Source organism: Populus trichocarpa, chromosome 8, assembly GCF_000002775.5.
Source record: "Populus trichocarpa isolate Nisqually-1 chromosome 8, P.trichocarpa_v4.1, whole genome shotgun sequence".
Classification (NCBI taxonomy): Eukaryota; Viridiplantae; Streptophyta; class Magnoliopsida; order Malpighiales; family Salicaceae; genus Populus; species Populus trichocarpa.
The window spans coordinates 8,713,750-8,774,697 of record NC_037292.2 but is presented as its reverse complement, the minus strand read 5'-3'; the positions used below and the strand labels follow the sequence as shown (position 1 = coordinate 8,774,697).

The 60,948-nt window shown below is 34.5% G+C and overlaps 6 protein-coding genes and 1 non-coding gene across 10 annotated transcripts; 2 read left to right on the top strand and 5 right to left on the bottom strand.

The window, feature by feature from the left end:
• The first annotated feature begins 4,394 nt into the window (after positions 1 to 4,394).
• On the top strand, positions 4,395 to 5,351 carry LOC7482899 (pectinesterase inhibitor 7). The gene has a single exon (XM_002312415.4). The coding sequence runs from the start codon at positions 4,497 to 4,499 to the stop codon at positions 5,133 to 5,135; it is 639 nt and encodes a 212-aa protein (XP_002312451.3). The 5' UTR covers positions 4,395 to 4,496; the 3' UTR covers positions 5,136 to 5,351.
• Positions 5,352 to 10,395: 5,044 nt separating this feature from the next.
• TRNAV-AAC (transfer RNA valine (anticodon AAC)) lies at positions 10,396 to 10,469 on the top strand. Its single transcript has one exon. It is a non-coding gene; the product is annotated as a tRNA-Val (tRNA).
• A 1,108-nt stretch (positions 10,470 to 11,577) lies between these two features.
• On the bottom strand, positions 11,578 to 21,353 carry LOC7482898 (phosphoglucomutase, cytoplasmic). Of its 3 annotated transcripts, XR_008059921.1 has the most exons (19): positions 21,041 to 21,305; positions 20,678 to 20,759; positions 18,863 to 18,918; positions 17,322 to 17,435; positions 17,156 to 17,218; positions 16,517 to 16,633; positions 16,312 to 16,412; positions 15,673 to 15,732; positions 15,476 to 15,575; positions 15,202 to 15,359; positions 15,028 to 15,123; positions 14,121 to 14,184; positions 13,950 to 14,031; positions 13,672 to 13,847; positions 13,512 to 13,588; positions 12,391 to 12,523; positions 11,964 to 12,080; positions 11,746 to 11,877; positions 11,578 to 11,714 (listed from the first exon to the last, which is right to left on the bottom strand). XR_008059921.1 is itself a non-coding variant. In XM_052455227.1 (18 exons), the coding sequence occupies exons 1-18, from the start codon at positions 21,119 to 21,121 to the stop codon at positions 11,806 to 11,808; spliced, it is 1,749 nt and encodes a 582-aa protein (XP_052311187.1). In that variant the 5' UTR covers positions 21,122 to 21,353; the 3' UTR covers positions 11,578 to 11,805. The 3 variants fall into 3 exon arrangements, 2 of the variants coding, with proteins under 2 accessions (XP_052311187.1, XP_052311188.1); XM_052455227.1 differs by having other exon boundaries at positions 11,578 to 11,877; positions 21,041 to 21,353; XM_052455228.1 differs by lacking the exons at positions 20,678 to 20,759; positions 21,041 to 21,305 and adding an exon at positions 19,845 to 19,890 and having other exon boundaries at positions 11,578 to 11,877.
• Positions 21,354 to 24,647: 3,294 nt separating this feature from the next.
• On the bottom strand, positions 24,648 to 26,056 carry LOC7482897 (HMG-Y-related protein B). Its single transcript, XM_002311480.4, has 2 exons — positions 25,517 to 26,056; positions 24,648 to 25,423 (listed from the first exon to the last, which is right to left on the bottom strand). The coding sequence occupies exons 1-2, from the start codon at positions 25,637 to 25,639 to the stop codon at positions 24,923 to 24,925; spliced, it is 624 nt and encodes a 207-aa protein (XP_002311516.1). The 5' UTR covers positions 25,640 to 26,056; the 3' UTR covers positions 24,648 to 24,922.
• Positions 26,057 to 29,686: 3,630 nt separating this feature from the next.
• On the bottom strand, positions 29,687 to 34,195 carry LOC7482896 (cysteine-rich receptor-like protein kinase 43). Its single transcript, XM_024607467.2, has 6 exons — positions 33,856 to 34,195; positions 33,606 to 33,745; positions 32,673 to 32,883; positions 31,344 to 31,578; positions 31,071 to 31,224; positions 29,687 to 30,250 (listed from the first exon to the last, which is right to left on the bottom strand). Exons 1-6 carry the CDS (start codon positions 33,917 to 33,919, stop codon positions 29,870 to 29,872), a joined length of 1,185 nt encoding a protein of 394 aa, XP_024463235.1. The 5' UTR covers positions 33,920 to 34,195; the 3' UTR covers positions 29,687 to 29,869.
• An 8,444-nt stretch (positions 34,196 to 42,639) lies between these two features.
• LOC7482895 (myosin-binding protein 2) lies at positions 42,640 to 46,810 on the bottom strand. Its single transcript, XM_024607277.2, has 4 exons — positions 45,206 to 46,810; positions 44,927 to 45,112; positions 43,426 to 44,829; positions 42,640 to 43,319 (listed from the first exon to the last, which is right to left on the bottom strand). The coding sequence occupies exons 1-3, from the start codon at positions 46,566 to 46,568 to the stop codon at positions 43,466 to 43,468; spliced, it is 2,913 nt and encodes a 970-aa protein (XP_024463045.2). The 5' UTR covers positions 46,569 to 46,810; the 3' UTR covers positions 42,640 to 43,319; positions 43,426 to 43,465.
• Positions 46,811 to 53,730: 6,920 nt separating this feature from the next.
• Positions 53,731 to 60,600, bottom strand: LOC7482894 (putative clathrin assembly protein At2g01600). Of its 2 annotated transcripts, none has more exons than XM_024607404.2 (15): positions 60,308 to 60,600; positions 60,120 to 60,189; positions 59,934 to 60,031; positions 58,960 to 59,098; positions 58,712 to 58,839; positions 57,224 to 57,319; positions 57,081 to 57,131; positions 56,585 to 56,650; positions 56,438 to 56,503; positions 56,174 to 56,254; positions 55,997 to 56,077; positions 55,480 to 55,647; positions 55,281 to 55,362; positions 55,046 to 55,167; positions 53,731 to 54,411 (listed from the first exon to the last, which is right to left on the bottom strand). In XM_024607404.2, the coding sequence occupies exons 1-15, from the start codon at positions 60,395 to 60,397 to the stop codon at positions 54,058 to 54,060; spliced, it is 1,692 nt and encodes a 563-aa protein (XP_024463172.1). In that variant the 5' UTR covers positions 60,398 to 60,600; the 3' UTR covers positions 53,731 to 54,057. The 2 variants fall into 2 exon arrangements, with proteins under 2 accessions (XP_024463172.1, XP_002311513.1); XM_002311477.4 differs by having other exon boundaries at positions 57,224 to 57,316.
• Positions 60,601 to 60,948: the final 348 nt, after the last annotated feature.

Sequence of the window (60,948 nt, the reverse complement as noted above, 5' to 3'; positions counted from 1 at the left end):
TTTTGAAGAACATTTTTTTTTTATGTGGGTGCCACCAAGTATCATAAAAGACGTCCAATTTCAGTGAGAAATGGGCAATTCTCCAAATCTGTATTCAACATAATTGAAACTAAAAATCGGAGGCGAGTTTCTCACCCGTGACTAATTTTAAAGATAATGACTATAGAGGGATGAATCAAAGGGAACAAAGATATGATCATGAAACTAGACAGCGGGCAGGTGATTTGGATCCATGGGCGAAAGGCAAGCTGATAGTAGAAGATGGTATTCATGTGAAGTGAAGGCTGCTCCGTTAAAAGACTTGGAAGTGTGTAAGATATATAGGAGAGGGAGAGATACTATCAGTGTTTTCTCTCTGTTTAAGTTTTTACTTCTTAGCATATGAAAATTGAAAAACCAGTTTATTCGGTTATCCAGTAACCTTTGAGAAATTAATTGAAACGTATTCACCCCATGGACGCGAGGGTCGCTAGCGGCTGTGAAAGAGTGCCGCTAGCATTCCACTTTTAACTCTTGAGTTATTTAATTACTCGATCTATTGAAGATTTTAACTTTTGTAATTAGTGATTAATATTGTGATAGTGATTATTATTTTAAAGTGTATTTAAATTAGAAATATATTAAAATAATATTTTTTATTTTTAAAATAATATTCTAAAACAATCCAAAAATTTTAAACCAATAATAAATAAATCTTCACGTTCCCAACGCCACCTATAAAACAAGTAAAACCCGAAGTTTTCTCACCGCCCAGCTACTACAAGTCAATGCTCTCGCGACTCCCGTTGTACAAAACCCGCCACCAAGAGTACTGTGTAGGTTGGTGATTGATATTATCGATCCCAAACCAAGGAATATATTCACATTATTCAAAAACTACAGGAAATTCTTAATCAAGGGAGACTATTCGGGATCACGATCTCCCTTTCTTGACATTCTACAATGATGTGTGGGGCATTTGTGCTTAGAGTACCAAGGAACAGTTTGCTGCTAAAATCATGGAAAAATAGCGTCGTCTCATTCTCAAGGTTATTTTGAAGATGTGATTGTTTCCCTTTTTGAAAACTTGAACCTCAGCTATTAGCTAGACCAGGTGCTAGGGCCCCAGATAGTTTCAATTCATATCCTAACAGTTCATTACGTATGCTTTAAGTGAAGATCATGTTTACTCTTCCTTTCCAATCCATGCATCATATCATTCTTGTTGGGTATCAAAAATTTTAATTTTTTCCTGGTTGAAGAGTATCAAAACTATTTGAATCGAGTCAATTGCGCCGTTTCGCCCGTGACAAGTACGTATTTTCAATGATATGGCTGGCATTCTGACTGATCCCACCTCGTCCTTTCAAAGCCAGCATTTATCCAGCTTACAAAGAAATGAAGTACTGTTCTCTCTATACTTCGTGTTTCTAATAAATAAGAAAAATACTTCATTCGTTCCCCCCTAAAAAGGCAGATTAAACCCATGCCTGTGCACGTAAAATCTCTTATTGTTTATGGAGATTCTTTTGCCCAGTGAACGAGCATCGATTTCCATGGGAGCATTTTCTACAATGCCCTTAATTTTCAACAAAAATAAATGCTTTCCACAAAGATTTTTGGAGCAATTTTACATATTTTCGAAACCTTCAATTAGCCGAGATTAGATTAATTTCAAAGAAACTTGGTCATGGCCAATAAGGACAGATTGGATATAAAACCTCCAGTTCATTTGAAGAAAGCCATTTCTTTCACTTTCAACCAAAGATACTGTAGAAAATAAAGTAATGAATTAGAATCCAATCTATCAATGTAATTTTAATTGTCAAATCAACTACACTAGACCGAAAGTCCCTCCTTCTACTCCCTTGTCCCACCACCCCCTAAACCCTAGCATCCTTTGCAATTATATGTGCCCGTCCCGAAATGAAACCCTACTGCTATTGAAATGAATATGATCCTAACTAGCCAGCAGGGAGAATGTCACCCGCCCTTACAAATCCTAGCTGAAGGACCGAGTAAAAATCAATTAATTCTTTCTATTGCTGAAATATTCAGCCGAGAAACATTTATGGATGTGCATATACAAGTTGACGAGGCACGATCTATCTGAACTCTTTATCTAATTGTTATCGATGTACTTGTGGGATGCATACATTTTGAAAAGTTGACGAACTTCTTTGTTGGGATGGTAGGCTTGAGCGTGTCAGGTAGGAGAGGCCGATTTGAGAGAATTGGAACTAGGCTAAGCCAGAACGAGTTAATCAACTTCAGAATCTGGACTCACCAAGAGTCTGGACTTTCAAAATAAGTCATTTGTCGAGGGTAGGGGATACTCTATAATTAAGTTAACAAATAACCATTTTTCAGAGAGAGACACAAGTAAAAAGAAATCTTCCTCTTCTTCTTCTTTTCCTTTCTTTTCTGTTACCAGAGATGATTTCCCTTGATGGTACTGTTCATAAGCCAGGTAAAATGCGTTCTTACACGACTCTGGATTTTTTTTGTTTCGAGATTTCAGAGCATAATAATATAGGTTATTTTTTAAAGTGTTTTTATTTAAAAATATATTAAAATAATATTTTTTTTATTTTTAATATTAAAATATTAAAAAAATTAAAAACAACCTGAAAAAATTAAAAACTAAAGCACAAGGTGACGGCCATGTATGTAAAGGGTCTTTTTTAAGAAATTGGAGGCCAAGCGGGACATGGGCATGGATGTAAAAGTTGTTTTTGATTTGGAAGAGCTTTCGTCATCGTTTTATGGGACCGAGTTTGGAGTTCTTATTGGGTCTTGTGATGTTGGGGCTATTAGCCCAGTATTCGGAACGGCCCATATTAAGTAGCGTGCCCATGGGTCGTTCTTCACTAGGCACTTTGTACGCGACCTTAGAGCCTGTAGGGCCCAAACTTGTCAGAAATCCCGTGTCAAACCCGTTTGCTTGTCACCTAAATCTAGAGGAGCGATGCCGGAGTAGTGAAATATTAAGAAATAAGCCGTATATCGCCTCTGTAGCACCGTACTAGCAAATATAAAATTTTCGAGAGCAGAACTTTAACAGTATAAATTCAAGAACTGGTTCTCTTTTTCTTCCTTGACGGGTCCGGATCTAAAAGAGTTCTGGAAGTCACAAATTTGCTTTAGCTCATAGCTCCCAAAATCTGTGCTTTTGACCATCCCATGCTCAGAGCTGAAACTCAAGATGCCAAGTAGAGCGAAATGGCGGACGGGATCCACCGCCATCCACAAAAGGCACAGAAAAGGTGCAAGCTTCATATTGGTGGGCGAATGGGCTAGTAAAAGGTCCCCAACTGCAATTCAAAAGCTAACCTCCCATAAAAAATTCCGGTCGGCGAAACCGGCGAATCGCCCATCAATGCCACGCTACACTAACTAAACAAGCCAGCACACCCAATCAACACCTAATGCTTTCGTGGACCCGAAATTTCCTATATTTTTTGTGTGATTGCCTACCGTAGTCGTTGAAATTAAAAAAATAAGAAGAAGAAGAAAACTTGAAGTACTCTAATGAAATACTCTATTTGAATTGATCGACTAGTTTTAATTTTAAGTGCTAATTGCACAATTTATCTTCATAAATTATGTACAGAATCTCGTCTCCGAAATATACCTCATACTTCGACCTCCCTCACCAGAACAGGACTGGTTTGTGAATGCATGGCAAATCTATAAGGTTAAGCTTCGAATTTCACATGTCTGTTTTATCCTCGGTCACGTGTTCATCTCACTACTGCGTGGTCATCTATCATCGTTATGGCAGGCGCCCTTCGAGAAGCCAGACTTGCAGCCATAATTTGTAAGGCGTGGAGAACCAACAGGATCTGAAGAAAGGGGAAAGGAGTAAAGGTTGTCAACTTTAAAATGAAAAAGGAGACTGCTCGCTCTCGCACTACTGGCTCCCTTGATAATCAATAAAGCAAAGGTGAGTAGGGCCCATGCGTATTCTTAGTGTCGGAGGTACAGTACAAGGTTTTGCCGTTCGTTCATAAGACCACACGCAAAGGTGATGGTAGCATTTCATTATTTTGTATTTGTTTATCATGCATGCAGCTATAATATAGGTACACGGTAATGTCGTTTCCACCAATGGACAGGAGACAACATGAGGTCGATGTGGACAGGTGGCCACACTGCATGTACGATGCTGAAACCAGTAACGGATTTTGATGGGAAAAAAATTAAAATAAAATAAAATAGATGTGTTTTGAAAATGAAAGGAGATGGTATAATTGAAATTAAAAATAAAAAAGAAGGAGGATATGTATTAAGGATAATATTATTGTATTAATATCATAAAATCACGAGGAGGATATGTATAAAATAAATATTAATAAAATAGAGTGGTTATTATAGCAGACTCGAGCCTATTTAAGCACTCGAAATCATCACAGTCAACACAGGCTCTCTCTCTCTCTCCAGTCCTCACTCACTAATCCCTAGAAAAAGAAAAAAAAAACCAATACACTCTCTAATTTCTTGATTTTAAAAAAGAAATGCCATCAGAAACGCCAGGCCCTCTGCTACTCTTCACCTTCTTCCTAACAACCTTCCTTCTCTATTCCCAACCAATCTCAACCGTCGCTTCACCGGACACCGGCTTTTCTCAATCCAGCGGCACAGATTACATTCGCTCAAGCTGCGGCGCAACATTGTACCCCGAAATCTGCTACACCTCCCTCTCTCGCTACGCCAGCGCTGTAAAACAAAGCCCCAGTCGCCTAGCTCGCGTGGCCATCGGCGTCAGCCTCTCAAGAGCACGCCGCCTGGCAGCCTACGTATCCAACCTAACCCGCCATGAAGACTTCGGAGGCGATCACCGTGCCACGGCCGCCATTCACGACTGCTTATCCAACATGGGAGACGCCGTTGATGAGATGAGTGGGTCGTTGAAGCAGATGCGGAAAGTTGGAGCAGCTGGGCTGTCGGCAGAGTCGTTTCAGTTTCAGATGAGTAACGTGCAGACGTGGATGAGTGCGGCTTTGACAGATGAGGAGACGTGTACGGATGGATTTGAGGATGTAGCGGACGGGGCTGTGAAAACGGAGGTGTGTAACCGTGTTGCGGATGCCAAGAAATTTACTAGCAATGCTCTTGCTCTGGTTAACACTTTTGCTGCCGCAGGAACGCCATGATAGATATTTATATATCATTTAAAAAATAAATAAACTTTAGATTTGGATATAGAATTAGCGTGTGACGGTATGAGTGTCATCCAGAGTGGGAAAGCAAAGAGGGATTTATGGTTTTCAAATGTTGACCGAGCCCTTGTTTATCATGTATATGTGCATTACTCTGTAATTAGATCGATTTGGTTTTAAATGTTTGATGCAGCTGTTATTAGTGATTAAGATTTCAAGTTAATTTTTTTTTTTATGTATATTATGATTGTGTTTTTTCTAATTCATAAAAATTGCTAGAAAAGAGATGACAATATGATGTAAATTAAAAGGTATATTAATGAAAATATAAATGCTAATTAAAAATTAAAATGAGAAGTTATTTTTCTCAGTAGAAATTAAAATACAGATATATACACAAATATTTCATCTCAATTGTTATTTTTACTTTACACGTTTTCTTTATTTATCTTGAAGATAGCTAGTAACTATGATTGTTAGGTGCATATAATTTTTATTTTTAGTACTATACAATGCAAATTAATATAATCGGTTTATGTGAAATTTTACAGGAAAAAAATAAAAATAAATTATAATAATTTTTTGAATGTATTGTAAAATTATAGAAATTATATAATTTCTATAATTATTTCACCTTGCAGATGACATTTTTTCACCTTTTCAACGTGGTTATTTTGCTCCATTACTATTTACTACAACTATTTATTATATTCAAATATATATTTTTTGTCAAAATAATATACTTTGTAAAAAAATAATGCAAAACAATCTCATCATGCAAGATTGAGAGTTGGAATATTCATCAATAATAATAATTAATTAATATTAATTTAATAAGCTATTTATGGAAGTCAGCTATGATCGTTAAAGTGTTTCAAAGATAAATATCCTTAGAAATCAAAGGAGTTTGTTCCAAAAAGAGAAGACACCGTAAGAAGTAATGTAAAAATGCCACAATTAAAAGAATGCTTTCTGTTTTCACCGACACATCGTGGGTAAGTATTGCTTTCTTAAATAATAAATCACCATTTGTTTACATATAAATAAATTAACAATATAGAAGAGCTGATTAGGGATTTAGTTATAATTAGGCAGTGTAAATACGATTTAAAAATAAAAAATAAAAAATATGATTGGACTTGAATTACAAACCAAAGGGCTTAACCTCCGGTTTCAAGTGTTTTTTTAATTAATATTTTTTATAATGATATGATTGATCATCATCGTCGTGGTTGCATTTTCCACCAACCAATATTTGTGAGCAGGGATATGGTGGGATATGCAATGGAGACGTACGCATATGCGTCAACATTTAATTCAATGATTATGTTTCTTCACTTACGTTTACGATATGATATTTACTTCAGACAGATCGACAAAATAATTAATCTGAAATATGAATGAGAATGGCTCTCTCGAGACAATCTCTTTCTTTACCTTTTCTTCCCGTCTGATATCTAATGATGGCTATATCACGTCGAGTTACCTTCCTTTGACCTTCGGTCAAACTGATTGATAGCGATATGCAGTAAAGTTTGAATTTTACAGGAGACATCAATGAAATTAACAGGAAGATACATAGAGTTTGGCCAAGGGGATGCTTGTTTTCAGTGATATAGCCTCTGCTTTTAAATTTCTCCGATTACCGAGCAATTCAATGTTTTCTATCCATTAAAGGCTCATTAGATCTTGAATTATACAACTCTCTCCTGTTTTTTTTGTGTGGAACAATGCAGCATTTGAGATTAAGCTTTTAATTTCTTGAAACCGGTCACCGGTTCTCCTCTTGTTTAGTGAGTTCGTATCTCTTAAGATCTTGGAGGATGCAAGCCAGTTCATGATTAGATGGTATATATAATATACGTAAAGAGACATAAATTGTTGCATGATTGAATTCTGTAATCCGTTTAGTGTACTGGGTATCTCTCAAGGAAGAACCTAGAAGAATTAGCATAGCATGTACGGGCTTAAAAAAAATGATCTGCACAGAACACACCCGACTAATTTTGGCAGTTTATATAAAATTGTCCCCTTGAGATCAAACTATCACGCATATATTGAATCTGGTGGCCGGATTCCGGCCTGAACACGTAGCCAGTTTATGTGAAAGGTGTTTTTTTTTTCGTTTTTTTTCCAATGGCGAACAGAGAGTGCGCATGGCTCTAGTTCAACAGGTAACGAACCATAAAAAACGAGGCAAGAGGCAGCCAACCAGGAAAAAGACAATGTGAAAGCAATTTCTGTTCTGTTCGAATTAATTCGGCGGGTGAGGGATTTGGATTTATTCTAGGGGACATGATCAGCCCGTGAAATGAAGAGACTACAGGTTGTTTCAGGGTTCACGGGATGCAAACTTATCTGCGTCTTTTGTGGCCGACTCCTCGCCTTACAAAATTAATATTATAACATCTGGCCCTTTTTTTTATTTTCAGATTCCAGAGGAAGAAAAAACACAGTCCGGGTTTTCATTTCAACCACGCAACTATTGCTCTCGGCCATCATATCCTGTCGTCGTGTCACCTCCTCGTGCTACCATGAAACGACGCTCGATGACAACATGACACGTTGCACCAGTCAATTCGAAAAGCTGAACTGGAATCGTTACAGGGCTGTGGGCAAGAACACGAGAAATACAACAGTAGATAGATTTAGAAAATTCACTGAACAAGTGCCAAAGGTTTCGATACTCGATATTTATTTTATTGATCAAATAGTTATTGTGCCCGCGTTGTGAGAAAAATTTTAAAACTATTTTTTAATACAATGAATTCAAAAATATATAAACTGATAAATTATAAAAGTAATTATGAATCTTAATTGAAGATTAAAATTAAAAGATGATATTCATGATAATAATTAAAAATTAAAAGATAGATATACGGAAAAATATTTTATAAATGTTAATTATTGAGATTTCAACTGGTTAATGATAGCATAAATGTAATAAACTGTGGAATAGAGAAAAAAACTCAGATAACAAGTTTTATACGGAAAAAAACATGCCATTTTTATTTGGGGTATTTTTTTAAAATAAAAACTTATCATAATTGAAAAAATAGTTTAGGTAAAAACAAATATTGTCTTTATTGTTTTTATACGTTTGTACGGGAGAATAAAAGAATAATTAGTTTGTAGGAACTACATAACAAAGTCAAGATAAAAATAACAAAAAATATATTTTATTCTTATTAATATTTACATGCAATTTTTTTTTTAAATTACATATTGGATTCGTATATAATTAATCATTAAGTAATTCAAATATTATCATAAAAAGCTATAATCTTATTTAATTCAATAATTTTTAAAATATTTATTTTAAAAAGATTTTATTTCAAAAAGTATATAAAAGATAATTTAAGGGTCGGGTTAATGAAGCCCTTGTGCATGACTTAAAAAAAAAAGAGGCTATCAAGCATTTTTAAAACCCTTTAAAAAAAAAGAGACAACATATCCTCTATTTTTATATTTTTTTAAATATAATATATGAAGTGTTATTTAAGTGTTGTTTAGCTGTGCAGACAATGTCTTGTCTCCTGTAACATATCCCAAGTACTGCCATTTGCCACTGATCAAGAAATTGGGGTCCAGTTTTGGGAACCAAAACCTAAATGTTAATTTATTTTCACTTGAAAATATTATTAAAACTTTAATAACTTTATTTTCAACTTAAAAAACTCTTTAGTCAATATAAAATAAAATATTTTTTTTTCAAGCTCTAATTTAAGTTTTATAGCATGGTTAAAAGACAAAATTATTTTCATTAAACTCTTATTTTTATGAAAAATATATAAATACTAAAATCAACTTTTCTGATGACTGAAATATAATTTATCAAAATCTCTCATTTTTTTTTTAACAAGTTTATTTATCTTTTTCAATATATATAGACTGAAATGTTATAAAATAAAGACTTAGAATAAAAAAATAAAGATGTAAAAATTGAAAAACTTTAGAAAATAAATTAATTTTTTTTCATACCTCAGATGTAGCGAGGATGTGAGGATTGCGATGTAAAGGAATAGTGCGATTCCTAATGAATTGTGTTTTGTTTGTTCAGTGACAAAGTTACGTGAAAAGAGTAATTCAATAAGTTGGTGAAAACATTACGTTATCCTGATCAATTTGATGATACCGATTCACCCATGATTAATTTTATAATATCAAATTAATATTATAAAAGATCATTTTATCCCTCAAACCTTCTATCCTTGACTGGTATTGTGAAAGGCAAAACCATCATATACTTTAACAATTGCGACGAACCAGGATCTCTCCCTTTTTGCACCAAACCTACAGTGGTCACGTACGGGTCTACTGTTTTTGGTCCATTTCCAAACATTTTTTCAAGGCTCGGCTAGAAACAATCAAGCCTAGAAAGAAGGTTGTTGGGCGCTAGCCCGAGCCTTGGTGCTGGGCTTCCCCACCGCCCCATCCAGGTGCTCGGCACCCCTGTCACATCCTTGTGGGTTCGGGCACATCACCCGAACCCAATCCCCAAATGATGTCTTCCCCTAGTTTTTGAACTCAAAAACATGTAATCGATGCTTTTTTCTTCTTTCCCTTTTAATGTTATTAATGCTTGTATAAGATATATTTTTATTTATTAATATTTGTGTAAGAAATATTTTATTTCTATAAATGTTTTCATGATGAAATTATATTTCAGACCCTCATCTTTATAAAATGACAAAACTTATGAGCTACAAAATACATCATGAGATTTTCAGAATAAATGTTTATAATTTTTTAATTTTTAATATTTTTAACATATATATTTTTAAAATTTATCTTTTTAAAATATCATTATACTTTTTCTCTCTCTACAAAGTTATTGACTTTACCATCATAGAGTCCTCACGTCTATAAAACAAAAAAAACTTTTGCAGATATTAGCCATAAATCTTTTAACCAAGTATAAATTATCAACCACGTTAACTATAAAAATAAATAAAGTTATTATAATTAATTAATTTACTAATTATCAAACCCGAAAACTCGAACTCCTTTGATTTCGTGAGGCATTATTAAATCCACAATACAATAATTCTTGATACATAAATTACCCATCCTTGAAAGCTTTTATTTCTATAATGCGCTCAGGAGTCACTGTATGTCTTTGTTAGCCCACTTGTTCCAATCAGTAAAACTCAATTTTGTGTGGTCCACCGTTCACATGACTTGTGTAAACATGTTATTTATAAAGGACCTGATTAATAATCCTAATATTTGTATTTAACATTTAAGAACAGAAGGTGTCGTGGTGTAGTTGGTTATCACGTCAGTCTAACACACTGAAGGTCTCCGGTTCGAGTCCGGGCGACGCCAACTTGTATAAATTGAATTTTTATAGTTAAAAATTAAAATGACATCTCTTGTATATTTTTTATTTGTTGAATAAAAGTAATTACCGTTTATAGAAAGGCCCAAAAAATAACTTCGGCTCAAGACACATACGGTAAGCATGGCGAGCTCGATTTCATATGATCTTCCATAAAGAAAAGAGCAGAATAGGCCTCCTTCTAGGCCTCCACAACTTCAAGTCCTACCTTGCCTCCCTAGCAGTATCTAACCCCAAGTCCTATCTCCCTCAAATTTTCATGTTTCCCAAATGTGTTTCATGACAATAAAGGTCCCTCATCGTCTCGGTTTTTTACAGTGTAGTTTTAATTCAGATAATTGAGTACTTTGATATTTGGATTTAAGAGAATTATCAAACTTTTTATGTCCACTTTTTTTTTTTTATCAACGTGGATATCCGGACCAACTTGAGCACACCTCGACTAATTTCATGGGTCCTAATGTTAACGACCATGTAAGCTTTCAGTGATCTTAAGATTTATGAGACTCAAACTAGTGACCTTTAGAAAACAAACCCAGGACCTGGCCAGTTGAGTTACACCCATCAAAGTTTTTTTATGTCTAGTTTTATCCATGCAGTATATTGAAAGTTATTTCTTATGACCATTTATTCAAATAAATATTACATGTTTATTAACTCTTCGTGAGTTACAAATAAGTGTTAGTTTTGTACGAATTTAGAGTTGATAAGCAGTTCTTTTTTGTTCCAGTAAATTATTATTAGAATAAAAAAAGATGAATAAACTGATATTCAAGTAATCACAAATATAAAAGAACTTAAATAGTTACTGCAAGTTGTACTAAAAACAGGTAAAGTAATTTGCATTCTTTTATTGTTATGCAGGAACTGTGCAAGATTTATTTTTTTTCCGGGATAGATTGGATTCCTGTGTTTATCGGCCTATGAAAAATTTTGTTTGTTCGTGCTTGGTGCAAAGGCAATTGACAGCCATGCTGAGAAGTGCAGGTAAAGACATCAACAAGCATCTTTCACACTTTTTACAAGCTCCAAAACTGCAGGGCAGCACATCAATTACAGCCTGTTCGTACACAAACACTCAACTCGCAACACATGTAAGATAACATGAGAAAAATTCTTATTTTGAACTTCAAAACTTTGGATCAGCGTGTTTTAGTAAATCGTACTCCTGCCTTTTTTGGTAAGGCGACAAAAAGAAAAGCATATGTAGCATTATTGGATTTCTTAAAAAGTATTCAACATATAAAAGCATGGTTTATCAAGACCACACTTTCCACATTCAAGGTGACTCTGATCCCCACTGCTGCGCCTAGCAGCTCACATCTATGTTATGACGGTTGGTGCAGATCGGCCAGTGAATTCCTGCATCTTAGAAAGCCCCAGAGCAACTGCCACCTGCAAAGAGGTCCATAAAAATCAGCCTCAAGAACTGGTGAGATGGACATTGGCCAATAAAAAAATAGACGAGATGGGGATAATACAAGAGGAGCAAGTGCATCTTGAGAATCTCTTCCAGTTTTTGATGGATCCTTCTCATATTGCTCAATGTAGAGTCTGATGGTAGCACCTTCTGAACCAGTTCCTGAGAGGCGGAAAACCTGCACCGATGTTCATGGAGATGATAACCAGCAAATTCTTTATTTCAAACAGGAATGCATCCATAAGAATGAAATAATTCATGATATTCCAGGTTAATCAAACAAGAAATCAACTGAAATGGATGCTTACACTTCCACAATAATTTCTAATTCCTTGCAGGTACAACAACAATAAAGCAAAAAATTGCAATCAGCTGTTATAGATATAGACTTTAGTTCAGCCCACAAGATATTGCTTGTCCCATACCAATCTAAGTCCTATTCCAATGACCTTACTCAAGCTGAAAACTTTGCAAGAGAATCAGCTTACCAGTCTTGAGCCATCCTCAAACAGATATCGAATACCCTGGTGCTTTGAAATGGAACCATCAACAGGATCTTTGTATTCAAACTCATCAGCATGAACAACCTTTGACACATCTGATTGTATACCACTGACAATCCTGCATAAATAAACCATTCAAGTTCCTCCTCCTCCTCATTATTATAAAAACTAAAAGACAACATGGTTTCACTGTTTCTTTTACCGAGGATAGTGTGACAATTGCACTGTGTATTGCTATAGTACAATTGATTTTGTCCCTTTTTTTATCCTTGAAATATAGTTATGGTCATTAAACTTTTCTTTTCAATTTCATCATCTCAAATTGTATTGCCATGGTTTTAAGTTTTAAAACTTGTTTCGATTTTCGAGCTCTCAGCATATTCATGGCGGTGAGAAACATTCCTACATTAAATTAAAGGTTGATAATAAAAAAAAAAATTAAGTTTATCATTTAAAAAAATTGAAACAACAAGGACCAAAGTTAACACTTAAAAAAACATAACCATCTAGGTGGTGGCCCAGTGGTAAGAGCTTGGGACCAAGAGGTTTACTCCTTCTGTGGTCTCAAGTTCTAGCCCTGTAGTTGCTCATATGATGACCACTAGAGGCTTACATGGTCGTTAACTTCAGGGCCCGTGGGATTAGTCGAGGTGTGCGCAAACTGGCCCGACACCCACGTTAAACTAAAAAAAAAAACACTTAAAAAAACAAACCTTTTTGTTTTTTTTATGGCAATATCAATAGTAAAAAACTAAAATAAATTAATGACTGTTCCTTTTATCATTTCTTAAAATAGATTTATTTTGAAACTTGCGCACCTAGGACTATACATGGAACCAAATTGATAAATTCAAGCCCAAGCTTTACACAGCTAAAAGCAACTGAATAAAATGCAAAGATATTATTCCGTATCTTCACGCCAAAACCAAGTTAGAATTTTAGCACTTGAAGTACAAGCAGAGTGTGCTTTAGCAGGTAACTTAAAATAAGTAAGAGCAAAATAAAAGGCACTCAATAAAACAGTGGTACCTCAATCCTTAAAAGGATTGATTAAAAATGCTAGCTTGATAAAGAAAGAGAATTTAAATGTATATAAACAGACATACTCGTTAACTTCAGTAAGGGAAGATTGCAGTTTGACCAAGCATGCCATTAATTCCTTTGCTGCACCTGCATCAACATTCTTCAAGAACAATGTACCAATTACATGACAGTCTGAGATCTCTTGTTTCTAGAGGCAGCATGAAAAAATTAAGAACATAGTACCTCATAGTCATATCGAGTATAGTAGTGGCGACCATAGGTAGCCCAATGGTTGTGAACTATATCTTCAACTGTCACAAGCTTTCCACCACCAAGATTTTCTCTATTCTTGCAAGCCAGAATGGATAGCCAAGCCAGAACTGCCCAAATTCCATCCTTCTCACGTATGTGGTCTGAGCCTGTTCACAGATGCCATTACAACAAAAGACCCTTTGCACATCTTAATAAGAATTCCAAGCATAAGATGATTTACTACACATGCAGAGACACAAAAGACTAACCAGTTCCAAAACTTTCTTCCCCGCAAACTGAACATAAACCAGCATCCATCAAATTACCAAAAAACTTCCATCCAGTTGGAACCTGGCATTTGAACAATGAATAACCAAATTATATGACCATACAATAGCAAAGGAGGACCCATATAAAAAATTGATGAGGCCATGACATACCTCAAAAAATTTCAAGTTCAGATTTTTTGCCACAACGTCAAGGGCAGCTGATGTTGGCATGCTCCTAGAAACAGCAAATACACAAACATTATACAGAAACTTCCACGGAGAAAACATCAAATACACAAACATTATACAAAAACTTCCACGGAGAAAGCATAAAATAAAAAAAATACATGTATGACCTAACCAATGAAATAGGGCCCAATAATACCAAGATATTATCAAGAATTTTAGACTCATCAAGTTTCGGTTGATATAGAATGCAGGAATCATGAGATATAATGGAAGCACTTAAGGCCAGTTTTCATATACCAAAACAATAAAAAGGTTATTGTGCATGACATGCACACATACAAGCTCAAAAGAAAAAAGAAAAAAATAACAATATTAATGTATTTTATGTGCCTTATAATAAATAGTTACTTTGCATGATTCTCTACACAAAGATTAAAAAGAAACTTATTTCAACAAAACTACTTCCTTCAAAATTTATACAGCTAATACAATTGGATACTCAAACAACCCTTAATCTAATATGTTCTCAATCATCCTGTTCTTTTTACTCTCCATTTTTCTTTTTTCTTTTTTACTCTCCATCTTGTTCCCTGACAACTTCAGAAATGGGAGTTTCATGCAATAAACAAGCTTTCATGTCTTAAAAAATTAACGTAGCAATGTTAATTACTGGCTATGGTTTTGCATGTGGAACTTGAAAAGTTTTTCCACTCTAATTTCATCAAGATTATTACGTCAAGCACGCCACTCTTTGCTCTGCATATAGAATATTAGTTGTTAAGGAGTATGTTGTGCACTGCATCCATTAAGATATACTACTACAACAATAAGAAGTAAATACTGTACATACACAAAGAACATCGAAAGTAAGCAAAGAAATATTTTCAACCTGGCAACTCCTTTTAGACCAGCAGAGAAATATGGTATGGCCTCCACTGCATTTGCAGCGATGATGGCAACAGAATCTGATGGAGTAACAAAGAACCTGATAAAATAGCAAGAGTTGTAAATGAAAGATTTAGTGAAAAGTAACTTCTCCAACGAAAAAATTAAAGGTTGCTACCTTTTACCAAGGATCATATTCCGATCAGCATCACCATCAGAAGCAGCACCAAATTCTGGTGGTTCAACTTCAGAGTTAGATTTACCCAATCCCATACGAGCAACCAACTCCTTCGCATAAGTGAGATTGGGATCTGGATGCCCTCCTCCAAAGTCCTCCTGTTTGCATTTTCCAAGCACAAGCATGAAAATTTATATAAATAATAAGTGCTTAAAGATGAAAAAGAGATCTTACTAATAATTTATCACATATAGCATCACAAACTTAGCAGCACCTTGGGTACACAGTTCAATAAGGAGCTCTCTTGTGCTCCAAGCTCCTCCACAAAAATGCGTTTTGCATATGCCCCACCAACTCCATGTAGTGCATCATAGCTTCAATATGATGACCCAAGGAAAGTTATTATCAAGTGATATAGCATACATGAGAAACAGAAATTTACAAGATAAGTAAATAACACCATCTAAATACCAGAAAGTGAATTTTGGAGAGGAAAGCAGCTTCCGGATGGACTCAAAGTCAAAAATAGACCTGGGTAATTGTTAAAGAAGCATTCAATATTTTTGAAAGAAAGATAACATGCAAAATAATACAGCTCTACCATGAAAAATCTACTGACTCTAATTTGCATGCATAGCATGCTAGAGAAGACATAGTGCAAATTCTTGAAGCTTGATTTCAAAAGGCAAAGGGGCTAGGGCAATTTTAGCAATGTTATAAAAATCACATAATGAAAAATAAAATCATTTCACCTTTTCTCTGTACTTCATATGAGCCAATAAAATTCCTTGGGCATCCAAGGAGTATCCTAAATTTTAAAATATTATTCTGTATCATAAGCATGCCAATAATCATGTCTGGATAATCCAGTAAGCTACACAACATAGTGCATAATACAGAAGTAAAGAGGGGTAAAAAACAAATGTCCGCGAGATTGCAATCCAGTAAAGTTCATAAAGTCTGCTTAGAAGTACACAAATAGAAATGATATATATGTCTTCAAGTGATTGTCTATAGCTAAATAAATAGCATCATTAATAATATTCAGTGAAGTGTCTCCATAGAAACAAAACTAAAGAAAACTTGCAGTTTAGACAGGAAACAGCTTACTTCATCAATTTGACATAATCGCTAGCCGAGTCAAACACCTCAACATCAAACTGTCCCTCAGACCCACAATAGCTGGTTACACCAATTGCTGTAATATCCACCTGGATGCAGCACATACAAACATAGTTAATGAAACACTGGCAGCAATTTGACAGAAACAGTATGAGGCAAATGAAACATAAGAAGGCAAGGATGAAGGATATACATCAGGCAGATCAGCAGTTAAGTACTCCTTTATTGTTTTAGTGTTCTCATAAATCTTATCTGTGATTCCCTCAGGAGCAGGTCCACCATTTTCCATGTTATATTTGATCCCAAAATCCTGCAATAGAGAGAAAAAAAGAAGCATGATTTAGATAACATACCACAGGATTCCTTATTACCACACAACAAAATAAACTCCCAGACATTTGTTATGAGATAACAGTAGATTCTCTTGCATCCTAGCGCTGCCATGCTTCAAATGCTTTTAGCATGTATGAGCTGATATTCAGCAAGATTGGGCTGACCTGCCCACCTTTTTGTGATTGTACTTCCACTTGTTTTAGTATTGATACATTCTCTTTCATCAAAAAGGAAAGAAAGATTAAAAAAAAAATGAAGTTGGCACTCAAACAAAAAGAATCTGCGAATTTTATTAGTTATGGCAGGATGCTAAATAATTGCTGATTACTGATCAACATCCTCTTTCTGTTTTCCACCTTAAGGTGACATCATATCCCATTTCCTTTCATCCGAAACATAATAAAGATTGAGGAGCTGCAATTGTCACTAAGAACCACAATCCCAGACCAAAAATATAAAAAACAAATTTAAAAAAAAAAACACAAAAGTTTCTATTTACCTCATTAGGACCACCTGGGTTGTGACTTGCTGTCAATATAAATGCTCCCGTTGCCTTGGATCCCTGACATCCAAGTTCAAAGGTATAAAACTCATTGTGCAGAAGACTATTGTTACTATTGTTGAAGGAGATGAGCCCAGCTCACAAAGACAAGTCGATTACTTACATCTACACCAACTCTTTCACGTATTACAGCAGATACTGCAGGAGTTGAAAGCAGTCCATTCTGACCAACCCAAACACGTCTTAATCCATTTCCAGCTGCCATCTTAGTAATAATCTGCCAATGGAATAAAATAAATTTCGATCGAATATATGACTTTTCCATTGAGGTTTGATTGCTTGAAACATGCATGCATACTATTAACAGTCACAAACAACAAGGATACCACCCCTCCCAAAAAACACAAAGCAAAAGCAAAACAGCACTGTGCAGAGAGAGAAAGCAAGGAAGAGACCGTAGATATTTTTCAGACAACAAAGGCCATACTATTAAAGGAGAGCGAGAGCGAATTCTTACAACATGAAGTTGACGTATCCTCCAAGAGAATGGTAAGTGTAACAGAAATGAAGATGATAAGAGTTCCCAACCCCCTGAAAACCCACAAAATACACCAATAGCACATTCTCCCCTCTATTGTAGCTATCCAAGAATCACCACTAATAGTGAAAAAACCTATACCACATATCCTAGACTACTTAAGAGAATAAGAAAAGATGATTTGAGTAGGCTGGGAGCAGCACAACATTGAACTGTCTGCCTTGGCCTGGAATGGATAGCCATGCTCAAAACCAGTAGCCAATAAAGAACTCATAATCAAGCACACAATATGTGTCTGTCAGAGATATTGCCCATGCATTCCATTAAAGAATCACACAGGTTAAGAAGATGCTAGTTGGTTCAGCTCACTTAAAACTCATAAAATACTCAAGAAAAAACACACTTTGAGAGCTTATACCACACGAAGTAGGTTTATATTTTAAAACAAATGATTCAGAAAGTTCATGGCCATATTCAATAATTAAGGTGTTTTCATGGTTCACATGACACAAGAAGTCTGATGTCAACAAGTTCAATCTACAGGCCTTTATTGTTGCAAATGCTTTGTTAGCGAGGAACAGAAATGGAAGAACATGAACTGAAAACATCAGCTGAGATTTTAAACACCTCATTCTACTCTGGTGACCACCAATCCAGGATTACTTGAAAGCTGACTGCAAGCCTGATATGATGACAGGAGATTGATTTTATAGCTCAAATGCTTAATGGGGTGATCGAGATGATCAGAAAAGCTTCCTTTCTCATGCTTTCAGCATTTCATATAAAGTGTCAGTTGGCTAATAGATTCTGTTCAGGATGCTATTCTAGATTCTTCTACTCATTAAAGAACTCAAGAAAGGATGTTTATTTGGTGCAATCAATCCATCAAAAATTGACAAACCTTGATGGTGAATCTTAGACCTCTCTACCCATCTACAGCCCAATTACAGATGTATTCCAAACTTCAAACAGAATTATACATGTCCACAGTGTAATGTGACTGCATGGTTGCACAAACACACACAGGGACATGCATCCGCACAAATGCTCAATAGAGCTGGAAGAATTTAAAAGGCATGTGCCCTTCAAAACTGAAAGTAATAGTTCAGCCAAAACATTTCATAATCTGGTAACATTATAACCGCAGCACATATTATATATGGTACCTGAATGGCATCCTTTGAGAAATAGCGACCATCACCAGAAACAACAAGTGTAGCACCTGCTTATAATGGCAAAGAAAAAGGAAGAAAAACAAAATATCAGAAATAGACTAAGTTGTTCAACAGGAAATGATCAGCAGTTATGCATAATGGCATTAGATATAGACACTGGCGATCAATGTCACTGATTGTGTTAATGGCATGCGGAAGGACAAGAATGGATAATTAAGTAACCTTGGGAAACTCTTAATTAAAAACAGAACTTTATATTTCACATCGCATTCACGCACATGTAATTGGTAAAAGAATAAAGTCCATTTGGAATGACTAAGAATCCATTTGGCATTGCTTATGAAAAGTGACTTTAACTTTGAGTCATAATTCAAAAGTTGTTTTTCATAAATAACTAATGATAAAAATAAGTTAAAAAGACTTTAAGTTCGAAGCATGTATAGTAAAAATGACTTGAATCAACTTTTTTGATGCAGTATAAGTTAGAATCCATAAGTCAAAAGTTATTTCTAATCAAACATATTTATGACTTTTATATAGTGTTGTCAAAGGCGAAAGGCACTAAAAGATGCCAAGCCTATAAAAATGCCTGAGGCGCTAGGCACACGCCTAGGCGCTTGGCTGAATGAACCAAGGCAATATGCTATAAATTAAAAAAAAAACGTAATATTATATTATATTATTTTATATAAATCTAAAATATATGTCTTCCCAATTAAGATTAAATCATTAGAAAATCAAAAGAGAATATAAAATATCATAGCATAGTCATATAAAATTATGTTTTTCACCCTTAAAACAAAATAAGATAATTTAAAGTAGCAAGTATACAAATAGATTAAAAAGCAAAAATAAATATCAGTTAAATAAAATGAACAAATAGGTCAAAACATAAATCAATTAAAGAAAAAGAAAAATCCAGCTGAAAAGGAAGAACTTCAAGCACGCGCTAGCCTTAACACCCTGCACTCACTCACAAGGCGCTCGCCTAAGCAGCGCTTCATTGGAATCCAACTCCTGAGGCTAATAAAGGCGTTGGGGCCTCACCTCGCCTGGAGCCCCTAGGCGAGCACCTCAGCAACTCTTGACAACATTGCTTTTCTATGTGTTAAAAGTTAAACACAACTTAAATCAATTAGAAAAAGTTGAACCAAATGAAAGCTAATGAAAAATAACTTTTAACTATGAGTCATAATTCAAAAATTAACTTCCATAAATAAATTGAGACAGATGAGTTCAGTTAGAAGTATGTTTGATAATAAATGCCACAAAATCAATTTTCTAAAGAAGGAAGGTGATATAAGTTGAAGTTAACAAATTAAGTTGGAAAATTTTAACGTTAATCCCGGCAAAATTTTGAATCAATTTTATAAAAACTCATTAATACAAGTCAAGATTTATTTTAACCAAACATGATTATGACTTTTCTTTGAATCAAAAATTAAAAAATAACTTAAATCAAATTGCAAAAAATTATACAAAACAGAACATTGGTCAATTTGTGAAAATTTTCAACTATATCTGTCTATTAGAGCACATATCTCTGGTCCGATTCAGTACAGAGGATGGAGAACACTGTCTTAACCTCAGAGTAAGGGCCCAAAGGCGAGATGGTCATCAAGGGTAGAAATGTTTTCAAGCCGTGATGGAACAAGGAAATAAAAACAAAAGTCGAGCAAGACAGCAGGGTTCTGTTCTAGCAGTTAAAATATTTTATAATTCCCAATTTTAAGGTGCACGAGTTTGACGCTAGATCCAAGTTCAGATGCAAACAATTCTTTGGTGAAGATGACAGATCAACTTCACCTCTAACATTTTGTGGAGTGAGGGCATTGAAGGTTGATTGGACAAAATTCTGCAGATAATTAGGTTGCTTGAACACCTTCACCTGAAAAGAACCAACAAAAAAAAGGAATTGTAACAACCGCAAGAAACGCACAGGATAGATTTAACAAAAAGATAATTCAATCGAATAAGAAGGAACAGAAAGAAATTAACAAATCATCAGACTCGGATCGGAAGCACAAGAGTTAAATTCAGATTCAAGATATCTGAACGCGAAAAATCAAGCAGATCAACTGCTAAGAAATGGAATGTGACAGATCTGAATGCAATTGAGAATCAATCGATAGTAATGAGAAAAAGAAAGAAAGAAAAAAGAAACCAAACCTTCTTGCGAAGGCCAGAAGTTCCAGGTTTCTGGTCTCCGAAAGGAGTGGTCTCCACTCGTGAAACATTGAATAGCACCATTTTTTTCTAGCAGGGGAGAGCAAAAGGGCTGTACTGTGACTTAAAAATTATGGTACTTGCTCAAGGAGAGGTGAGGGAATGGGTATCTGAGGAGGATTATTCGGTGTGGATATACGTAATACTCGCAGTTGTCGTTTATTATTTGGCTCGACGGTTGACACTTGGCGGTAGTGTGGTGAGAGTGACAGTGAACGATTCCCGTGGATCTTCAATGAAAAAACCCCGTTTTAATCGCTAACCTATATATCTATTGTCAATTAAGATTTAGGACAATGTATTTATTCAATTCGGTCCCGAAGGTTTCGAACATTTTCAACAGGGTCATTTTGTCAATGTCTGTTCATATTTTCCGGTCAAATGTGACTGATTTATGAAATACAGTGTCGTTTTAATAAATTTGATGAAAAAACAGTGGGAATGGATGAAATGACTCAATTGAGAAATGTACAAAAGATTTGCGACCATGAATTCAAAATCAATTTTATACTCGGATTATATTTTGATTTAATTTTAAGATATAAACATATTGAAATTACATTAATTAACCTAAGTTAAATTATTGCAAAACTTATAGGATAATCTTAAAAAAAAACATATTGAAAAGTTTCTTCCCAATTAACTTAACATTAAATGATAAAATTAATAAAAACAAAACTTAATTATAAATAAATTATAATAAACTCGAGTTAATTAACTAAATAACAATTAATTATGGAATTCAATAATTTTTTTGAATTTGTTAATGCAAAAGGTGTTTCTTCTCTTTTCCTTTTATTTTTTTTCATAGCGATATTTCCTTAAATTAACGTTGATGAATGTTCTTACATCTAGATTTTGAAATCAACAAAAATATAATATATTTCTTCCGCATACAAAATGAAATAAGCCTACTTGCTACTAGCTAGAAGGACATTCAAAAACATAGAATGAAACTCTGCAGAGAAATTGAAGATCTAGAAACTAGATCTGAAGAAATTGAGAGTTATTCTACTACTAGACAGACAGCTAGTACAATCTTTTTCAACAATCCATCAAAAGTATCAGCAAAAAGAAGACTCAGACGACTAAGGAAATTTATCTAATGGATTGTAAATCTTGAATTACTGTAATAAAAAAGAAAAAGGTAGAAGTACTGTCATTGGTGGCAGGAACTAAAAAACAAATTGAAGGAAGCGAGAGAGATTAGCCTAACTGGCCACTTTCTTCGAGTCAGAATAAAATAAAACTTCTATAGCATATAGGATGAAGAAACTCATATATATGTGCATGTGTAGAGATCTAGCATGTGGGCAATATAGCATCTAAATCAATAAAACATCCTCTTTTAAACTCTGTCCCTCCATCAATCCTTGCCTATAGAGAGAAGCAACCGATGACCTAGCTACATTTCCTTCATCCTCTAGGTGGAAGATGCTGGATTTGAATCAGGAAGAGGGTGTTAGTGATTTACAAGTAGAAGTCAAAGATTCACACAGCCCATTTAAAAACAGGAGTTATAATTCCCTTGAACAGACTATGAAAAAACTGTTTAAACCAAGGTTGAGTTTTTCCATTTTCTTTTTTTCGATAAGATGAAAATCAGGAGAAAGAGGAGATTCTGTGCATTGGAAAACTCTCTCTACTTGGTGCATGGTTTTTGAGCGATGAAACAAGAGTATTCTCTTACTAACAACAAAGAAGACTCTTAAATTAATGTGATTCTATTTGATTTGGCCAGTGAAGATGGCATTTCCTTCCAATCACAGAGGTGCCTCACTCTATCTGCTGTTGGGCTTTCTGATGAGAAAGGAATTGGTTAAGTTAGTTTTTTTTTGCAAACTAGCATAGCGGAAAAAATATTTCCCAAACTAGAGTACTCGCGCCGCAAGTTGAAACGGGCATGTGGTGGCTGCGCAAGTTGACAAAGAAAGGACTGTTCAAAGCAGCACAGTGATAAGCCAAGATCATACAATCATTTTTCACTTATCCAGCAAAATAGAACGTCAAAAGAGCCCTATTTCTATCTTTGCTGCAGCTCGCAGGCTAGCCCCATATCCAGCAAAATTCAACGATAACAGTGCCATCCTTGATGTTTCCTAGTAGAATGGAAGAAATGGGTGGTTAACCAGTGAGAGAAACTGCTCTTATATGTTCAGAGTGTGCTCTCCAAGGATTCTGATCCGCAAATTAGATGACCTGCGCGACAGTACAACCATGAAGAAGGCTATATTTGTCTTCAAATTAACTAAAACTATTCACACATTTGATCTGTAAATTTGGATAGCAGTCAGGCAATGGCCAAAATCAAGCAGCAACTTTTGGCAGTGATTTCTTTGTGGTTTATATTTTGGATAGATTGATTAATTGAAAAAATGAATGTTACTGAATTTTTATCACTGGCACAGATCCCTCTACCTGTATCAACTTACACAAGACGGGTCAATGACTCGCAGAGGTTCGACCTGCGCAAGTGACTATGATGCGCTAGTTTACAAAATATTTTTTATCCGCTGTGCTAGAAAAAACTCCGAAGGGTTGTGCAACAAGCATTGGAAGCGATGTAATATTACCATACATGCTGTTTACTTTTTCGCTAGAAACTAGAGGTTCAATCTGATAAAGAAATTTTTTTGCAGAAAAGACAACTTTAGCATGGATTGGCTAGCAAAATTTTGGTTTTGAAATTGCTTTGGGAATCTAGTATTTGATGGCGTTCTTTCTTTACTGCATCGTATATAACTGGAATTACCTTACACCGCTACCCACATGTTATCGTGTCTTCCAGGCTGAAGCCCCTTCTAGGTGGGGAGGAAAAACACTCACAAAAGCAATAGCCCTAAATTGCGTATCTTTAGATAAATCACCAACAGTGAAACGAACATGTACGAAAAGCCATGCTAGCATAAGATCCAGCCCAATATAGGACACGCACTCGAATGAATCGAGTAGGAGCGTGGTCAGAAGTCGGAACCCCATGAGAAGATACCTCAGCCATCCAAAAACTGGAAAAAGGGATCTGCAGGCTCTTATTATAGCCCCTGCCACGAGTCACGATGAGGACCATCACACCTATCTAGACATAAAATTTCAAAATTCGTCAAAGCCCACCTTAGCCCGCCTAGTTTTTTTTCTTGTCCAGTTATTTAAAGAAGAAAAAAAAGGTGATAGGAATTATATAAAACAAAAGGCTTAAAACAAAAGGCATTCAAGCATGCCATCCAAAAGTAACATGCTGGGCATATGCTGCATCAAATAAAATATAGCTGTAAAGGTTTGCCCGCAGTTTTTTTTTTTTTTTCTTGAAAAGCAAAAGCCTAATCCAATGGCGACATTAAACATTTTTTCACCGACTACTTCCATGCGTTGCTTCTTGAAGACACTCATAAATATAAAAATTAATTTTGAAGCCTTGAAATATAAAGAAATACCATGTGAAAAAAGCGGTCAGAATAAAGTTTCATTCTTTTGTTTTTCTTTTTCCCTTAATTTTGTTTTTGTTCAGAAAGAGAGAGAGAGAGATAACGACAGCAAGAGCATACACGGCCACTGATCAAATTTACAAGGCAAATTAAATTAAAATTACAAAGGTCACATAATCCAACCTTCCCCTCCAAGCTCAACATTACAATACCGCTCACCACATTTTAATTGAAACTAAATTCAAAACTTAGAAAAAAAAAAAGAAGAAGAACGCTAAAGCTTAAGCTACAACATCAATTAGTAGTTCCCTTGTCTACCTAAAAGAAAAAAAGTTAAAAAGGAAAAAAAAAAGATTAAAGAAACTGATTCCTATCTCTCCTCTCTCCCTTGCTCTAATTCCACTCAGCCAGCGACGGGTGCCACGGCTGGCTTCGCCTTAGGCGGCCTCCCCCTTCCTCTCCGCGCACCGCTGGGTGGAGCACCACCAGAACTCGCAGCGGGAACCGCCGTACTAGCGTTCTTAGGTGGACGACCACGCGGCCTCCCAGTTCCAGTACTTGTCGTCTTCTTCTTAGGGGAAGCCACAGGCGCGAAAGGATCCCTTGGTTTGGGAGGGCGGCCACGTGGCCTGGGAGGTCCAGAAACAGTTCCTGGTGGGGTTGGAAGCTTAGGCTTGGGAGGGCGGCCTCTGCCTCTCTTCGGGGGAGCGTTGGGGTCAGGCTTCATGTAGTTATTCTTGACCAAAACAAGCTGACCACTTTGCTTCATCTTATTCAAATGGTGGGAGAGGAGTGTGCTATGTGCAGGTGGCAGATCGGGGTGTGTTGACTCAATTTGTTTCGAAATTGATGTCTTGTTTGACCCTTCTTTCTCGTTCAATGCCTCAATAGCCGCCATAATCATCTGGAAACAGAAGGGAAAAAACACATTATAAACCAGACAGAACTGGAAATAAACAAAGAAATAGTATCGATCGCCATCTCATGAAATTGTCACCTCAGGATACTGAGGGGGAGCGGAGGATTGTTGCTGTGACTGTTGTTGGGGTGGAGCTGGTGCCGCTGCTGGTGGTGGAGGAGGAGGTTGGGGGTTAGTAGAATCTTCAGTGATGGTAGCCATGGAAACAGACAAATGTTTTCTAAAAGAGAAGGAGATCGAAGGAACTGTGTGTGTTTGGTGTGGAGAAAGGAAAGGGGGTAAAGGGTTGGATTTAAAAAGGAGGGGTTTTCTTGAGGATTGGATGGAGAGGAAAGGAAAGTGAAGAAAGACGAGGGGTTGATGAAGGATCTAGCGGCTGGGGATTGTGTTTTTTGGTTTTGATCGGACGGTTTCGGTTTGCTTAGAAGGGAAGGACTCGGATTGATGACCTGGTAGCGGCTAGATTGGGGATTTTAGATTTATGCTATTTGAATTTACGATGTTGTCCCTGTTTTTTTAAATGGTGTTTCTACAACAAGGAGGTGTTTATTGCCTCTGAAATAGAGTTACGAACGTGGTGTATTCTTATTGGAGATAGGAATAATCGCTGGGAAAGTTGTTTTCTAAAGCCAGTTAAAATCTGACACGAATCTTGTAAGAAATCGAATAGTTGTTGAGCTTGCTGTTGAAATTCCACAAATGACCGGACTTCTTGCACCATCAGGGATGGAAGGGGGTAAATAGTAAAAATAAGAAAGAAAGAGGTGATGGGGAAAAAATTGATGAATGTATCGCATTGATAAAATTTTAACACATTACGCGAATTGTTTCTTTGCAGTAAAAGTAGAAGAAGAAGCACTCGTCCAAGTACACGTGAAAAAGGAACGCAAGGTCGAGTAAATTTGGTCCCTTTCTTGATCCGAGTTGTTGTTTGGATTAGTACATCGAGCAACAAATAGACAGAAAGGGAGGCTCTGTTTGGCTCGACGAATAATTTGGCTGGCCAGGAACAAATTTTTGTTTGTCAATCATAATTCAGAACCGAGGGCGGTGATTTATTTCTTGTGCCCACTTTCTGTTCTCCCCTCTGAGATGCACGGAACCCCTCCTGCTTATTTGGTTGGTTACATAAGCGTCCTTGTGTACTTCCTCAAGGACGACACTAGATAGCCATGCCATAAGTCAGTTATTTTTTTTATATAGTAAAAATATATAAAAATACGAAAAAAAAATTAAATGCTGGGACACGACATTTTAATGGTGAGATAGTGACATATCAAATTAGCTCATATTAGCTTGCTTTATTTGCAGAATCTAGGACTCAAGTAATTAACTTGCAGCCTCGTAAAAAAACATAATAAAATCAATTAGAAAGCTTTATTTTCAATAAGAAAATATATTTAAGGATAAAAATGTAAAAATATAATTTTTTTAAAAAAAAAAGATGGCTTGAGTCAATTCGGGATAACTTAATAGAAATCAAATTGAAAAAAATCATGAAGCCTAATTTCAAACCAGCTAAACTTACGACCCGAGTAATGAGAACGAGATTACACCATAAAAAACAAATTGAAAAAAATTATAAAGCCTACCTTTAAACCAATCCATTGTTGGGCGAAGAAATCAGAAAATGATTTAAAAAAAAACAACAAAAAATAATAATATGGGTTAACTCCACAAACTCACGTCGCAAGTGATAAGAATAAGATTACCTTATAGAAAACAAATCAAAAATATTATGAAGCACAATTGTATAATAACTTATTGTTGAATGATAAAATAAAAAAAATAAACAATTAAAAAAAGCAAATAATAATAATAATAATTTGAGTCATCCTAGGTTAACCCGACAAACTTGTGACTCAGGTTATGAGATCGAAACAACTTAATAGAAAGAAAATAAATAAAAAATCATGAAGCCCAGTTCCAACCAACTAAATATTGAAGGTCAAAATTAAAAACAAAACAATTTTTTTAAAGAAAAAGCCCAATAAAAGGAGAGAGAAGAAGAAGAAAAAAGTAGTATTACGAGACCATGACAACTCTATAAAAAAATAAAAAATATATAAAGGTTAATTCTTAATCAACTCAATATTGAATGATGAAATTGAAATAAATATACTAAATTAAAAAGGACAAAAAATAACTCGAGTTAACACATGTTAACCTGCCAAAATCATGACCCGGGTTATAAGAAAAATGACTCGAGTCAATCCTGGTTAAACTACCAAACCCGCAACTCGGGTCATAAAATTACGATAATCCAATAGAAAGCAAATTGAAAACAATTACAAAGCCCCTTCCAACGGATCTAATGTTGAAGGTTGAAATTAAAAGAAAGAAAAAAAAGCTAAATGCACGAGATCGATATATAACCTATTAGGAAAAAAAATCACCTGAAAAAAAAAATTTATATCTTGTCAATTTTATTGTTGAGTTGAAAATTCTGGTAAATGTATGGAAATTTGAATTTATATAAATAATTGATAATGAATTAAAAGTACTATTAAAATATATTGAATAAGTTTGACTTAAACCAATAGTTTATGTATGTTTGATGAAAGTAAGGATGATCATTCATGGATGTATTAAGATTTACCTGAAGGGTTGCATATGATGGATTATTGTAATGGAGTTGAGGGTTTTATTAATTATGCACTATCTAATCCGACAAATATTAATGAAGGCGGTATTAGATGTCCATGTAAAAAGTATAAAAATAAAGACTTTTATTATCCAGATGGTGTAACGATGCGTCTTTTATATAAAAAAAAAATTGTGGAGAAATGCATGTGTTGGTTTACACATGAAGAACCATATGTTCCTAGACCATGGTATAAAAGATGATTGGGTTCACTTTTAGTTTTAGCAACGTGCATGGAGTTGTAAATAACAATATTAATCCTTGTATGAACATGATTATGAATGTGATGAGAATGAATCAAGATAATGCAAGTGAATGTCCAATCATAAATGGAGGATCTAATATAGACGCGACCATATTTTTTTTATATCTAAAGAAATTCTGATGAACCATTATGGGATGAGTATACAAATCACAGTAAATTATCAGCAGTATAACAAAATTATGGAATGAGCTAAAAGCATTTTACCTGAAGGAAATAGACAGGAAGAAAACTTTTATGCTACTAAATCCATAATAAAACCCTTCGGTCTATGATACCAGAAAATTAGCATATGTTCAAACTTTTACATGTTGTACTATCTTGAAAATGCAAAGTTAACCGAGTGCAGAACACGTGAGCATGCTCATTATTAACTCAGAACTGGTAGGGAAATGACTCTTGTTGCACATAGAAAACATAGATACTTCTTGGTCATACCTAGACTGCAAAGGTTATTGATGTCTCCAAATACCAATGAACACATGACATGACATCATTCACATGACACAATAGATAAAGTGATGGTGCATCTTTCTGGTGGTGAAGCCTAGAAACATTTTAATAAGGTGCATCCTCAGTTTTTAGTGGAATCACGAAACATGCGTCTTAAATTATGTATAGACAAATTCAACTCATTTAAGTCATTTGTTACTCCTTATTCTTGTTAGCCGATGATACTCACAGTTTACAACTTACCATTAGAGATGTGTATAAGGTCAGAGTTCATGTTTTTATCTACGATCAAACTCATAACTCAAGTCATGAGATCAGGATAATCCCATAGAAAGCAAATTGAATTTTTTTTTGCAAACCTCTACTTCAAACAGATCCAATATTGAAAGTTAAAATAATAAAAAAAAATTATGAGATCGATATATAACCCGATAGAAAAAAAAATCACAAATCATAATTCTCAAAACAATCTAATGTTAAAAAATAAAATTAAAAAAAATCATGTTGTTAATGGGTAAAACAAAAAAAAAACAAAACATAAAACACTATCCAATAAATAATATTTATTTTGAGCATGTCAATACTCTTTAGTTTTTGTATTATTATTATTAATTGATAATGTTAATATGGGAAGTTTTGATGGTATAGCCTTGATAATGTTAATATGGTAAGCGTTAATATGTTAATAATAACGTTTGGTTTCAACAAAAGAACATCTTATCTATCGCCACAGCGATGATGCAACATTCCTCAAACACATTAGTAAGAATTCGAGCATTGCAACTCTTCGCTGGCAATTAAATTCCAGGGCTGCAGTGGAGAGAGACATCGGCCTCCATGATACCAGCGATTCGAAACCTCATTTTCTTCTCCTCCTCTACCTCTCTCGTAACAGAAAAAGTCCAACCCTAGACTATTTTGTTATTGCCATTTTCCATCTAATAAATAACTAGGAGTAATCAGTATTGCTTCTATTTAACCACTAACTTTCCGCTAACATTTACACACTAAAGGACAGCCTACATTACAAAAAGAATAAGAAAATAATTCCAATTAAAATATGCTTTAGCCTTCAAGGGGGCGTTTCTCTCGAAGCTGAGGTAGACGCGGTGGCAGTTTTAGTATTTGAGCTTGAATTAAATGTACGGGAATCAGATTCACCGAATGTTCCAGCAGTACCGAATGTTCCAGCAGTTGAGGACATTCCTCCTGGCCTTCGAGATCTCCTATATCTAGAACCAGGAACTCCAGGTCTGCCTGGTTCTTCTAGATTGCTAGGTTTCCTTGACAACAGGACAACAATACGTCGCATATGCGGCCGCGACTGTGGATCACCTTGTGTGCATAGCAGCCCTATATGAATACATGTTTTCACCTCTTCGGTGACTGCTGAGGATGCTAATTCTGGGTCCATAATCTCCAAACTCCTATCTTTCTTGTGGTGCTTATATGCCTGCGCCAACAGCAAAACAAAGCTTTAAACCATGCGAAATGCTGGAAAACACAATAATAAAAATATATAATTCCACAGGTGCTTCTCCAAGTAGTAGCAGACAAGTCATTTCAGAACAGATATGCAAGGTTGCCCATGCATATTAATTGAAAATAATTTGGGCACCTCAGCTTGAAACAATTTCCCAAAGCCAGCTTTGATTCACTACAATTCCATCGAATCCTCTAGGTAGGCCGTAGGCTCTTCCCAAATCAGCATATATATACTATCTGATGTCAATTTGGATTTTATAGCTTTTCCCAAGATCAAACAATATTTACCTTTCTTTTTTCTTGGTTTACGCCCAGAAAATAAGAAAAAGGTTTCTTATGTGAGAACACTTCAAAACTTAGTGATTGTGTTGCAATTTTGACTTTCTTGATGTATTATTATCTTCGACATTAAGTTATCTTTGGCCTATAGGATCAAAAAAAAAACTTACCAGGAGCAGTGGGCAGAATTTAAGAATGAGTTCATTCAATGAATTTACTGAGTACTTCTTTCACAATTCTAACAACATTAACTTGACGTAACTTTGCCTGTATGTCAACAAGTTATCAGCCAAATTTTTGTTTCCAATTTTCTCCTAAACCAAATTCAAAGAAGGCAAAAAAGATGGTTGAAGTCTCAAACAAGCAACGATATTGAAATTGATAAACAAATATGGACAAATGAAACCTACAACACCACAAAGCGCCATGATATGAATTAGTTAAATGAAACCTACAACACCACAAAACGCCACAATATGAATTAGTTAAATGACAAACCATGTCCTTACCCAATCAAGTAGATTCTGTGCTTCAACATGCTGTTGACTAAATGTTGAATTTCTTTGGCCGCTGATCAGTTCCAGAACCAAAACCCCAAAGCTAAATACGTCTGCCCCCACCGATAAATGTCCATGCATGACATACTCTGGAGCCATATACCCGCTGTTGCCAATCATAAGCCAATTATTATATCATTCACAAACTTTATACCAAGCAATCAGACTCTGTTCAAATCATAAAAATATGGCCCCTATTATGGCGGTCGAAATTTGAAAACATACTTGGTACCAGCAACACGGGTGTTGACATGTGTTTGATCTTCCGGGAACAGACGGGCCATGCCAAAATCAGCAATCTTAGGAACCCATTTGTCATCCAGTAAAATATTGCTTGCCTTGATGTCACGGTGGATGATGCAACTGTGAGAATCCTGATGAAGGTAAAGCAAACCCCGAGCAATGCCAATTATTATATTATATCTCGTCTTCCAATCAAGCTGTCCTCTTTTGTCAGATTCTGCATGAAAATCATCACTATGACTATTTTGATTGGGGCACAGCAATGTCAACAAAAAATCAAGTGCACAACCATCATGTTGTGCTTTTTTATTATGTAATAATTTAGAACTCATTGGTTAGAGGCAGGTTGAAGACCTCCTTCTTCCTTCTCTCTTTCTTTTTATGAAGTCAGTGAGGGATGAGATTACGATCACACAGCCTCCACAGTTGGGCTAGAACTTGTCAAAAGAGGCATGCTACAAAAATTCCCAGTTGACCGGGGCACTCATGTTCAAAATCAAACTTTTAGAAATAGATAAGTCAAAACCTCATGATCTTTCTCTCTCGCAAGGTGGAACAAGCTGACAAAGACACAACTTATTTATGCAACGATGATTTTAACAAGGTCTTTCAGGAATGGGTCCACAATGCTGGAACAGGTGAAGAGCAAGAAAATCATCTGTCTTACGAATATTTAATTCTCAAACCAGAGATCATGACTAGAAATAAATAAACAAATCAAAACAAATGTTGGAATTTTAACCACAAAACAAATTAAGAAAATAAGATCAGTTGAAAGTAAAACCTTTTTTTTAAAAAACAGTCGTGTAATGAAGAACATGATATTGTCTTGACCATCTGTTGTTAGTTTCTTGGCACCAAAATTTAGAACATGAATGTGCGCCACTAATTCAGCATCACAGGTCCTTTGGAAACAAAATGCTGGTTGTCAAGGAAATGTTTGGTTAATTTAATCCAGTCAGGCTACTCATCAGATCAAATTGCTTTAGAAACTGAACCTGTATAACAACATGATTCCTTTCTATCCACCAAAGAAAACACTTGATAATATAGATCTGCTACAACTTTCAAAGGTCTAAAAATCATTAATAACCCCAAACTGAGAAAGATAATCCAAGTTTCTTTAAATACGTTTTGCAAAAACATAAATAATCATTGAGCAATTGTAGGAGAAGAGATTGAAACTTAAACATGCTAGTGTTATTCAATTGAACTTAGTTCATCTCATAGAAGAGCAAGTGGGAAAGTAATGTCACAAAACATGAAAAGGAAAAGGAATCCTAGAATAACAAACTTTTAACTGGCACTTACTGAACAGAAGCTTGTCAAGGCTCTCATTGGCAACATACTCGTAAACCAGTAGCTTTTCCACACCATGTGCACAATATCCTAACAAATTTACAATATTTCGATGCTGGACTCGTGCTAATAGCTTTGCCTCATTCATGAATTCTTTCTTCCCCTGATTTGAACTGTGAGACAGCTTCTTCACTGCAATCTCTCTCCCATCATCCAACTTCCCCTATTTAAAACATTCCAGAGTTAGAAGAACACTCAATTGCCTTCTTTCCCTTCCTAGAGATCTAGGAACCCTTGCCTCGTCAAGATTGGTATTAAAGTTCAGGATCTACAGAAGATTGGAATAACTTGCTAGCTTCCTGCGCGCGCGTGCGCGTACCGACAGAGATATAGGCCTTTTCCCCTTGAACAAGTTATATAACGAAAAATATCCTCTAACTAATTCCGTACTGAGAGCATCTATTCTCATTAGTATACAAGTATAACCCTTTAAATTACAAGATCTTAAACTTGTTTCGCGCAGTTGGATAATCAGGTTGATTGTTTTTCTTCATGGCTAGTGGCCACAATTAGTCTCATTTCAAAAAGTCTTATTCAATAACACGAAACATTCTAGACAGAATTGGCAGAACTTGATGTAGCAAATGCCATTTTGTTAACGTTTTATAGGCTATATGTCTATTTGATACCAATTATATGCATGATTGTGTTAAGGATCCAAAACGCGGTGGCAGACAATATAATGACAACAATATTTATTAAAAAGAATAATAATGATAAACTGATACAAATAATCATCAATTCTTCCTCTCAAGCACAGGAAGAAAAAAAAAAACATCAACTCTTGAAAGGAAAAACCAAAAAGAGCATGATAACTCTTCGAATTCTTTTGACCAAACAGAAATTGGGATTCACTAACACACCCAATTAAAGAGAAATATTTACCTTGTATACAGGTCCAAATCCACCTTCACCGAGCTTGTGAGTTGGGTGGAAATCTTTGGTAGCAGAGAGCAAAGTCTCAAAAGAAAACTGCTTCTGTTCCTGTTCAGCAATCTTCTCCAAGTCCTCCTCTTCTGGTCCCTCTGGTCAAACAAATCACATACCAAGAAACCAAGCAGTTAGATCATCAATGGGTCATGCACATAGCATCTTAGAACTTAATCCAAGAGAATGAACTGGTTTTCTTAATTACCTTTGCTTGAGTTGAGCTTGAAAGGCTTCATCAGATTCTGCAAGAAATTATTGGGCTTCGTCATAGTTTTCAAGAATTGCTAAAAGAAAAGACCATGGGAAAGTACTGTTACAGGTGATGAACACTAATATATTCAAGTGAAGTATGTGGTTTTGACTGATTTCTGGGTGTTCAGGTTTTTTATATTCTTGGTTAGAAAGAGAAAGCTGGATCGACTCTTCTTGAGATTTTTAATTATTGTGTTTTTTTTAATGATTTTGAGGTGTTTTTGTCTGTGCTGGCAATGAGAATACAAGATGATCCCTGTTCGAATAGTCAACCGAAATAGGGTAAGTTAACCCTGGATATTAATGGCTACTCTCTTTTTCTGTCCTTTATTTTTGATTTATCCCGATCATCGTACTTTTTTTTCTTGACTTCATCAAAGTTTTTTCTCATATTAAAAAAAAAATGTTTCTACCAGGAGCGGAGCGCGTTCCTAGTGCAATTGCTATACACCGTGTTTTCAATGGTGGTGATGTGTTTCTTGTGGAATGAGACACTGATTCGTTCAAATATGACATATAATCACAACAACTCCATTTAATTATCTAAATAGTAAATTTTAAAAAATATAGTTTAATTGATCAGATTTTAATTAGGTATTGAATTTGTTTTTTAGAGATTACGAGTTCGAATTACACAAATTTCAGGATCACAAAAAGATTACATAGTCGCTAATTTTAAGACTCGTGAAATTAGTCGAGGTGCATATAAACTGATCCGAACACCCATATTAATAATAATAAAAAAAAAAAAACCAAATGGTCAACTGAATAATTCTTGTTTTTGTCTTCCTTCCTTCGAGCACGAATTCATGACATAATCATATAGACAAGATAGGATTATGCATGCTTTTTATCCGCGTGAAAGTTTACAGTACACTGACTTAATCATAAAGACAATTGGATTGGTTAAAAGGGTATCGCATGAAATGAAGAGTTAACTACTACCTCCTTCGGGTCATGCATCATATCATAGATAATATAAAACTATTGATAGAACTTTGTTTTAAAATTTAAAATTTTATTTCACATAGTATTAAAAAATTTAAAATTAATAATCTAAAAGTAAAAAAATTTAACCCCACCACCATTGTTTCTTAAATTAAGTCAGTATACATGATTATAAATACAGGAAACAGGTTGTGTATACAAAGAGAGACAATATTCAATTAATGAGATAGAGACAGGGAGAATGGAGGGAGGAGGACCGGTCAGATAGCAAATACTTATGAATCCAAGCATGTGAGAAATTGAAAGGTGTTTGGAATTATTCAAAACTTGGGAGTACGGAAGTATGGGGAGATGGAAGTCGGAGGACTTGGAAGAAGGAATAGAGAGAACACGTTATACTATTCAACTTGTCTTTCAATTATGAATGAACTTCTGTTACTTTACCTATATTCTAAACCGCGTGGAAAAACAATATTGTACAAGTGTTTTCCTCATTTTTTCTTTATATTATATATATATATATATATATATATACACACCTATAATCTAAACTTTGCGGGAAAAACATTGTGCAACTCACGGTGTTTTTTCTATTTTTCCCTTGTATATATTATTAACTAATATATTAAACCGTGTGGGGGATTTACTGTTCCTCCACACACAAAACACTGTGGATTACAACAGTAATCCACAGTGATTCTTCTCTTTTTTTTTTTTCTTTTTTTTTTACTTTTCCCTTTCTTTCTTTTTTCGTTTTTTTTTCAAATTTTTTTTTTCAACTTTCTTATTATTTTTTTTTTCATTTATTTTTTTTCAAAATTATTTTTGTTGATTTTACCTTTTAAATATTGACCTGGATAAAATTTTTGCTTTGTAATTTTTTTCTTTAAAATACTGTGGATTGCTATGATGTTTTTCCACTTAGTTTTTCTATTTTATTTCTTTATTTTTCAAAATTATATTTGTCAATTTTTTTTAATATTGAGCTGATTGAGAATTTGGTTTTGTAATTTTTTTCTTTAAAACATTGTTGATTGCTACAGTGTTTCTCCGCATGATTTTTTTTCTCCAAAATTATCTTTTTTTTATTTTATTTTTTAATATTGAGCTGGTTAAAAATTACAGTTACAATATGTGAGGAAAGCACTGTAACTTTTTTTGAAAATTATTGTTCATTGCTACAGTGTTTTTTCCCACATGGTATTTTTTATAATTTTTTTCAAATTATCCTTTTCAATTTTATTTTTTTAATATTAAGTTGTTTGTGAATTACAATTACAAGTCATTACAAATAAGGTTAAATCATGTGGGGAAGCACTGTAGCTTTCATCACAAAACACTGTGAATTGCTACAGTGTTTCCAACATGATTTTTTTTTTCTTTTTTTGGTGTTTGTTTTGTTATTTTTTTTTCTTAAATTGTCTCTGTCGATTTGTTTTTAATATTGAGTTGATTAAGAATTTAGCTTTATAATTTTTTTCTTTAAAACACTGTGAATTGTTGCAGTGTTTTTCCATGTGATTTTTTTATGATTTTTTTCAAAATTATCTTTGTCGATTTTTTTTTAATATTGAGTTGGTTAAGAATTATAATTACAACAAAACTAAATCATATGAGGAAAGAGTTGTAGTTTTTCTCACAAAACACTGTGGATTGCTACAATATTTCTCTAAATGGTTTTTTATTTTATTTTATTGGGAAAAGCGTTATAGTTTTCCTCACAAAACATTGTCAATTGCTACAATGTTTTTTCTCATGGGTTTTTTTCCTTCCAAAATTATCTTTGTTGGTTTTTTTTTAATATTAAGTTGGTAGAGAATTTAGCTTTGTAATTTTTTTTTCTTTTTATTAACTGAAAAGCTAAATCATGTGGCGAAAGCACTGTATCTTTCCTCATAAAACACTGTAAATTACTACAAATCATTTTGTTCAGTCTCTAAGTTTTGGATCACCAACACAACTTTTTTTTTCGTCATGAAATATTTGTTCCATCATGCCTTTAATTTCTATTACTTATCTAGCGCTAGTTCACAATTATAACACTATCAAATACATTTGTTTTATAAGCCCGCGGCAGCGCGCGGGCATGTCATCTTGTTTATAATTTAAAGTGTGTGGGATGAATACTGTAAAGCAACATTGTTCATCCCCTCGTTTTATTGTGAATGCATAGTTTATTGTTTTTTTATTATAAATTTAAAGAGAAAATATATAAGGTGAATTTGTGCAATCGCAATGTTGACCCCCTCATATTTTAATGTAGACATATTTTTCACTTTTTTTTAAGTTTGTTATAAATTTAAGGGGGAAAAATATTAAACTTGATTGAGTTCATGATCCAGATTCATCCTAAATAAACTAAAGTGCGTGGGGTGAACACTGTGTAGACACATTGTTCACCCCCTCACGTTTTACCGTGGACGATACTGGTCATTGGTTTTTTTTAAGGTTTTGCTATAAATTTAAGGGGAAAATATGTGAGATGAATATTATATAATTGCACTGTTCACCATCTTATGTTTTACCGTAGACGACACTGTTTACTTTTTTTTAGGTTTGCTATAAATTTAAGGGGAAAAAATATTAAACCCGGTTGAATTCGTGATCCGGATTCACCCCACAAGTTTTGTTGTAGACGACACTGTCCACTTTTTTTTTGTTTAAGAAAAAATATTTTTTTTGTTTCTATTTAAAAAAAAATCACAATCACAATCATATATTTATTTATATTTAGATTAATATCCATTCTCTTTTTTATGTTATTTAGAAAACCTATTTGAAATTATGATTATTTTTTAATTTTTTAGAAGGTTTTTCTAAATAATCATATATTTATTTATAAAAAAAAGCATTTGTTGAAAAAAAATAGGAAAAAGAAAGAAAGAAAAGGTTATACGTTGTTAGGCTTGGTAAAGCCAGGCCAACCAGCTTGACCTATTTTGTTAGGGCCCGCATGACTGGGCCTATATCTATTTTTGTTACACCGTCATCTGCCTCAAAATTTTTAAACAAAATTAGATGTTGTCTAATTTTTCTTAACGTTTTTTACTCAAAAACTTGTTTTTCAACTTATATTGATTCAAAATACCTATAAAACACGTCAAGAACCACAATAAACCTATCTATGACCTCAAAAAAATTGTTTTTTTACTCTCTCAATCATGGACTAAAAAATAACAAAAATGAACTTTTTACCAAAATTGAATTTGAAAAGTATTGAAATACTAAAATTGTATAATCTATGTTATTTTTTAAGTTCGAAAACGAAAGTACATCTTTTTTAAAACTTATAGCACGTCATCCATGTTTGATGTTTTTATTTATTTAGATCTCTCATCTTATAATCTCACTATTTTACAAAAAATCAAAATTAATTGGCTTTCAATTAAGACTAAATCGTCAAAAAAAAATTAAAAATCAAATTGAAAAAACAAAAAAAATTATATAGTTCATCTATAATAACATGTGAGAGGATGAATAGTAGTTGCGAGAAAAACTCACTCCTTTTAATTTTATAGTTAATTGTCATTGACGTCACATGGTTGAGTTTGGTCGTTTTCAAACAAGGTTATTGCTTATTAGCATGCGGTGTCTATAAGTTAGTTTCCCTAAAAGACAATGATAAATACTCACGTGTTTACAATGCGTCAGATTCAAATAAAAAAGGACTTTCACGTGTATATAAGTTAGTTTCCCTAAAGGTCAAACCGAATATTTTTCTCAAGACATGGGTTTATTCATTCAATTTATCATTTAAGTTATAAAGTTTTTAGGATGAATTTATTTTTATTTATTTAAATAAATAAATTTAGTAAATACAATAAGATGAATGTCTTATTTTTACAGTTTGTTTCTTAGTTATTGTTAACAATTTTTTATTTATTTATATGAATGGTTATTAATTTATTTAGTTAGATAATTACATAGACCTTTTATTTTTCACACTAAATTTCTTATGTAATTTTTTTAAAAGTAGCCTGTATACTTGATATTTTTTTTTAAATAATTATAATTCATAGCGAAGCACGAATTAAATGACTGGTCATAATTGAAAGTCTATACCTGATCTTGCACACAAGTGCCTCTAATATTAGTACACCATATGAGTAATTTGTGTGTAGTATGCTAATAAATAGAAAAAAAAACATTTACAAACAAAAGTTATGAGATCAAGGTAATGCCATATAAAACAAATCATAAAAAATTATAGAACTTAATTTTTTATTAATTCAATACTAAACAATGAAATTGAAAAAAAACAACTAAAGTTAGTTTAGGTTAACCTACTAAACATGTGACCTCTAATAATGAGATCAAAATAATTTCATAAAAAGAAAGTAAAAAAAATATAAAACTCTATTTATAATAAATCAAATGTTGAAGGTTGAAATCGAGAAAAAATAAATAAATCCATGAGACTAAGATAACTCTATAAAAATCAAATTGAAAAAAAATTTATGAAGCTCAACTTCCAAACAATCGAATATTAAATGATAAAAGTTTTTAAAAAACTAAATAAAAAAAGAAGATTGAGTTGTTAGATGATGAGATTGAAAAAAAAAACTCAATTAAAAAATGATAAAAAAATAAATTGAGTCAATTCAAGTCAACCTGTCAAACTCGTGATTTATGTTATGATATCGGAACAACCCATTGAAAAGCAAATAAAAAAAATATGAAGCCTAATCAAGAAATATTCAGTTAAAAAAACTAAAAAATAAACATAATTAACCCGTCAAACTTGCGATATGAGTTATCAGATCGGGAAAACGTCATAAAAAAATTAAAAAATATAAAGCTTGATTCTCAATCAACCTAGTGTTAAATAATAAAATTTAAAAAAATAGAAAAAACAACCCAAAAAACTACTTGAATTAACTCGGGTTAACTTGTTAAACCCGTGACCTGACTCATAAAATTGGGATAAATTTATAGAAAGCAATAAAAAAAATTACGAAGCTCTAGTTCTAATAGATCTAATATTGAAGGTTGAAATCAACAAAAAAAAAAATTAAATCCATGATGCTGATAAATGACCTAAAAGAAAAAAAAAGAGAATTATGAATCATAATTACCAAAATAACATAATATTAAACTATAAAATTTAAAAAACCTAAAAAAAGGGTTAGTAAATGATTAAATTGAAAAAAAAATTCAAAACACTTTTATAATAAATAGTTTTTATAATAAAAATACAAGAATTCACTCTTTTAATCCTAGGAACATGGCCTCAGTTTCTCAAATCAAATTTAGCTTGGTACATGAACATCGAGACATTAGTCTTATTTGAGAACACGGTTCAAACCATGTTTTATTAAAATTTAATTTTGTTTGTTTAAATTTTTTTTATATATTTTTAGATCGTTTTAATATATTGATGTTAAAAATAATTTTTTTAAAAATAAAAAAATATTATTTTAATATATTTTTAAACAAAACACACTTTAAACCAAAACTCCATTCAAATTCCCAAATACACTTTAAAAAAGCCACCTATTCCCAAATACACTTTAAAAAAGCCACCTAGCCGTGACCTTTTGTTGTTAAACACCGCCGAAAGTTATTCAACCATAGTGATAAAAACGATTGAGGCACCGTTTTGTGTTTGGAATTACGTAGTGCATTTTAAATATATGTATATTTTAGTTTTAAAAAATATTAAATTAATATTTTTATTTTTTTTTAAAGTACATTAAAAATAAAAAATTTAAAATACAAAAGAAATAAATAAATCATCACCAACAATATAAATAAATTTTTTTGGTAGGTAATAGGTCTAAGTGCCTAAAAAATACAGATAAAATTCATTATGAGTCACGAAAGAAATTATATTATTCAGCATGATACATTGATTATATCATGAAACAAGATATTGTTATAATCAAATTAATTTTTTAAACAAATGGATGATAAAAAAAAATGAACCACTTCACAATACGGGTGCAAACAATTAGGTTGATATTACATTATCTTCATCAACCCTTCTTTTAGATATAAAGAGTTATGTTAATTATCTACGTGAATTTTTAAAGCATTTATAATATTCAAAAAATCATTTTAAAATAAAGAAGAATTGCGACTAAACTATTGATTTTTAAAAAGCTACAAACTATAGCTTTTAAAAATAACACATAGAATAAACTATCATATCAACTTTTGAAATATTATAAACATTTAAAAGCTCCCATCACAACTATATAAACTATTGATTCCTAATTAATGGACAGTAACATATTAAATATAGCTGTTAAAACCATGCATTTGTTTTGGTGCGCTCTTAGAGCTCGTTTGGGAACGCGGCTGCGGCTGTGTTCCTAAAAAATTTGAAATTTTTTTTTATTAAAATTTAATATGATTTGTATGTTTTGGATCGTTTTGATGTGCTAATGTCAAAAATGAGTTTTAAAAAATGAAAAAATATTATTGGCATGCATTTTGATACGAAAAATTATTTAAAAAGTACTCGCAACCACACTGTCAAACAAGCTCTTCGAATATAACTAGAAAAGGGAATATATAGGAATTTCGATATCTATTTTAACAACAGCAGCAGCAGCTAGGGCAGCTGCAGCTAGATGATTCAACATGTTGGAGGATTGTCATGGTTGCTGCTCTTGCTTGCTGAGCATTTGAATAAATTATGTCCCTGGCGAGTGATCCAAGTAATCATTTAAGCTTTCCCCTAAATCCGACAATAATGATGGCTTCCAGGCACCAGTATCTAGGGCTTTCCACTGTCACCGAATTCTTTTTTTTTTTTTTTTTATAGTCATTGAACTGCCGTGCGGGGGTTGAGATTATATTTTAAATTTTTTTATTTAAAAATATGTAAAATTAATTTTTTTTATTTTTAAAATTTATTTTTGTTATTATAAATAATAGTAATATAAAAAATTATTTAAAATAAAAAATTATTTTTTTAAAAAGCACGATGCAATGTAAACAAACACACCAATTAATATGACAGGTATTTTTATAGCTTTTAAGGTTGTAGTTTTTAAAAAATAAATTTAATTAAAATTGATGTGAGATAATTTTTTTCATGATAAATGTATCTTCATGAATAAAAAACTATTTATTTTAATTTATATAAGATCAAAGTTTGAAATGTAAATATATCCATGAAATTTAATCTGAAAAAATACAAAAGTTATTTGATTAATTAAATATTTTTTCTCTATAATTAAATAAAAAAACAGAAACTACCATAATACATTTTCTTTATTTACGGGGGCAAGCGGGTATGTTTGGCATAGCAAATCAACCATTGTTTTGTTGAATTTTGAATTTTTTCGCTTTAATTTTTTTTATATTTTTATATTATTTTGATGTGATATGTTAAAAATAATTTTTAAAAAATAAAAAAATATTATTTTAATATGTTTCCAAATAAAAAAACACAATCTCTATCTCCATCTTCAACATCCCCACAAATAATTGGGAATAATTTTTCTAGTCCCAGCTGTAATTCCAAACAAAATTTAAAGGCACAGACATCTTCCTGTAGAAAATTAAAAGCCTTGTTCTTCCATGCACAGATGGGATCTTAGAGCTCCCGTAACGTCAAGAGAATAGAAACTCAAAAGCCTATTGCAAAATTTTAAGAAAGTAATAACAATCTTGTTTGCTTGCGTTTTGTTGGTTTGTACCTACCAGGAGTTGTCAAATACTTGAAGCATCATCGAACGCGAAGCAATCTTTGCTTCCTTTTCTAACCATCTATTGTATTTCCACATCATCACATCTCTGTCAGTCCTCATGACACAGAATATACAGGAACTCCAGAACAGAATAAACACACACTCACTCACTTTATATACTTTACAAATGGATACATTTAGTATACAAATAACTCAACTTTGCCCTTACAAATAATAAACAAACCCCATATGATGAAATGATGCAAACATGAGAAAGACAAGAGGCTGGGGTTACTTACCCTTTCTCTTTCCTTCTCGGAGACATTTAAAAAATGACAAAAAGAGTGTTCTAGTCCTATCTGTCTTGATAAACTAACGCCTACGCACCTGGCGCACTGGAATCTCTGCTTGATCACTCCAGTTTCGCTGGCCAGGCCCTTTCTCACAACATACAAACGACAGCTTGGCTTCGCTTCACTAGCCTACACACACATGCACTCACCATCCTCCCCCTCCCCCTCAAGAGGGGATGATAAGCTGAACCCACCAAAAAATTGGGCTTACTTGGACACCAAAAACTGTTAATAAGATTAAAAGAAAGAAAGAACGAGGAAAAAAAAGAAAGAAGAGGGCAGACTTTCAATTATACAGTCCATCAAGGCTCGCCTAAAGGACCATAGCAGGAGCCTCCCCCCTCCATCGAGGGACTTCCCGTATGAATATTTTCCTGAAAAGGTGGCAATGCATTTGGTCTCGTGTTCCTTGGACAACAATGTCAGTGATCATCCATCTTCAAATTGCAGCTGCTAATTAGCATCCAAAATGCAATCTGCATTTCCGCGAAAAAGATAGTAAATCGATAAATCTTTTTAGCTACTTTAAGTTAACATTATAATATTTAAGAGGACGCAACAGAAGAATTTAACTGAAGCTACCAATTATCTTCTTTGATATGCATGGTTGAGGACAGCGTGACTATAGAGCACCATCTTCCAAGTTCCTTGCACGTTGCTCCACGTTTCTTAGATCTCGAAGATGTTGTAGAATATCTTGCAGCAGTTCTATCCCCTTATCTCCTTTCCTCAAGGAGGTGATGCAATGCTTGAGAAATTCTCTATCAGCCTCAAGTGCTAGTAGCCTCTCGTAGAAATGGTCCACCTCCTCCTCAACTGCAAGCTTCTTCCTATCCATGTCAGATTTGTTAACTGACATTTGGAAAGCAACAGAATCAAACCCTTTTGAGTGCCCATTTAGTATCCCATCTTCACTTTCTGTATCAATGGCATCAAAAAGCGGCAGAAGTCTCTTTGCCTTTGCATCAATGTTTCTTCTTCCTTGCTGATGCTTTCCATTCATTTCCTTGTAGTGACCATTTGCAACTCCATTTGATTCACTGCTATGATCATAAATCTCATTGTAGTCATTGCCATTCTCTTGATATAGATGCTCAATCGGTTTTATGTCCTCAAATTGTTGCTCTTCATCATCGCTCAGCATAAAAAGCTTCTCTTCCAAGACCTTGAGTTGCTCTAGAATTGATAGCCTCTCCTCCTCAAAATTAGCCAACGACGACTCCAAATATATAACTGCGTCTACCGGGGTGTTCTGATTACTACTTTCTTGATGGTTATCGAAGCTTTCAGCTACTTCTCTCCCTTCATGATTCAAGTCAGCAGATAGTCCGTCGCTATCCTCGGCATTGCTACAAGAAGGCGAGGCAGTTCCACTTCTCGTGCTACCATCTCTCCTTCTTTTCAACACCATCAATTTCTCTTTCATCTCATAATCCTGTACCTTCTTTCGATATATTTCCAGCTCCTTTTCCAGCTCCGCTTTCTCTTTCTCTCTCTTTACCATAAGTTCGTTCAGAAGCTGCAAAGCTTCTTGGTCATACTCTGATTGCTCTTCCATCATTCTCTGATACTGCAAAGCTTCCATCTGCATCGCAGCCTTCTCTTCTTGAAGTCTATTTATCATTGCCATTGTCTGGTTAGCTGCCACAGCAGAGGCACTTCTTTCTTCTTCTAGTTCTGCATATAAAGCACTTAAAGCCTTCCTTTCAGCTCTCAAAGCTGATTTCAACTTCTCCGTAGTCAAAACTCCTTCACCTGCTTCTACGTCACTAATGATACTTCCGTCCAAAGACTCTTCTGTGGCCGATTCTTTTCTTTCAAGTAGTAGCAGTTTCTTGTGTAGGTGATGAAGACTATCCATAGAAGTTGGTGTATCAGGAATTTTATCTTCCTCAAGCTCATTGCCCTCTGTATGCAATGATGGCTCGCCAGTCTCCACAGTTATGGTCCTAAATTCTATCGCATCTTCCTCAGCTTGCTTAGAACCTAATGCAACCAACAATTCAGTTTTTTTCAAATCAAATCATATACACATACAGTAACAATAAATTCTAATACAGCAGTATAACAAAGGAAAGGTTACCATGATCTTCACATGCATGTTTATTGACATCACTAGTTGAAGGGTCTTCTTGTTTGGATGAATATGAAGGAGAAACTTCTTCACCATAATGAATATCATCAATTTGTCCCTGATCAGGAATTTCAGTTCCTATCGAGACATCCGCTTCTATTTCGTCACTAAGCATTTGCAGTGCTTCTTCAGACACTGCAAATTTTATCAAATTTATCAAATTTATCAAATGGGAATTCAAGATGGAACATTGAGTACAAATTAGATCAAACAAGGTTGAATGCGTACCTTGATTGTAATCTGAATCCATGAACTCTCCTACGGCCAGTGAACTTTCTTGAGCATCATTGCCATCACTAGAAGGGGTTTGAGTTGGTTGAGCAGTGGCAACTAGCTCAAATTCCTCCTCCACCAAATCCAAATCCGCATGCACTCCCGAGGAACTCTCTTTCTCGAGTATTTCCATGAACCTAACCACTGCAATCTTAGGTTCCTCCGCATTATCATCGACTGAAATCAATGGCATTTCCTCTTCTAAATTGCTCCTATCCTCCACAATCAATTCATATTGTGCTCCAACTTGCTTATCAAACTCCAAAACAAAATCTTCACTACCACTATTCTCCTCCACTCCCTTTCCGTGCCTCTTTCGAATTTGCTTCTCTGTCGCATCGGAATCGATTAGTTCAACTGGAATCAAGTGGCAATCATCTTGATCAATGTAAAACTCTAGATGCCAAGGTTGAATTTCAGAAGCCTTGTCCTTACTGCTACTGGCTTGAACCATCACAGGTTGAACACAAGCTGGATTATCCATTTGCCCATTCAAATCATCCTTCTTGACTGGTTCTTCCTGTTCTTCAAGAAACACATCTTCTTTTTCACAATCATCAGCAGCCACTTCCTTGCGATCAAAATTAGAAACAGGGCCTGAACAATTCTGCCCCACTTCCTCTTCTCTGTTTCCAATCTCAAGTCCCCTGTTTTCAACAATCCCCTGTTCAACTCCACAGAAATCACTCACAAAATCCGAGCTTTCTCTATCAGGATGATCCTCCACACCAACTTTATCATCAACTTGATGATCCAAAACCAAATTTCCTTTCTGGGTAAATACCGAGTCACCCCAGGAAGGGTTGATTAGACAGTAATCATCACAAAATAATTTTGTGTCCAAGCAAACACCACAACAAGAACACTTCAAATCATCCTCACCATTTTCACTTAGCTTACCACCCCCTAAATCTTGAAGGTCACGAAGTTGCTTCATCCAAGGAAAGAAAGCAAACTTGTTCAAGGATTCGCTATGTGATGAGGATGAGCAGTCCTCACACATATCTTGCGATTCAGCTAGTTTTCTATGATTCGAACAATACCCCAATTTGGAAATCTCTTTAGCATGATCATCACACACAAGAGATCTATAAGAATTCTGGAAATTTGTAGGCTCAAAGAAGTGATCAAGCCTAGAACACCAGAGACAGGGTCTCTTAAGGCCAAAGTAATCAGCAAATTTGATGATTAAATAAGAAAACAGAGAATTTAAGAGGAGTAGAATGATCAGAATCCATTCAAGGATTGCATAGACTAGGATAAGAGTGATCTTGTTGGTGTTTCTGTTCAGCATGGTTGCAAACTTGTTACCTGCCATGGATGGTTGCTCTGTTTTTCTTGCTATGTACAAGGAAAGAGATGGAGTTGGGTAAGATATCAAAAGATAATTTATCGAAGGTGAAGTTAAATGGCTTCAAGACAGAGAAAAGGGGGACATTGAGGAATATCAAAAGAGAGGAAGTTAAGACACGAAGGAAGACAAGAAGACGTGAAAATGTTTTCAGCGGGAGAGAGAGAGAGGACAGAAGAATTGAAGAAGTAGATGGAGAGGTATATTTTTACAAGTTGAAAAGCCGGTTTGAATAGGAATGAGCTAAAGAACGTGGATGGTTGTGATGGTTGATTGTTTTTTTTTTATTTATTTATTAAAGTATTTTTTATAAAAATATATTAAAAATATATATATATTTTTAATATTTTTAATATCAACATAAAAATATAAAAAAATAATTAAAAAAATTAAATGATCATAAAACACAGGTTACACGCAATCCTAACAAGCTTCTAAAACTCGAATGTTAGAATAGAAAATTAAAGTTTTTTTTCTATATAAAATAATGTGATTTGAGTCAAAGTAAATTAAAGAATTTTTAGAGCATGATTAAAGTACTTGATTCTTCCGACGGAATTAAGTTACCTGTTATTAATATTCCACAAGTAACAAATATTTCAGATATTTTGATAAAGAAATCTTAACTCTTGGGTTTTACTAAAATCCCAAGGCAATTTTTAGTATTTTTATTATAATTTTATAAAAAAACATATATATATATATATATATATATATATATATATATATATATATATACACACACACAACAATCTCTGACCCATATTATTTAAAATATAAGGGTTATGATTAGCTTATATAAGTATGTATAATTTTTTTTTGATTAACGTGGGTGTTCGGATCAGCTTGCGCGTACCTCGACTAATTTCACGGGTCCTGAAGTTAACGACCATGTAAACTTCCAGTGATCATTATATTAGCAACCACGAGGCTCGAACTTAAAACTACAGAGAAAGTAAACCCTTTGATTTCAAGTTCTTATTACCGAGTCACTTACTAGATTGATTATAATTAGTTTTATTCATGATGATGCTCTAAATTTCAGTTCATGTGAATATGCATTTATATCTTTATCCTTGTAAATCCAGTTTTTCATGTTGCCATTGTAATAAATCATGTTTTAGAAAATCCTCATCACCATGAATTTGGAACATCAACATTTTTTTCTCTATCGGAATCCAAAAGGCTAGACATAGTTTTTCTTTTTATCTCCAGAGGCCATCTCTATTTCCCACACCTGTTTTCTCTTTGGGCATTAAAATGGGATGGCCCACCAACCATACCAATGAGTTGGTGGGCCACTCTCAAGGTAGAGCAGGGGGCCCAATCAGATGCTATGCAACTCTGTTTCTGTTATCTCATGAGGTTTCTCTGTTTTTATATGAAATTTTGTTTCCTTCTGTTCTTTAATTTTGTTTCTCTTGTGGAAAGCCACCCAGATTCTTGCAATAAACTTCGGTTTGAAGCGCAGATTCTCTAAGTTTACCGAGAGCTTGCCTATTTCATCAAACTATTAAAGCCATGCATGGTAGACAGAAACAGCATTGGGCCTCGCTAGAATTTCTTATAGAAAACCAAGCCAGAGACCATCACTGTGCTGAATTTTATGTTTCACACCAGATATATTTTTGGCTTTTTTACCCACGATTGAATCAGCCATCAAGACTCGGCGATGTCGTTTTTCTAAGGTAATTCGCGATCCCTTCCTCGGTCAGTTTTTCTGGAAACTGTTATGAGTTGACGGATCAAGGAATACTTGTGAATTCAGAAATACTATAAAAAGCTGGTGTTGGTTTGGTTTTAGTTGGGTTGGGTTGGGTTGGGTTGGGATAGTCTGAGGCTGCACCGCCACACACCGCCAAACGCCGACCACCCCATTTCATATTTTCCTTTTAGTTTCCAAATTCTCATGATCATCGTGCCTATGCTCTAAAACTATGGCCTTCCCGAATGCAATATCATACACAGTATCAAAATTAATATCGTCCAATTTTAATAATCGAATTAAAAAATAATAACGAGATCTGAAACTTTTTTTTAAAAGAAATACGCAAGGATACAGGTTTTTATATAATTAATATAGATATATGAAGATTTGAAAGGTTTCAATATACAGCAAGAGCCATTGTATCAAATATAAAGTATTATTTTAACTGTCGTTGTTATAGCAATAAAAATACAAATAAATGCAATATAATAAGTACATCATGAAAAGACAACTAACATCATTAAAGACAAATAATATAATATTCTTGATATAAATAACAACTGTATATTGTATTGTATTTTAGAGTAATGCTAGACATGAAAAAAAAAATTGTCCAGAAAAAACTCTAAGAATATATACAACAAACCGTTCAAGAGATAAATTTAACTTTAAAGAATGTAACTTAACTGGTCAGATTCTGAATTTGTTTTTTAAAAGTCATAAGTTCGAATCCCATAAACTTCAATACTACTGAAAGCTTACATGGTCGTTAACTTCAAGGCCCGTGGTATTAGTTGAGGTGCGTGCAAGCTGACCCAAACACCGACATTAATAATAATAAAAAAGATAAATTTTTGATCCTATTGACCCAATAATCCACATGTATTTTTAAAGTTTTTTTGTTATTATTATTATGTTTTTTTTTTTTTAATATTTAGCATTTCTGATAAATTCTTGTAACTCCTGTCTTGATTTTAAAGTAAGGAATCTAATTATTTTTTTTTCGCATCACCCCTCCAATGCACTTTTGCTTTAGTCCTGTTTACACCAATAATACTCCTCCATGCTTCATAATAATTCGCCCTACTGGATCTTTTAACTCTTCAGATCCCAATTCAAGTTAAATCAATTAACCCCTAAAGATAATTGTGTTCCCTCCTCTCTGCCTTTAGTTGCTTTTGTTCAAACACATAGATTTATAGATGCCAGAGATCACAACTATTTTAAAGGAATTTGTGCACAAAAGGTGTCCCCTTTTGTTGCAATTCTGTAACCAATCTTTGAAGATAGAATGTAGAACATATATGAATTTAAAAAAGAAAAGAAAAAAAAAGATCAATAAACTTTCTTGATGGACTCGCCCCTCTTCAAAGGTTGATCAAGTCTGTCTTTCCCTTTTGATTTTTGACCAAAAAAGACAATAATGTAATTGGCATAAGATTCACATTATAATTTTCAGAAGATGAGCTGAGAAAATCCTGCTTTCTATACCGTTTTGCAAATTAAAGAGCCACACTTCAATATCCAAACCATCATATTCAGACACAATATCTTTGATTTTTTTTTCTCTAGAAAAGGTTTCGTGCTAGTTATAAAAAAGCGCGTACTCTATTGAAATTGAAATAATATTGGCCTACACTGTTTCCATGGTCTAAGATTGAGTGTCTGGTTCTTCACTAGAGAAAACTTCAAATTTGGTGGCTGATGGCTGGGTAGGAACACAAGGATGAACAAACAAAAAAGGAGAAATATTGCTGGTATGGCCTGAATTGAATGGAGGGACCCTGTTAGGGGCCATAATCCCACGTTATCGCGTGGTTTAGAAGATACCATCCAACAACTGGAAAAATACAAAATATTTGACTTAATCTTGTACGATAATTATACACTAAGCGACCCTATTTTCATTTCCAATCATAACCCTTTAACCTTAATTTTAAGCATTCAAGAACAAGGGCCATTGCACATCTGGGTCATCGCAAAATCTGTTACTTGGCTGGATGTCTTTTTGGCCATGATATGAACTCAGTAATTTGTGCTGTGCAGGATGTGAATGCGTGCTAGTTAACGTGGATTAAGGTTTGAAACGGCTGTTTGGTATATGTATGACAAGAAGAAAGATATCATATTTTTGTCAACTAGGGCTAGTGCCAAAGCTTCAAAGAAATTCTATTCCAGTTGAGATGAGCATTGATGACAGTTGAACTGTCAAATCTACATGACACGGTCCCCAATTGCTTCTTCAAGAGGACTGTTTCAAACTGCAAGCTCTCGAGGGTCAAGGAGGGCTACTTTTGCAGATGGCTCTCTTTTTTATATATATAAAAAAAGAAGAAGATACTCAAGTATTGTTCTGGGGCAGTTTTATGGTGGCTGGGATGATCTCCAATTGATTTTCAAGGCAGAACTGCTGAAGCGGTACTGCAAGGCAAATAGCCTGTAGGCTTCCGAAACTTCGTTAATTCACCGAATGATCCTTCAGCATGTTCCTTGATTCAAAATCAAGCACCAAACAACAGTGTGCTCTTGAAGTTTCATGTGCATATAAACTTTAGTACAAATCTAGGAGATTAATTCAAGCGTGCCTAAAAGCACATAAATTTCAAGGTGGCCACTTTAGCACCTGATCTTTTGTAGCAGTACTCATAGCCACCAGAGGTGGTAATTTGAAGAGTTCGTGAGATTTAAGACCACCGTGGGTTCATCAGCTCTTTCCCCTGGATAGCTAATCCCTCGCCCTTGAGGCGGTACCATACGAACGGGTTAGACCCTTTTAGATTCCATTTGAGGCAAGTGCTTCTCAATATTTTAGATCGATCCTTAACTCAAAACAATGAAAATTCACTATTTTAAAGTTTGACAGACTAAATTTCAATAATAAAAAAAAGGTCCAAGGATGAACTACAAGCATCAAATTTGTAATTAACTCACATGGTGTCTAGCAAGAGGCTTCACTTTTAATCGCTAGCTGTTCACGTCAACATGTCGATCATCAATGTACAATTTCCAAACATATTCTAACAGCTAGCAGCACTTAATTAAAAAAGTTTCCACTACAAATCCTTCCCTCTAAAAAAAACATTCAATTAAGAAAAAAAAAAGAGCAAGTAAATGCATGATCAATCTAGTAATTTTTTTGTTACAATTAAACTGGCTTGGTTGTCCTGATTGTTTATACTACTTATGTTTAAGTATTTTTTTTGAATTGTGGTAGTACTTGTTTTCTAAAATATTTTTTTTATTTGAAAAAACACACACACACACACACATATATATATATATATATATATATATATATATATATATATAACCAAGTTTCAACGCAAAAAAAAGATGTATGCTACTAACTATCGATCGTTATTTGTTGTGATGCTGCAATAGCTCTTTTTGCAAAGAACCATGCAAACATAGAATTATGCAAGATTCGAATATTTTTACCTTCCTCCCGACACAAAAAAGAAGAAGGTGGGTAGCATAAGAATATTAGTACGATTATGTATAAGAACCCAAGAATATATTGGTTTTATTCGTATTTATTCGGTTTTCTAAGATAAATGAAGTATCCTAGTCCTTATGATGTAAAAGGATCCAATGATTAACAACATAGGAAAGCAAAATAATGTCATGAAAAACAGCTGTGAATTTGTGATAAATAACGGGATACCAGTAAGAAAAGCAACGAGAAAGGAGGAAAGAGGAGAGGAATGAACAAATTAATATTAGAAATAGATGGGGGCTGGGATGCTGTGGTCATGATGTGATTTGATAGCGTCTGGCGACGTGGGACATGGATTCCCTTGCTTTATTATTGCTCCATGCAACATGTTTCTTCTTACCTTCCTCTCCTTTTGCTTTTGGCTTTGAAAAAACTACCCTTCCCTCTCTCTCTCTCTCTCTCTCTCTCTCTCTCATGTACACATGTAGGCACGCACCCACATACATAATAATGAAAAAAAAATAATAATAATGAAAGGTGATGCCTCTTCGTTTCAGACCTTTTCTATTTCAGATAACGCTGAAAGACATTGTGATCTGAGATATTGTTCGTCCTGTTTAAAGATGTATTCAAGGACAGATCCAGGTTTCGGTGTTTGTGAGGACTAGAGTGCAAAACTTTTCATCTGGGATGGCCATTTCTTCTAAGAACAAGGAGGATTTTGAATTTTTTTTGAGACTCTGAAAATAAATAAAAAAGCTGATGGACATTAGGAGAAGTGGTATCTTAGTAGCAAGATCATTTATGCATTGGTTGAACCTGACAAATAATTTCACAGGCATTTGCTAATAACGGCCTAATCCTTGTTTACATGATGCTGAAACAAGAGCACGGGGGATTTAACTGTGACTTAGACTCACGTGTCAGGATATCATTATATGAGAGGTAGCCCTGCCACAGAGATTCGAAATATGCATTGCATATTGCATGCTGTTTCCTATATATTAAAGGACGAAAGATGATCAACTCCCTGCTTCAAAAAGACGAAGACGAGAAGGCATTTTTGCTGTGAACTTAAAGGCAAACAACCTCACTATTTATGTCTGGCAGGCTAATAATTTGAAGTTCTGAGCTGCTACTGTTTCATAACATGACAAAACTCTCTCAAATTAATCATCTTTTGTAACTCTCTCTCTTGTCGGCTGCTTTTAATCTTAGTAATAGCACTTTGAAAATCCTCACTTCCTCTTAATTGCCCGCGTGCTAAAATCAAAAGATATCAATCAGCAAGCCTTTTGGAAGGGGGAATCTCCAGAGATGTAGAGGTTCTAGTTACTCGACTTGCTCATAAAACATGGAAACTTGAACTTAGTGATATGATTCTGATGGTAAATTTCACTTCATGATCATCTATTTCGGACTTTAATTTAGAAGTTGCAAGCCGGGACATGCAGGCAAACCTAAACCAATATACAAGTATACAAGTATTTGGTGTTTCGTGCTGTATCACTTTAATGTTTTTGCGGTCAACATCTACCATTAAAAAAACAAAGACTTTGTGAATCAGAAGAGAAATCCAAAAGAACATAAGGCACCCAACCATGCCTAAAGCAAAAGAGATTGATATTAACAATCTTTTTTCGTTTAGCCCAAAAAGAACATCGAATACCTTGCCAGATTATCCACTTTAAGAGACACCATCGTAACCTTCGCTTTCACAGATCCCATATTCTCCTCCTTTACTCTCTTCGCTAGGTGGTTTCAGAGAAGTTGCTGTAGCCCAGCGCGTCCCAACACACTTCTTTTCTCCGTGGCATCACCAAGAGCTAGAGATTCTTACTTGACACGAGGGGACGATTTTTCTAGAACTCTACGTATGATTCCGAGTGTTATCCCAACTCAGTGGCAGCATAACAACGTTCGGGCGCATAAAATCCCCAAGGTATCATAGAGCACAGCAAACATACGGAAGTGCGCGCATCAAGTATAAGAAGCCAGGCCAAAAGTCCTCTATCGGGATTTCAACATAAAGTAATTACAATCATGAGTTACAATAAATCTACAATCATACAACGGTGGGATTTCAAAAATTAACTATGAGATCATTTGGATCCGTATCAACTAGTTGTCGCATAATACAAATTCACCCAACTTTTACAACCCAATCCAATTTACGATCCAAGCCGCAAACCATCACTCTTGTGGGTGTATGTAAATCCTATCCCAGTATCCCACAATACTTTCTCGTTTCCAATTTATGTATAATGATGCACCATCTAGATCACACTCCTCAAATCCTCAAAAACAAATGATTACAGAAGGCCTGTGCTTCCGAAGGGATTATTAGTCTGAGGATGTGCCATAGGATGTGCATGAAATGCGCCAAACCCTGCATCACCAAAAGGATTTGCATGGCTCATCATCATATTTTGTTGATGCTGTGGTTGTGGGTAGGTAGGTTGATATGGACCAAAAGGATTGTGCGGCTGTTGAGTCATTGCTGCCATTTGGACTGAAGGAGGGGCAGCAATGCTGTTTGACAAAGCAAATGGATCTTGTATCTCAAATGGATTGGGGGCTGGCGCTCCATAAACAGGCCGCCGGGCAGCTCGATATGCTCCTTCATCATACAAACTGTTCAGAGTGAGCGAGTCCAAGCCGCCAGCCTGACATTCATAGACAAGATGGTTGAAGAGAATACAGCTATATGCTTGCTATTCTTAATACAATTTCAATCATATGCACAGAGATTGTTAATAACTGAAACAAAGTTTTTTAACCATAGTCCTACAAGTGCCAGGCTCAGAGCTTGAGCTCCCTGTGATCAGAGATCATTTTATACACAGGCCTGACTTGAAACAAACCGTTGGCTAAAAAACATTACATTATACAAAACAACTCACAAGAAAAAAACGACTATTTGTCTACACAAAAATGGGAATGCATGCAGCATGTCTAAGTGGCTCCTTAATCATTTAAAATAAAACTGCCTCCAAATTCATAGCAATGGCTTTTCTCAATAACTAGATGAAAACTTTAAAGAACTAAAAGAAGAATGCATGCAGAGGAAACAATTCATTTTCTATCCTATCTGTTCCAATACATTTTTCTTCATCAGTGCTAAATTGTAATGGTTTGTTGCAACATTAACATTGTCAACAAGAATAGCAGCATGTCAATCAATGTAGCTGTAACCAATATTCATTCTCATGATGGCTAATCAACAAAGAGAACAGACCATGAAAAAACATAGAAAATATATGTTTGTGGAAATGAAAATAAGAAAGGAAGGCAGCCTACCAATTGCCTCTCATTAGTGGCAGAAATATTGCTGCTTGGAGTAGTGACCAGGGCAAGTTCCCATCCAGTAGGATCAAAATCTTTTGCTTGACCAGCAACAGAGTTAAATGTCGGTGCAACATCTGTTGAATTAGGAGTTGCTTATCCCTTATAAACATATACAAGCAACCAACCAGAAAGCATAGAAGTACCTCACATAAGGAATAGAAAAGAGAAAAGGAACAAGGCTGGTTACCTGATTCAGAAGGAACTATAGCCAGAGCCAAAGCATTGCTTTCCTCAATGGTAGATGCATTAGGAGTTCCATAATCCAATCCCTAAAAATCACCAAAAAGGAGAAAGAGGGTGTTGAAAGAAGAAAGTTGGAAGAAAGATGTGGGTCATTTCTCAGAAATCATCAACCAACATTAGTTGGCTGACAACTAAGAGATTACCAGCAAGTCTCCAGTGTCTATGCTGTTCTGAGGAGCGGTTGTAGGAACAGGAGGGGCGATCTCAACATTGGAGACAGCAACATCATCTGAAGGAGGTGGCTCAAGTTCATCGCCAGATGATTTGGCATCTTCAGAAGGACCTTCTTCTGGTCTGTATGTCAATTGAAGCTGTTTGAAATGACCAGATATTAGTCCTACAGTATTTAACCTCTAACAATGATATCCCTTGTCAAGGAAGAATAAGTTGACATGCATGCATCACACAAAAAGAGACAAGAAAGCATAAACTGAATATGCAGCACCATACATCCTTTTCTGCCACCTAGCCAAGTCAAGAACTATTTTCTTAATTAGTTTAGTCAAGATCCATGATTCCTATTTCCGAAAAATCCTTGGCTTCTAAATGCCTGTTTAAAATTATAAAACTAGTAACAATAAAACAAAAGGACCTGTAACATATCAACAAATCATAAATTGGAAAATTTATAGGACTGTCTAGCATAGTAATGACACTTACCAATGCCTCACTAGGAACAGAAACAACACGTGGTGCCTCTCTGATATACTCTTCCATAGTTGTAAGAAAGGATTGTGGAGGCTGAGAAAGATTAGGACAATAAAGTCATAAATCACTGCAATTGAAAGAATGAAATAACCAGTGAAAACTCTAAATCCGTCTCATAGCATCAAATACCTCTCTCAAAACAGGAAACTGGAAATTCCTAGCAAGTTCCAATCCTTTGCAAATGTCATAGAAATCAGAAAGGTTACCAGCCTGCAGGAATAAACAATTTTTTTCAACAAAACACCATGTCTAGCAAAAACATTTTTAGTTGTGGAGACTTCAGTTCTATAATGAATGCTACAACATAAAAGATATACCAATGAACACTTTAAGTGTTGATAAAGAATATTTAACCACAAACTGACATTCTGCAAAATTAATGGACAACATGACCTGCTGACCGGCTCGTTTGTAGATATCAAGGGCTTTGATTGCTTCATGTCTTGGCATCTCAAAAAACTGCAAAGAAGAAAGATTTAATAGTAAAATCAGACAAAAACAATGCTTGCAAAATGATGAAAACTAAGAGCAATGGATTACCTTATCCACAAGATTGATGATCCCGTCATTAATAGCACAATATATTTTAAAGCTCTCCTTCAATACCTGAAAATTGCATGAAAAGGTCAGCAACAACTTCATTAGAATACATGAAGAGGAAGCATAAATGAAACCTATGTCTTCCAAAATTTAAATCTATGATTTTGTCATTCAGTTGGCAAGTTAAAGGACATCACTATATAAAGTGTAAAAAATTTATGTTGCATTGCTGCATTATAATACGAGTATGTAATACAAGTGCGTAAAGCAGCAGTCCTGTACAGAGGCAACCCATACAAGGAGGAAAAACATCGAACTACACTGAATTTTCTGTGAGATTTTCTTTTCCTTATTACCATATGATATTTTAGAATAAATTGAGAACCTCAAACACCTAAAACAAGGAAATTAGATATTAAAAAAAATTCCACATGGCAAATACAGAAACAAAATTCTTGTACAAGACAAGAAATACAGCAGAGAGAGGCAGGCTCACCAGAGCCAGAGCATACTGTATAACATAATTGCCAACCGCAGCGCCTTCTGGCTGAAAAAGAAATTTCCATCAATTTTTTTGTCCACCTCCATTGCAGAGTGTTCAAGTAACAATTTACCCATGGATAGAAAGAAATTCCATACCCGGCAGCCAACGAGACGATACAACAACTGCTGTAAAGCAGGCAACTGTTCAAGCAGATCTTCACTGTCTAAGTCCCTAGTTCGGCTGTAGCCCTGCTTTAAATGGGCAAAAACCAATGTACATATCAATGAAAGTCGGTCTCACCTAAATATTTCAACAAGTCAATAACTAATTCCACATCAGCTTTAACAATTTTCTCCAAAGCATTTTCTTGTGGATAAAATTTGAGATTGCTAAAATGAGTTAAAAATACACCAAAGATAACAAAAGGAAAATGAAAAAGAAAAAGAATCCTCCATTAATGAACTCCCTAGCTTCTGTAAAATAACCACAATCAATTTTGAAATTGGAAAGCCATTCAATAAGAAACCAGGCCATGACACGACAAGTTCAATCAACCGTTTGTGAAGGCCTGATGATCTTGCTCATAATGCAATACCACTTTTTAACTGAATCACATCCTCATGTTTCATCAAATGACTCCAAAACAAAAGATGTGCAGGAGTTTCTTTGCAACCAAACAAGCCACAAATCTGGTGCTTCCAAGTTTATGAAATTCAGAAGATCCAACAGGTTGACAACCATGTCCTAAACCTCCACTGACCTCATATGTTCAAATCTTCTAAACTTTCTTTTTAGAACATCGTACACTGGAATTGCTGGCATAATGACTCTTAATTTCTCATAATTATGTATTTAATAAGTATTGCCAATTTGCAGGATTAAGGCCTGTTTGGTGTTGTATTATGCTATGCTATGTTGAGTGCTGCATTATGAGGTGAAAGTAGCACCAGTTAATCTCTAGACAGAACTTGGTCCAAATTTCAACTAAAATCACCACATGTTATGTCACAATAAAAGCCAAAAGGAAAGTTCATGGAGAAAGAAAACATTTGCACTCTCAACAAAAAAAGTTGTGCAAGTGTCCAACCATACGATCAATCCATGTAGTGGTGATTGACATTTCATAAGGAGTTTCCTTTCATAGTTCTTTTGAAGAACTTGATACATATTATTAATTTTCATCAAAAGAACCAAAAAGAGCATTTTGATACTAGTGGGGCATTTTCTCATAAACTTGTCTCGTTGAAAAAAGCACAGAATTTCTTTGCAGCTCTAAGAGAAGAAAGGTGAGTAGTAAGAGCTCATGTTGGAAACAACAATTGCAGAAAATACTGAGGGAAATCACAATATGCTCTATCCTTGCAGCTTAAGTGCACAAAAAAAGAGCTTATTAGTGATTCTTTGTTCCAAAATTAAAGAGAGGGAAGAAAGAGCGTGACCTTCGCAATAATGCGCACACATTCTAAGGAGATTACAGCTCTTTTTAAAATAACAGTAACAACAAAAAAAGCTGCTGAATAGGGAAAGAGAAATGAATTGATAGATGATGCTATTTTCACTCACTAGCAAATCTTGCTGTCTTCTATGTCCGGATAATTCGTTTTTTTATTAATAAGAGCAGAATTGCTATTCTGGTAACATACCTTATCCTGCCCTTGGGCAGGTCTTGGAAGACGCTCTGCTTCAATATCATACTTTAGAATTCTAAAGCATTCAAGTCGTTCCTCCAAAAAAAGTGCATATGTACGCACCCAAGCAGAGCAATCCCAAGCTGAAGAAGGAGAAATATGGTGAGAAAAAAGAGCTACAAAAGGTACTTGGTTCACAAAATGCAGTTAGAGGCCACTACTTGTGACCTGAGAAAGACAGGGAAAAAGCAGTATCAAATTACCAATAGGACTTGAATCATCCTTGAAATTAGAAAGTTGGAGGATGCGCCCTCTCTGAGAGAAATTCAGAAGTTCTTCTCTGAAAGTAGGATCACCCTCTCTTAATAATCTATGGATCACAATCAGTATTTTCAAAGCTACCTGGTAAAAATGCAGGAGTGGAAGCATAACATGAGCATCTTCACAAAAAAATGGTAATGACAAAAATAAAACAACAAATTTCAATCACTTCACAGAAAATACTAAAATTTTTCACATAATGTACAGGTTGCACAAATTGCAGATGTATATTTGATGCAACAGCAATTCCAATATCTTTTTTTTTTCCAACATCTAGAGCCTTTTTCTTCCAAACACCCTCTGTCAATATGAATAACTATAATTCTCATCAATTGTCACAATGACTGTCTCACTGGTTCTGCTCGTTATCTTTTTTTCCACAATCACCATGTGGGTTAGCATCTTAGATTCGGGCATTAAGCTGTGAAACCAAGTTCCCCAACAAGTGGTTACTGCAAAAGCAAATTGGTACAGTGCAGCAAAGTCAAACAATAACACACTGCATGCGCAATGGATAAACTTAAGACATAGCCTGGTTTAGTTTGAAGCTTCAAGACTAAATTTATTCCATGACAGTGGCAATGCACACTCCTCTCAACAGTCGACACAACTGAAAACCTTCAAATATTGAGGGGTCGCATAAAGGATCAAATGAGCAGACCTGAGTTACTTTCCAACAGCTTCTTGTGCAAGCCCAATTGATAACAAAGAAAAAACAAAATGTAGAGGAGACTTTCTATCTTATTTTTGTTCATCCAAAGAATTCAACTGATAACTTTCAAAGATTAAGAAAAAATAACCAAAAACATCGTTTGCATTGGATGGACAAATACACATATTGATCAAACCCCGATTCATTTGGAGTCCAAAACATCATAAAACAATTAGAATTTCAAAAAATAAACAAAATCTATACCGTCCAGTTATGGGTTTTGGCCAATCGGCGGGAAAGAGCATGAATGCAATAAGCAACATCAGCTCGAGGCCGAATCGCTGACGTAGCAGCCAAGATTTCTGTAGGAAAAATCAAGTCTCATGAGCCCACTGAAATTAAAATTGAAGAGATAAATAAATAAAGAACGAAAGGAAGAGTAGTACTGACTTCTAAGATGGCGCTCTTTTGGAGGACACTCAACGTGGTTAGTTGCTTTGACTATGGCCACGTCCAATTCCTAAATTTAAGAAAATACAGGAAAAAAAATCTAAAAATAGAGAACAAGAGAGACAGATATTTGATCTGGTTTTATTTCAAAATAAAATAAATAAGGATTGAGAGGGAGACGGACGGACCGCATAATCGCTGTTGACATGAGCAAGACCGACTTTGGTGGAATCTTTGAGAGCGCCATAGGCTTTTCGCCATGTCTGGAGTGTGCCCATATTTTTTTTATTTTACTTAAATTTAAATAGAGATGGATCAGATCGCCTTCTCTCTATACTAATCTGGCAATTGATATAGGGACGTGCTGTTTATGCCTTATTTCTCTCTGTTTTTTTTTTTTTTTTTTCTCTAGAAGGGAAGGGAAGGGAAGAGACTCAGTTTTTTTTGTTGGAATTCTGGAATCGATCAACCATATATTGGAGAGAGAAAGAAAAGAAAGACCGCAGACTGATGCGATGCGTTGTTTTTTTAGTTTTAAGAAAATAATTAATATTAATTAATAATAAAATGTTTCGGGTGTAACTAAACTAAGAATAAATAATAAATATTCTTTTCTTTCTTCGCTAAAAGTTTTCCAAGCTGTGGCTGGTTGGCTTTTGGCGGCCCCTCTCATTTCGGTGGCACACTGCACAGTCATCATTGTTTGGTATTTTTGCTTTGAATCTTCAAAAACATTTTCCCCACCTGCCTACTTATTACTTAATGATATTTTTAAAATATTTTTATTTAAAAATAAGTTTTTATAATATTTTTTATTTTTAATCTTAAC

What these genes read in the sequence shown, in the direction of transcription:
- LOC7482899 (XM_002312415.4), top strand. Translation starts at nt 4,497, where the DNA reads ATGCCATCAGAAACGCCAGGCCCTCTGCTACTCTTCACCTTCTTCCTA.
- LOC7482895 (XM_024607277.2), bottom strand. Translation starts at nt 46,568, where the DNA reads ATGGCAGGTAACAAGTTTGCAACCATGCTGAACAGAAACACCAACAAG. An exon ending in GGATTCAGATTACAATCAAG is followed by an intron (nt 45,113 to 45,205) that starts GTACGCATTCAA and finishes TAAAATTTGCAG; the next exon opens with TGTCTGAAGAAGCACTGCAA. An exon ending in ACATGCATGTGAAGATCATG is followed by an intron (nt 44,830 to 44,926) that starts GTAACCTTTCCT and finishes TGGTTGCATTAG; the next exon opens with GTTCTAAGCAAGCTGAGGAA.
- LOC7482896 (XM_024607467.2), bottom strand. Translation starts at nt 33,919, where the DNA reads ATGACGAAGCCCAATAATTTCTTGCAGAATCTGATGAAGCCTTTCAAG. An exon ending in ACCCGTGTTGCTGGTACCAA is followed by an intron (nt 31,225 to 31,343) that starts GTATGTTTTCAA and finishes GATTGGCAACAG; the next exon opens with CGGGTATATGGCTCCAGAGT. An exon ending in CACAGAATCTACTTGATTGG is followed by an intron (nt 30,251 to 31,070) that starts GTAAGGACATGG and finishes CTGTTGGCGCAG; the next exon opens with GCATATAAGCACCACAAGAA.
- LOC7482897 (XM_002311480.4), bottom strand. Translation starts at nt 25,639, where the DNA reads ATGGCTACCATCACTGAAGATTCTACTAACCCCCAACCTCCTCCTCCA. An exon ending in CTCCCCCTCAGTATCCTGAG is followed by an intron (nt 25,424 to 25,516) that starts GTGACAATTTCA and finishes TTCTGTTTCCAG; the next exon opens with ATGATTATGGCGGCTATTGA.
- LOC7482894 (XM_024607404.2), bottom strand. Translation starts at nt 60,397, where the DNA reads ATGGGCACACTCCAGACATGGCGAAAAGCCTATGGCGCTCTCAAAGAT. An exon ending in ATGTCAACAGCGATTATGCG is followed by an intron (nt 60,190 to 60,307) that starts GTCCGTCCGTCT and finishes TCTTAAATTTAG; the next exon opens with GAATTGGACGTGGCCATAGT. An exon ending in TCATCAATCTTGTGGATAAG is followed by an intron (nt 56,504 to 56,584) that starts GTAATCCATTGC and finishes TCTTCTTTGCAG; the next exon opens with TTTTTTGAGATGCCAAGACA.
- LOC7482898 (XM_052455227.1), bottom strand. Translation starts at nt 21,121, where the DNA reads ATGGTGCTATTCAATGTTTCACGAGTGGAGACCACTCCTTTCGGAGAC. An exon ending in TCTCAAAGGATGCCATTCAG is followed by an intron (nt 17,436 to 18,862) that starts GTACCATATATA and finishes TTCCATTGGCAG; the next exon opens with ATTATTACTAAGATGGCAGC. An exon ending in AAGATGCACTTGCTCCTCTT is followed by an intron (nt 11,878 to 11,963) that starts GTATTATCCCCA and finishes ACCTCTTTGCAG; the next exon opens with GTGGCAGTTGCTCTGGGGCT.